Source organism: Anopheles arabiensis, chromosome 3 (genome assembly GCF_016920715.1).
Source record: "Anopheles arabiensis isolate DONGOLA chromosome 3, AaraD3, whole genome shotgun sequence".
NCBI classification, from domain to species: Eukaryota; Metazoa; Arthropoda; class Insecta; order Diptera; family Culicidae; genus Anopheles; species Anopheles arabiensis.
This window is the reverse complement of record NC_053518.1, coordinates 51,938,963-52,011,051: the sequence shown is the minus strand read 5'-3', so window position 1 is coordinate 52,011,051 and position 72,089 is coordinate 51,938,963. Positions and strand designations below refer to the sequence as shown.

The following is a 72,089-nucleotide window of genomic DNA, read 5'->3' as shown; positions in this document are numbered from 1 at the left end:
TTACTGTTCCCACTATTCGTCCTTTTTCTTTTCTTAGTCTGGCCTTAGTATCGTCAAAGGTTGCACGCAAGGCTTCCTTTGCCTTATTTGAGCATTCTACCGCACTCAAGCTTTCACGCAATGTTTGCTCCAATTTGCGTTCCACTTGTGCGCAGAGCTCAGTTTTTAGAGTCTCGATTCCCTTTTCCAAGGCACTCGATATCCATACACTCACATTCGACTCCAATTTTTTTATGGATTGTGTGAGTAAATCGTACGATCCACTCACATCTACATCCATACCCGCCAAGCCCGATTTGTGTTCTAAACATCTATCACACATATACAGCACATTCTTATTCTCATTAATTATTTTGGACGCTGTTTTCGAGAGCGAGGGGGTAACGCAGCGACGATGAAAGTTGCCACCACATTTACCTGCACACAAAATTGGGTCATCGTTTATTAAAACTACGGCGGAGCATGCTAAACACTCCATGCCATAAAAACAAAATTCGGGCGAGCTGTTTTAGAATTAAAAATTTATCACACAGACATGAATAAAAGGTAACAGCAAATGCACACAAACACTCCTCTACTACAGCCTGCGATATCAAACGCTTACAATCGTGTACACGTCTTGACAAACGGCACGAACACAAGCACATACCGAGCAAAGAATTATCACTTTCGACAACGCAGTGACGCTGTCGACCGAGATACTTCACTCGTGTTTTACATTCACAAAACAATAATACAAATACTAAACAATGATACCGCAGATAGCACTAACATTAAGTAACAAGTAGAACAATACAAAATAGCACTTAGCTCTCTATTTCACAAGTTTTCACAGTTCACACACGGGACTCACTTGTCACCATTCACCTCAATCCATGTTGAAATATTGTCATCAAGGTTGGCGGTGCTGTTAAAGAAAAAAAGACAAAAATAAATTAATATTTGAAATTGCGATTCCATTTGTATTGAATTTACCGAAACTTTTTGATGAGGCATGTCTTTATTCCTTGCTACCACAGCTGCCCTCCAGTGATGTTTGTAATTCCGGCAGGTTTCTTCGGAGTTTTTAGTAATGTACGAGGATCTTTAGGAAGAGAAGCATCACAGTTTGTACGTAAAATTCTCAGCAGAAACCGAAGCGATTTATGGTCTATATTGGAAACCAATGACCAGATTATTAAGCATTCTTTAAGGTCCAAATTTTCTATTTCGATTTCATCTGTTTCGTCGTCCTCTTGCTCTTCGTTGATGTTAATGTTTTCATTTTCATCAGCCTCGTTGATGTCCAAATTTTCAATATCCTCATCCTCGTTAATGTCGATGTTTTCATTGTCTCCTTCAGAATCACAATCGCTTATGATTGGTAAATTGATACTTGCGTCTATGTTTGCTTGATTTGGTAATATATCAGCTGCAGTAGAAGGTAATGCAGAGGATGTTGAAGGCTGATTCCTCACATCAATTTGCGTTTCACTATGCGTTGCACTAGACTGGGTATCCAATCTTGATACTTTTGCCTTAGAATCAGCATCTTTATAAAGTTTTCCGGTTCTTTTAAGTTGTTGCAAATATGAAATATCTTCCATCACTAATCGAGCTTACACTTTTCAAGAAATACACTAGACACAATGGAAGAGCTCCGAATTAGAACAGAGATGTCACATAAACAACAACGTATTTGCGAATGAGGGGCATGCTGTATTTGGAGCAAAATTTATACAACCCGAAGTATGGAAAGGTATGTAAATTTACCTTTAAACTAGTAAATTTAGTTGCCTGGGGTTTTTATGCACAGGTGCGTGTTCTAGCTGCTGTAAAAGTTACGTGCGTTTTTTATGGTTTCGTATGCCTGTAAAATTTTCTTAGTTTCCCAGGTATGAATAAGTCTTTTTTTTAAGTTAAGAGTACGTTTCATTTGTTTAGCAGGTATGTTTATGAGTTATGTTTCTGTTTACTATTTATATTTAAATTTGTACAAATCTACCAGGTTAACAGTATAATTTTTTAGTTTTGACAGGTTTCGATTGGGTAATAAAATACGCGAATGTGTGCAAAAATGCGATGCATAACATCATTTTGTGCATAATGTATTTAACATAAAAGCTAATAACATTTTAAGAGCTTTACATTTTCCGGGTGTTCGACAGGACCCGTGGTGTATTGAACCATAATAATGTATTTATGAAATTGCTGTTATTTGGCGTAACGACCTAAGGGGAGGGCTGTACCGGGCTTCTAGGCTTATTAGTACCATGCAGACGGATATTCAATCCTTGACATAAGGGACCGGTCCATAGAAGGCTTGAACTCACGACGAGTTTTTTTAAAACTTTTGCCACCTGAGGACTGTACCACGTTTTGCTTACATATAAAAAAGCATTTGTAACTTGACATACTAGGGTTACAGTAGTATTACAGTAGTTTATAAAGCAAAATAAGAACATTTTCATCAAACAATATTGAAATTGTAAGTTTATGAGCAGTTTTAGTTAAACTGCTGCTCTGGCCAGCCCAATACTGGAACAATTACCCTACTCTTTATAGTAAATCAAACAATGTTCAGATATGTACACAGGTGCTAGACAAAGTGCTTGGTGCGCTCCACACGCGGTGTCGTGTAGCAACTGGAACCATACCGGAAGCGGGTTCCTACGACAATCGGCGCAGATCACGAACGTAAGCTCCATGTGCGGTGCCGTATTGATCGAATGGACCGTCCGGTATGCAGATGACACCATGCAGGCGGGATGAACATGATCACGGCATGTGGTTGGTAACGTGGCTGGTAGGCGGAGAACACCAAGAAGCGCCGAAACATAAAACCTAGCAAATTAGTCTGTGTTTCGCTGCCGAAAAATAAACATATCTTTTAAAAACTCACGAGGGAGTTTCTCAAACGTATTTGTACATTTTGTAAAATCAAAGAAAGTCCTTTCTCATAAAGAAAGTTCTTTCTCATAAAGAAAGGGAAGTATCTTTTAAAGTTCAACAGCCTGAATAATGATTATCAAAATAAATATGAACTGTACATGTCATTCATTCGAACTCTTTTTTACATACATAGTTTAAACAACACTGTTAACGAATATTCAACTACAAAATTCGTATACATAATTACAATTTAATTTCATGTACTTTTTCACACTAAGCCCTGTGCTCCTATCCCCGAAGTCCGACCACGGGATGACAAAGTTTGAGATGCAAGGGCTCGATCGATCACGGCATAATTCACATTACAGTCGACAGCGCGACCGATGCGTTAACAACAGGTGGATAACGACCCTTTGTAACTTGGACTCGTTCCATATAGGAATTCGCTGCATTGATATCCGAGAGAGAGAGAGAGAGATACAGCTGAGAACAATATTTGAGGTGCTTGCCGATGCTTGTAGAGAAATACTTCAACGCACATGCTATAACGTGCGCACCAGAAATCCCTGTACGCCATTACTTGGGTAAAAGGAGGCAGCGGAACATCATTTTAATGAAAACCGCGTGATCGAGAAGGTCATTAAAGTTAGCATGTGCTAACAGTTTCATGTTTCCAATTCATCAACAAAGCTGAGGGCAAAGGTGGAGAAAGTTCTCGACGGCGAGCAATTATATGATGCCTGTAACGGTTGGCACTGAGCTGCCTGCTGAGATGGCAACGTAAAAAGCCCCAGAACATTGAAAATAATTCAACATGCTGCGACGATAGTATTGAAACAGGAATACCTGGTGTGGTACGGAAAAAATATCTCACCCATCACCACAATATGATGACAAAGGTTAGGCAAAGAAGATCGGATTAGATCAATCCGGATGGGATTACAACATGGAACAGGGAGCTGGGAAAATGGACCATCTCTATAAAGGGGCGACATGATAAAGCAAGTTTGATGCAGGACGCGGACCGAGACGGACGAATATTAAGGATACCACATCTGGCGACGAGGATAAAAGTAAAACCGAGGAAAAGTTGTGAAAAGTAGTGAAAACGTGAAAAAGAGAAAGTTAACAAATAAATGTGATAGTTGTGATTGTCCAATTGTACCGTGTCATAGTATATGTGTTATGATCATCTGTAGGAGAGTGGATGATCGGAAAGAAAGGATTGTCGGATAACAATACTACAATAGGAAAGAAAGGCCGGAGAGCACACATATTAGAATCGCACAGCCATTGCGTGGATCGCAACATTAGGTGGTGAATGCCGGAGACCATTTTCACAATTGGAGTAGGGGAAATAAATCAAGGTTATCTGTCGGAGAGCAGATGCGAAACGCCAAAGGGATCGGTCGGAGAACCGATAGAAAACAAATAAAATAAGGAAAAGAAAAAAAATGGCGAGGCAGAAAGAACAATAGAATTGAAACATGTGCTAATGGAACATTTCTAATTTTCTTTTTAGGTCGATGGATGGAAACTCCATAAGGAGTGAATGGGTGAAATACAAAAGGAATTTTGATTTCATCATTGCTGCGACTGGAGAGCAAGGTCGAACCAAAATACGGAATATTTTTTGGCAAGAGCAGGACCCGATGTCCAGGAGATTTAGGCATCGTTACCAGGGGCAGAAGTGACGGAAGACAAGAGCCAGAGTATTGACCCGTACGTGGTGGCTATAGAGAAGTTGGATGGGTATTTCTGCCCAAAACAACACGATGTTTTCGAACGAAACCGATTCTGGACTTTAAAACCGGAGCAGGGCGAGACAACTGAGCAGTTTGCTTTCCGGTGTCAAAGTGTAGCTCAGAAGTGCTGTTTCGGAAAGACCGAAGAGGAGTCCAGGGCAAATAGCATAATCGACAAGGTTATCTTATTCGCTCCAAACGAATTGAAGGAACGTTTACTTAAGCCAAAAGCGATGGATTTGGAGCAAATGATTCAGGTCTTTAGTTCGTACGAGTCGATCAAAAGACAAGCTCGGGAAATATTGGCACCTGGAAGAGAGGAGGTTCGAAACTACTCCCAAATCGACGATCAAGTTAACCGGGTGGTGCACGGCAGAGGAGAATGTTCCCGTTGCGGAAAAAGGGATAATACTCCGTTAGATTTGAAATGTCCGGCTCGTAACAAGGAATGTTATAAGTGCAAGAAAGTTGGTCATTTCGGTTCACAACGCCGCACACCGGAGTCGATGAAAAGGCGAGATGATCAGAGAAGCTACCGAGAAACCAAACGGTTTAGATCAGAGAAAGTTAGAGCAGTATATAATCAGGATGAAAGTGAAATGGGAAATGGAAACTTTATTTACAATATCAGTGACGGGGCGAGAGATTGCGAATTAAGGTAGGGGGATTAATGTTACAGGCATTAGTGGATTAGTGGATAAAAGGGATAAAGCTTAAAATCCCTATCGATAGGGACGTACAACCCGTATGCCAACACCCACGTCGGCCACCAATAGCGTTGTTGGGAAAAATCGAAGAAAAGATCGAGTACCTATTGAAAGCTGACATTATAGAACCATTAGAGGGAGGGTGTGAATGGGTTTCACCATTAGTGCCAATTATGAAAGACAATGGGGATGTCCGTTTGTGTGCAGATATGCGCAGAGCTAATGCTGCTATCGTGAGAAAAAGACACTTAATGCCGACCATATAAGATTTTGTACCGAGATTTGCTGCAGCCAAAATATTTAGTAGATTGGACGTGAAAGATGCTTTTCATCAAGTAGAGCTTGATGAGAAATTTCGTTTTATAACGACATTTATCACTCACATGGGCCTTTTCCGGTATAAACGTCTCATGTTTGGAATAGTGATCGCGCCGAAAGTCTTTCAAAGAATAATGGAACAAGTTTTGGCAAAAATGCCGTAAATTATATGAACGACATACTCATTTTCGGAAAATCCGTAGAAGAACATGATGAAGCCCTACGTGAAGTATTAGAAGCCATTAAGAGCCAAGGAATACTATTAAACCAAGAGAAATGTATTATGAAAGTAAGAGAGGTCGAGTTTTTAGGACATAAAATCTCGAGCCAGGGAATTGAACCGACGGAGAGGAAAATAGAAGCGTTACGTAAATTTCGGGACTCTTCCTCCGCGGAAGAAGTTCGAAGCTTCCTAGGCCTTATCACATATTTAGGCAGATTTTTGCCAAACTTGGCCACAGTAACAGCTCCATTACGCGAGTTAACGCGTAAAAGTGTAAAGTTTGAGTGGCAGAAAAGACAAAAGGATGCGTTTGACACTTTGAAAGGATTGGTGGCGGATGCAAAACTGGTACATTTTTTTGATAACAATATGCGAACCAGGGTTATCGCTGACGCTTCCCCAGTTGTACTAGATGCAGTGTTAGTGCAGTTCGAAGGGGCAGTGGCCATCATAATTTGCCACGGCCAATTGCGTACGCGAGCAAAAGTCTGACCGAAACAGAGAAACGATACTGTCAGACTGAAAAAGAAGCGTTAGGACTAGTATGGGCAGTGGAACGATTTGCGCCTTACTTACTGCGGCGTAAATTTGAACTGGAAACAGATCATAAGCCACTGGAGGTCAATTTCAAATCTTCATCTCGTCCTTGTGCTCGAATAGAAAGATGGTTATTACGGTTACAGTCTTTCAGTTATGTGGTGAAATATAGGAAAGGTTGTGATAATATTGCCGATCCATTTTCACGACTAGTAGTGGACACAGATAATAAACCATACGAGGAAGAAACACATCACACGATAAGGGCAATAATGGAATCAGCAGCAATTGACGTCCAGGAATTAGAAAATGCAGCCAGTATAGATGAAGTACTAGGCAAGGTTAAACACAGTCTACGCTCGGGTTGTTGGAATGAAATAGAACTTAAACAATACATCCCGTTCAAAGGAGAGCTAGGAATGATTGGAGAAATGGTTATTAGAGGTAACAAATTAGTAGTGCCGGATACACTTCGCAAAAGAATGCTGGACTTAGCTCATGAGGGACACCCTGGAGAATCGGTGATGAAACGCCGTTTAAGAAACAGAGTGTGGTGGCCCGGAATGGATAAAGAAATTGAACAGCATGTCAAAAATTGTGAGGGGTGTCGATTAGTCGAAACTCCGGGTAAACCCGAACCAATGATGCGCCGTCCATTACCTTTAAGACCATGGGTAGATGTAGCACTTGACTTTTTAGGACCATTACCATGCGGATCATATTTATTATTGGTAGTAGACTACTTTAGCCGATATAAAGAAGCCGAAATAATGAGTCGGATTACGGCTAGAGAAACTGTCGGAAAATTATCTAAAATATTTACAACATTAGGGTACCCTAGAACCATTACTTTATACAATGCTAAGCAACTGATTGGTACCGAGTTAGAAGCTTACAGCCGAGAGCATGGAATACATTTGAACCATTCAACACCATACTGGCCACAAGAAAATGGACTGGTCGAGCGCCAAAATAGATCGCTCCTCAAAAGATTAAAAATTAGTGCAGGTCTGGGAAGGGAGTGGAGGAAAGATTTGGTGGAATACCTAATGATGTATTACACGACACCTCATTCCACTACTGGGAAAACGCCGACTGAACTTTTATACGAAAAAACTATCCGATCAAAAATACCGGCACTAGAAGACATAGAAACTGCAATATCTAGGGAGGAGATTGCTGATCAGGATCAAGCAAAGAAATGAAAGGTTAAGTTATTGAAGATGGAGAAAGAAAGGCGCGAAGATCGTCCATCTCAGAAGGAGATATAGTAATTACACAAAACACAATACCAGGAAACAAACTGCAAACCACGTTTAATCCAAAGGAGTTTATCGTAAAAGAAAAGGAAGGGCCGAGGGTGACTATTATGGATACAGAGACGGGTAAAAAGTTCAAAAGAAACTCGGCACACTTAAAGAAAATTACCAACACCGACATCAGAGAATCGGAAATCAGAGAACCTCGAGAACATGTTAGGAATAATTTAGAGGAAACAACGAGTCGTGGACAACGGCAAAGGAAAACTCCAGCCAAATTAGCGGATTACGAAATAGATTAGTGGTATAGCATTAGGTTGTGAATTGTATTAGAGAAAGGCAGGTATACAGAAATAATGCAGAAACAAGATATATGAATTCATAACAAACAGTGCAAAAAGAAAAAAGAAGGAAGTGAAGTGGTACGGCAAATATAGCTACTCATCACCACAACATGATGACAAAGGTTAGGCAAAGAAGATTGGATTAGATCAATCCGAAGAAGTTGAGAAAGTTGACGATGCAGCGATCGGCTAACTGAAATATGAGCAATTGTGCTATTTGTTTTTCGGTAATCACTTTGGAAAATGTATTCAATGGTTATAATTGAAAAAAAAATAAAAAAATGCGATCAAAAATATATTTTCTATTTAAAGCTCCAAATAAAGCATGAGTGGCAATATCAGTTTCTCAAAGTGAGAAAAACTGACGACGGCCACGGGCTCGCGTCTGAGAACAAGTTTTGAGTGCTTGAGAAACTTAAATGAGTGTTTGAGAATGTTTTTTCACAGCTTGAGAAAGCCCCGTGGCCCCGCGGCCTAACACCACAACCATCAGGCAGTTTTTATCCCGAGCGTTAATGCTGTCGAACGATATGGCCGTTATGCCCGTGTTGACAATACACAAGATTAAGTTATGGGAAAACCACACGCCGCGTAGGGCGTACCGGTCATTGGACATTGACATTGTTGTGAATCCTATTCCTCTTGGTACAGGTGAATAAATATGCGTCTCTGAAGTATTTTTCCAAGTGTGTCTAGCATTCACAGCACCAAAGCTAATATTTTCGAAAGGTTATCTAGGCTTGGGGAGCAATATTATTTGTTGTCGGTTTTAATACGGTGCAAATGACCGCTCGAAAGACGAGTTTACCAGGTGTGGTACCCTTAAGGCCGCGGGGCCATGGAGCTTTCTCAAGCTGAGAAATCATTATCAAACACTCATTTAAGTTTCTCAAGCACTCAAAACTTGTTCTCAGACGCGAGCTCGTGGCCGTTGTCAATTTTTCTCACTCTGAGAAACTTAATAAGCCACTCAAGATTTATTTGGAGCTTTAAATAGAAAATGAGTTTTTGATCGCATTTTTTTAAATTATAAACATTGAATACATTTACCAAAGTGATTATCGAAAAACAAATAGCACAATTGCTTATATTTCAGTTAGCCGATGCTGCATCGCCAATTTTCTCAAATATTCTCAAAGATTCTCAAACCGATTTTGTTCCGATTCGACAATCGTTGAGAACGTAGGTTTCTCAAAAGCACTTATGAGTGCTTGAGAAAATTAGCGTTGAGAAACCCCATGGCCCCGCGGCCTTACACATCCGCCATCCACATGGACACTGTCAGCTGAAAAACCATCGTGCAAAGTAAGGGTTATGGTTTGGTTCTGTTATTCAAGTTTAAAGCTATCTCCAAGTTCCATTCAAGTTTAAAGCTAAGAGCAGCGACATACAGAAGAAAGGGCAATAACGGACATTGGCACAAAATATCAGATGCCGCCAACTATGGAAAAAGCAGTCAACTCAAGTGAGCACAACACATAATTCCGGACGTGGGATCCTAGCAGACATGGAAACACGGACAAGTTACATTCCATATTCAGTCACGAATATTTCCACGTGTACCTTTTTGGTATTTTGGATCACTGCCGGACTCTCAGACTGAACGCAGTTCCCTGGCGTAGACTCGCAAATCCCTGGTGGGGCAAGTTGGGTGGGATTGGGCATGGACAATAGAATATCTTGAAGTCGCTTGTTTACCTAAAAAAATATGAACACACCCAGTAACTTTATCGTTTTACATTATAAACACATTAACCATTCAAAATTAAGCCTGTTACTTACCGAATTCAAATTTACAGCAAGCGTATTGCTCAAAACAGCAAGTACAACACAATTACGTGAATATAGTTTATTTCAATTATTAAATACTCGTTAGATCACAACACTGGCGGTATTATGTTGCTCATAAAATGATAAATCTATACTATTTGATCATCTAAATTGCAAATCAAAGGTTCCTACAAAAATATCAACACTAATACGAATCACAACAAAGTTTTCAACTGGATGACAGCGGTGATGCACACATGTGTAGAAGCGAGACAGATATAAGAATTCAGCAGGCACATGCACAGCGTGTGTCATAATTTTATGCGCGAAAATCTAAAAATTTAAGTTATTCATGACAAATTGTATCGACGTTTTCATACTCTGACGAACTTTTACGAAATATATGTATAAACTTAATGTAGTGCAATTAAAATTAGTGCAATATCATTAGCAGAACATAATATTTTGATATTTGTTTGTAAATTCAGATCCTAGGAGCTACTACTTTTTTGAACAATAACTGTAGAGACACAAATTTTATCTGAGTCCAGAACAGCAACAGGGAAGATGTCGTACCCTGAGTGTGGAGATGTGTGTGTGTATGTGGTGAACGTTGCCGCGACAAGCGTGCTGTAGGATACAATGCGTGTAGGAGGGGGTAAAATCGCTTGGCTCATTGAAAATACAGGCTAAGTTGGCGCGAAGAACACGCAACACTGCGGATTGTATGAAAAATGTTTCGCGTTCAATCCGATTGCCATGCGATTGTCCTGGGAGTTGTCCTGGGGGCGGCGCTGCAGATGCAATTTGGCTCCGCGACGGCCCAGCTACAGCGGCGGCGGTTAAAGACGACGCGGCAGTCAGCGGCTGGGCGTTGCGGCTAGTGATGAGTCAAGTACCACTTTTCACTGTGTGGTGCTGTGGTACCACGCACAGTCTACTGTGGTGGTACACTTAAAGGCCGGGCTACATTGGTCGTACTCGCAAGCGTAATTTTGATTTTCACTAGCGCATCTGGCGGCGACTGGTGGAAGCTTTTTTTGGTCATCGAGGGAATGGTCATGCCGGATCTCAAAATTAAGTAGTTTTTCCATCGTTTTCCATTGCAAAAATGGATGCAATGCGTGCAAAACATGTGTATCAACGTTTTACAAAACTTTGCTCCTCAGATTTAAGTAAAAAACATGGAAAATTAACATATTTTCTTGAGCGGCTCCAAATTGTTTGGCAAAATGCTTCGGTCAGCCGCGGCCAGATGCGCTAGTGAAAATCAAAATTACACTTGCGAGTACAATCAATGTAGCCCGGCCTTAATGTGTGGTCGCACAGTAGCTGTGTTCCCGAACAGTTAGTGTGCTTTCCACACTTTTTGTGCTCCGCACAGCTACCACACAGTTTGCACAGTTTGTGTGTTCCGCACAGTTTGTGTGCTCCGCACAGTTATTGTGTGCTCCCCACAGTTTCTGTGCTCCGCACAGCTATTGTGCGCGCACAGTTACACCGCGCTCTCGCATCAATCCCGTGTCGCCAACCGTAAGGCCCGTGTCTGTGCTCCATCGCATGCGATTTTATCGCACGTGCTGTCAAACGCTTTTTCGTATAATATTGCGATTATTTGGATGATTTTAATAATATAACGATTATGAAAAATTAAGTTGAGATTGTTCCTACAAAACACCACACATTTAGTTTGACAGATAAAATCAGATGCGGCGTCCGACGAAAAAAAAAATTGATTTCGTCGTACGACGAAATCGCACGTCCGACGTTATCTGTCAAATCTCATATAAAATTTTAACAGGCCTTCCGATAAAATCGCATCCGATAGAGCATAGACACGGGCCTTACGGTTGGCGATTCCACCCAATGTGTCTATAAGGCCCAAAGTGAGTATAGGGACTAGGTGGGCTTATAGGTTTGACGGGAACGCCATATTGGAGAAAAAATTGACAGGAGGGGATTCGATTGCGATACGTATCTATTCACTCACACTACGAAACACAGGTAGCAAGCTGTGAGTTTGTTTACTTTTGCAAATGAAACAATTGCAAATATTCCTGTGTTAAAAAATCGAAGAACTCCGTTGTGATCGGGTTAAGTATTGAATATTTATTTTAAAAAGTGAAAAAGAATCAAAAGAGATAAGGGACAACGCAATATTGAATTGTTTTCGTTTGTACTTCCCAAATTTCAGCATTGTTTGTCGAATCCATATAGCGATCTTTTGCTGATACAATCTGGTACGGGCATGATTCATGTTGCAGTACAAACATTAAAAGATTAACAAGCTAATAAGCCTGTGGTGATCAGCGCCACCTACATGTGAAACACCATGCGTCAGAGCTTTAGAGCTTTAGCTTTAGGTTGAGAGCTTTAGATTAGCGCAGGCGTAAGTAGTACAGGTGTAGGTATAATATGAGTGTCAAGGAATGAGAGCCTAGACAAGCGAGTTAGGCTAGTTAAGAAAGTCAGGAGAAAGGGATCGCTCTCTTTTGTGCTAGACCGCCAGGCTGAACGGACGCGAGTTAATAAAATAATAGTAATTTCCTCCGTATCGACACTGGAATATTACATTGGTGACCCCGACGTGATCTCGCGTGATAAAAGTGTAAGTACGAAGTGCAGTGATAAGTGGAAATCGCCCCGAAATAGTGACTGCAGAAGCGCAGAAGGTTTTTTTTAACCTCAATGGGCATCCCCTAACGCAACGCACAGCACCGTACTCGAAACGAACACCCGTTCGCCATCGCTAAATTGACCACGCGGTCAAGCAACAGCACGAAGAAGTTCTGGAAAGTGCGGCACCGCAAACCTTGCTGACGTCGTCACACATCGTCAAGCAACATCCACACGAGTGCACTATACACTACGATCACCGTGAGAAGTGCATTTGGTCCGGTGTTCCGCAACAGCATAATCAGCTGAATTGTGACCGTGCATATGACAGTGCTGCGTCGGAGGCCTTGCCTTGTCGACCAAACATCACTACAGCGCAGCGCGCAACAGCAGCGTTGTAACCGTTTCGCTATATTCGTCAACCACCAATCCGACGAACTTCGGCCGCAGCAGTAGAGAAGAGAAGTGTGGTTCAACGCCCGCACGGCCTCTCACCAGCACGCAGCAACAGTGAAGAAACGCCAACTCTTGCACTCGTTGCTCCAGCACAGGGCAAATATCATCGATAGCGGCATATAAGACGTATTCGCCCGTATCCCATTTCGGACCCAGGCGTGTGCATTCCGTAGTATCGCGGATAAACGACAGCCGGCGTGCAGCCGCTGGATCAGCGCAAGAAACCACGTGTACCATCGCCATCGCGGTACACTCTATCGCAGGAAACCACGTGTACCATCGCCATCGCGGTATACCTCATCGCAGTTTGGTCGCAGCCATCGCGGTACATTTGCATCGCAGCCTCATCGAAGCCATCGCGGCACGTGCATCATCCCAGAGGAGTAAGATTCCCTTCATCATCATCACTTTCCGTGACACGTTTTTCACGGGCATCGGTACGTAATCGAACATCCAGAGACGAGGACCATCGCAGTGTGCCAACCGTGAAAACCATCAGCTGTGATAGACATCGAGTGCACCGTTCCGCGGAAAGAGGACAACGAGTAGAGACCGCGCACCGTACACGGTGCGCACAGCATCCCCGAGCAACGTTTCGCCAGGGGGCGTCAACCATCAGCGGTGAGCTCGTTCCAAAACATTTTTATTATTATTTTTTTTTAATTTGTAAAATTATAAATACAACCGTTCAGCTGGCGAAGGAGTAGGCGATATAATATTGTACACCAACACATATATTCTAAACATATATTCATTCACAACATTACCATTATATTCACACAAAAACATTTTTCAAATATTACACGCATTTATTACCATCACATACACATTTATAATAAGACACACACCTTTATATACACGTATTATTTCATTTAGCATTTTTTTTCTCATTTCGAATATTTTTCTATTCATATTTTACAAATTACTTTTTACAAGAACACATTTGGTAGCGTTTAAGAATACGTAACGCGAAAGATTGTATAAATTAGAGATATTTTCAATAGGAATTTTAGTAGGCAGGTAGTAATGTTGCCAGTTGGAGAAAAAAATCTTGCTGAAGCTGGTGTTTCGGGGGTTTGGTCGGCCCCAGACTCTCCTCCGGTGGTGGAGCGCATTTCAACAAAACTACCGCAATTTTGGGAGGAGGTTCCAGAGGTTTAGTTCGCTCAAGCGGAAGCGGAGTTTGAGCTTTCGAAAATCACTCGGGAGCGTACGCAGTATTCATACCTTATTGCTGCACTCTCTAAAGAGGTGTTGGGGAAGGTTCTCGATATAATAAAAAATCCAGATCCGATCAAACCATATTCCAATTTAAAGGAGCAATTGTTGAATAGGTTGACAAGCAGCGAGGAGACTCGTTTATCAAAGCTCCTATACCATGTTGAAGTTGGTGATCGAACTCCATCAGAGTTCTATCGCCATATGATTCAACTCGCGGGAAATTCGACAGATCTATCCATGGCACTTGTAAAAAAGCTGTGGAAGTCGAGATTGCCCAAATCTATCGAAGTTGCATTGATAGCAGTTGATAGCAAAGATCACATCGAACAAATGCGGATTGCCGATAGATTGTGGGAGTCTACACACGGTGAGGGAATATCCGAAGTGCACGCTAGAGCTTCAGTGCCACAGGATTCTCTGGCCAATATACTTCGTCGTGAAGTTAACGAGCTAAAAGATATGGTGAAGAAGATGACATTCAATTCCAACCAGGGACCTCGCAACCGCGGGCGGAGTGTTTCCAGGACAAAACAGAGCATCCGACAAAGAACCCCATCTAACGTAAGGAAGCACCCTTTTTGTTGGTATCATTTCCGTTTCGGAAATGCCGCCAATAGATGCTTGGAACCCTGTAATTTTACAGCGTCGCAAGCAGCTAATGAAGCGCGGAACAAAAAAAAACTAAGTGGCTCACGGGAGGTGGCGGATCTCCCAAGGGCAAACAACAGTTTTCCTCCACGTCTATTTATAAATGATGAAGTAACTTCATTCACATTCCTAATAGACACGGGAGCTGATGTATCCGTCATACCAGTTAGTTTGGTCGGAAAAGCATACAAACCAACAGACATGGTACTGCAAGCAGCCAATGGTAGTACTATCGCGACATATGGTACGAAGCTGTTTCAGTTAAGTCTCGGTTTAAAAAAGACTTTTCAGCCATGTTTTTTATAATTGCGTCCGTTAATCGACCTATCATAGGTGCGGACTTTTTGTTCAAAAATAATATAATGGTGGATCTTAGAAGACGTAGATTACTCGATTCGGTCACTCAATTAGCGACCAAAGGCACATTGGCACAACTAGATACACCATCTCCGAAACATTTTTTGGTAGAAGCTGGGGAGTTTGGAAAGGTTTTGCACCAATTTCCTTCGTTGGTAGAGCCCCAAGACTATAAGAAACCGGTAAACCATAATGTTTTGCATTACATAGAGACAAAAGGGCCACTGCCATTTGCAAAACCACGTCGCCTTGATCCAGAGAAACATAAAATTGCCTTAGCAGAATTCCAACAAATGATAAAGCTTGGAATATGTCGTCCATCTTCCTCACCAGGATCCTCCCCCTTGCATATGGTACCAAAAGGAGACCAAGATTGGCGACCATGCGGCGACTACCGTCGGCTAAATGCAATCACAACGCCAGATAGATACCCCATTCCTCATATACAGGATTTCACTATGAATTTACACGGGTGCAAGTATTTTTCAAAATTAGATCTGATAAGGGCGTATCACATGATTCCAATAGCAGAGGAAGATGTACACAAGACAGCTATCACAACACCTTTCGGAATGTTCGAATTCTTAAGAATGCCTTTCGGCCTTAGAAATGCAGGTCAAACATTCCAAAGGTTTATGAATAGTCTATTCAACGGTTTTGATTTCGTTTTCGTCTACATTGACGACATTTTAATCGCTAGTCCGACAAAGGAACTTCACCTTGAACACTTACAAAGGGTATTCAATCGGCTAGCAGAATACGACATAAAAATCAAACCAACTAAGTGTGCGCTAGGACTTTCTACTATCGATTTTCTAGGGCATACAATCTCAGATAAAGGAATTACCCCATGCTCAAAGAAGGTAGAGGCGATACAATCATTTCCAACATCGCATTCGTTAAAACAATTGCAACGATTTGTTGGAATGATAAACTATTATCACCATTTTCTGCCATGGCTTTCCGATGCGCTGAGACCCTTGCACAAACTTATTGCTGAACATGGTAGTAAGAAAAATAAAAAAACATTCGAGTGGTCGGAGGAATGTGACAAAGCAGTTCGTCAGGTCAAGTCTGATCTAGTTCATGCTACGATACTGTCACACCCAAAAACCGACGCACAATACTCATTAACTACAGACGCGTCCAATTACGCTGTAGGAGCCGTACTACAACAACATTACCAAGGGAAGTGTCAACCGTTGGCATTTTTTTCCAGACTAATATCTCCGACAGAACAAAGATACTCCACGTTCGACAGAGAGCTGTTAGCAATAGTCCTCAGTATAAAATTTTTTAGACATTTTTTAGAGGGAAGGTCATTTGTCATTTACACCGACCATAAACCACTCACGACAGCATTGACTTCGAAAGCTGAGAAGTCACCGCGACAAAATCGACACCTTGATTTTATTTCTCAATTCTCAAGTGATATACGGTACATAAGAGGAGACAGTAATGTGGTCGCTGATGCTCTCTCGCGTTTAGGAGAAGCAGATGCCATAGAAGACATAAACTATCAAGTTTTCTCCGACCATCAACGCTCGGATGAGCAATTGCAAAACTTATTAAACAACGAGAAATGTCATGACTCAAAATACACGCTTGAAAAAATAAAACTTGGAGAAGCAGATTTGGTATTCGAGTCTTCGACAGGAAAAAACCGGCTCTACGTTCCCATGTCGTTACGAAAGGAAATTTTCGACGGCATTCACAACATTGCCCATCCAGGGATTAGAGCGTCGCGAAAAATGATGTCGGAGAGATATTTTTGGCCAGCGATGAACAGTGTCGTAGCAAACTGGGTTAAGGCTTGTCTGGGGTGCCAGAAAGCAAAAGTAATCCGTCACACAAAATCCCCGATAGAATCATTTGCAGTGCCAAAGGTAGGTTCGACCATATCCATATAGATATCGTCGGCCCCTTACCTTCGTCCGAAGACAAATCATACCTCTTAACGGTCGTGGATCGATTCACAAGGTGGCCAGAAGCCTACCCATTGTCAGACATAACAGCGATCACCGTGGCAAAAACTTTCGTAGAGCAATACGTATCCCGTTTTGGTTGCCCATTGAGAATCACCACAGATAGAGGTCGCCAGTTTACGTCAAGGTTGTTTACCGAAATGACTAAACTATTGGGCACACACCAGATACAAACAACAGCGTACCATCCGCAAGCTAACGGAATGGTTGAACGTTTTCACCGACAGTTGAAGGACGCGTTAAAAGCTTGTGGGGACACTATCAGGTGGACACAACGGTTGCCATTAATCCTACTCGGTATTAGGATAGCATATAAAGAGGAAATCAAAGGTTCTCCCGCAGAGATGGTATATGGCCAAAGTCTGAGACTGCCAGCCGAAGTATTTGTACCATCTAAACCCATTTCCACTGACGATTTCCCCGATTTTATTGTGGACCTAAAAAAAGCGTTTAAGTGCGTAGAACCAATACCACCAAAACACAAAAGTTCATCGTCCTGCTATTTGCCCAACGCCCTAAATAATTGCAAAAATGTTTTCATTCGGGTTGACAAGGTGAAAACAGGGCTCCAAGCGCCTTACGAAGGACCTTATCCAATCATAAGAAGGTGCAGAAAATTTTTTGTTATAAAAAGAAACGACAAAAATGAGTCGATTTCTGTCGATCGACTCAAACCAGCTTTTGATTCCGCACCCGAGACAAAGATCATTCCTCTGGAGCCTTCCACCACAGCCAAACCAAACAAACATGTTCGTTTTCGATGACGTATCAGTGCACAAAGCATGCATACGGCATCCCAAACGGATCGCGACTCCGTCACTGGCAAGGGGTTTTTTGGTGATCAGCGCCACCTACATGTGAAACACCATGCGTCAGAGCTTTAGAGCTTTAGCTTTAGGTTGAGAGCTTTAGATTAGCGCAGGCGTAAGTAGTACAGGTGTAGGTATAATATGAGTGTCAAGGAATGAGAGCCTAGACAAGCGAGTTAGGCTAGTTAAGAAAGTCAGGAGAAAGGGATCGCTCTCTTTTGTGCTAGACCGCCAGGCTGAACGGACGCGAGTTAATAAAATAATAATAATTTCCTCCGTATCGACACTGGAATATTACAAGCCTCCTCAGTACAAATCAAGTATCTAAAGGTACTGGAAACGAAAAGTTATGCTCGTCAAGTAGCCATGCCACTCATAAATAAGTTTTGCAACTAATACCATGAAGATATTTTTAGTCTTTAATGTTTAGAAGATGTACCTCATAACATTGAAGGATAAAATTCTTTATCATTTATTCTTTACCAAATCATGACAGTAAGTATTACTCATTTGTGTGAAAAAATAACCTACAAGCAGATGTATTATAATCGTTTAACCTGGATCATTTGCAGTGCCATCTCAGTAGAGCACATGTTAACAAGGAGAAGAAGAAGGACAAATATCAAGTCAATGTAATCGACGCAGTGGAGGAAAACAAAGTATTCGACCATGGACCTACGACACGGAATCAATTTTTATCCATCTACTTAATCATCGGAACATCCTGAAGAGTAATAATCCGGAATAGTAAAGAGAGCGCCGTAAAGCCCCAATCGGTTAATTATAAAGTACATCAAAACACACCGGCAAGAATATATTTTTATATGTGCAAAGGTCATAATGGACTGCACATACGAACATGATCGAGCAAAAAACTACAAGGATAAAATAGTAAAACGTGGTTAATCGTACAAAGTCCCCATAAATAACCCTATCAAGCGTTACAGTAAGTGTTGGCAGGTGCCAATACCTTTAAGAATGTTGCAAACATACATGAACAACTGAAGTTAAAGTGTGAAAGTCATAAATTCATAGCGTGCAGCCCACATTTGTTTAAATTGCTACCAACTGAAATCTAAATATGATAGATGAAATATGGCGTCCACGAAGGTAGTAATCATACGGCTGCTTTCAAAAACTTTTTATAGGACCGTGCGTGAACAGGTTCTTATTGTATGTATTTGTATTGCATTTTCATATTCACTTTAATCTTAATGATTACGCTTTCTCAATCGTTGTAAATAAAGATGTTATCTCGCCGAGGTTTCAAGTGGTAATGTTTATTTCCTGTCAAATTCTCTGTTCTTCTAATTCTTCTTATTTGTAATTACGATCTAATCCTTTCTGTACTTACCCTAGTTGTCCTAATTCTAATTGTGCCATGCACATTGGCTACCGTAAGGCGTCAACATGCCGGCCACCAAAAACCCAAGTGGGGTTTTTCTTATCACTAGTCTTATTACCCTATTCTTGTTCAGGTTCATCTGCTTGTTGAGGTAAAATGCAGATTTTGCACACAGGTCTCTTAAATATTCCTCTTTGTGTTTTTACCGTTACCACTCGTACTATTTCATCCTTTCCCTTATGCACTTCCACAATTCTAGCAAGAGGCCATCGTGTAGGTGGACAATTATCTTCAAATAGAAGTACTAACATGCCCTCTCGTGTCTCAACCGGTTTTGCTTGTTTTCCCTTCTTTAACATAAGTCCTTGCAAATACTTTCTATGCTATCGTTTCCAAAACTGTTGGCTCATTTTTGTGATTAGCTGCCAACGACTTAATCTGTTTTGTATTATTTCCGTTTGATCTACCTCATCGAGAATCCTAGGTTGATTTCCTATTAGAAAGTGACATGGTGTGAGTGCCTCTAGTGATTCGGGATCTGTTGATATTGCGGTAATTGGCCTACTATTTAAAATTGCTTCTATTTCTGCTAATAGTGTAAGTTAGTCTCTCCTGCTATTCTCACAAAATGAAATTGGGTAGATTTAACCGCAGCTTCCCATAATCTTCCAAAATTAGGGGCGCAAGGTGGAACAAATTTCCAAGCTATCTGTCTCTCTAGACACCAATGATGAACGCTACTTGCATGTTTTTCAGTTTTCAATAGCTCGTATAATTCGTTCAGCTGGTTAGCGGCTCCCTTAAAATTCGTTCCGTTGTCGGAGTGAATCTCAACGACTTTGCCTCGTCTCGCAATAAATCTCCGAAGAGCTCCGATAAATGCCTCTGCTGTAAGGTCGGATACAAGTTCGATGTGGATTGCTCGGGTGCTAAAACAGATAAAAATAGTGATATAAGATTTGCGTGCAACTGTTCTTCGATTCATTTTCGTAAAGATGGGCCCACAATAGTCAACCCCGGTGATAGCGAATGGTTTTGAAGCCGACACACGAGTCGCTGGGAGGGGTGCTACGGGTTGCTGTACTGTTTTCGGGTTGCACCTGAAACAAGTGATACACTGATGATATGTCGAAGGAGCAATCTAGCACCCAGTATCCAAAAAGATTGACGAATCTCGTTCAGCATAGCCTGCGGTCCAGCATGCAACATTCGACGATGATAGTGATAAGCCAATAGATCAGTGAGAGGATGATTTCTTGGAATAACTATTGGAAACTGCTCACTCTTGTTTAATGTTGCATTGCCCAGCCGCCCGTCTACTCTAATACAGTCAGTCCAAAAAGTATTCGTCTAGCTGAATATTTTACAGAAAAAGGCGAGTTATGGCTGCAATAGGCATGGGGCGATAAAAGTAATGATGAGGTTTGCTAAAGGGACCATAAATACACACTGTTTGCTAAAAAATAAGCATTTAAATAGTGCAATAGCAGCCAAAATACATAAAAAAATTAAAAAAAAGTCGTTTGATGGGCGCAAAAAAAGTATTCGTCCATCTAGCTTTTTAATTATTTACGCTGGACAAACACAACGTAGACGTGAATTAAATTTATTGTTATCAATTTACTGGTGACTTCCTTCTAAACTAATGCATTTCTATTGTTTAAATTGCACTTCAAGCGGTCAGAGAGACACTAAAGGCGGGGGAGTTAAATGATTGGAGCATGATGGCGAAAAACGTATCTTTAACTTATGCATAACCTATCCTACCCATTTTTGAAGGGTACAAAATGTGTGGAAGGGCTCGTTCCTTCATTTGATCAGAGTTTGGCCATTTTTTTGACACTAATTGTGTGACAAATTGCCATATAAGCAGCCATCCTTGACGGTTAATCTAACGAAAGAAGCGGTTTAATGTCCAAAAAATCAAATTTTACCATGGAATCAGTGCATTTTGTGATGGCCAATAAGAAAAGGAAAATATATGGGTCACATTTGGTTGATGGGTCATGCTGCATTTCATCGTAGCTGGTCATGTAATAGCTTGAATGAGTGAGTTGTTACAAACATGTTTTGTTTGAATAATACCATACACAGAAAATGGCCAAATCTGTTAAGTTGCATCAAATAATTCAGGAATTTGTTTCAAATTAGGCTCTACTAACATATTAAAACATGTTTAAATCGCCAAGGTCATACGGGCGACGTCTACCATAGCGAAAACATTCTACTAAGATCAAACATCAAAATCTCGTGTAACGGTAGCATCATGGAGTCATGATACTAGGGCTCAGTGCGATAAGGAGAGCTAGAAAAATGATTCAAAATGATAGGAGACGAGATGGAGAAACATATTTATGCAGTTTTTAAGTACTTTGAGTCCCAGTTCTGAGAAATTGTACTTAAAATGTATCACATGTTTCAGAACATTCGAGCTGGAGAACAAACACGGCATTGTCATTTGCCCAAAACGCCAAACCAGCTGAAACCAAACTGATGAAAATGATTTAGTAGACTCTCAATATGATATCAGTTGCCATTTTTTAATGGAACTTGGCCACGTAGTCCGGAAATGCAATATTTCTATCAGAGGATAATTGTAACAAGTCTTGTAGGATGAGTGTATAAAAAATACGCCGACGATGAAATATTGTCATTTGCTGGTTGTTTACGTTTTAGCCATCGATGTATGAAACGTAAACTATAGCTTACTATTCTTCGCAACCTTGAGTAAGATGAAAACCTTGCGAATAGTTGCTTGCTAAAGGATTCTTCTAGCTTGGCGATGAGTACAACAGCCTTCTCATCTTCTATAACTGCATCCGTTTTAGTTCTTGTTGCAGTGGCCAGAATTCTTCATTCATTAACAACCACGAAGGTCCATTCCACCAAATAGTAGTTACTTCGTCCGGCAAGCATCCTCGTGAGACTAAATCCGCTGGATTTTCTGCACCCGGAACGTGCTTCCACACGCACTCCTTCGCATGTCTCTGTATTTTTGCTACACGGTTGGCAACGAAGGTTTTCCATCGATTCGGTGATGAGTTGATCCAATGTCGTACCGTCATCGAATCAGTCCATAGGTAACATCTTAACTCGGCCTTCAATGACTCCTTGATGAAACCGTATAACCGACTACCAAATACCGCTGCGCATAACTCCACGCGAGCCAATGTTTGTCTATTGGCGACCGGAGCCACCATTGACTTGGATATTAGTAGTATTTATGACACCTTGCCATTCGTTGTCTCGGCACGTATGTAAGAGCATGATCCGTATCCCTTTGCTGACGAATCACAAAATATGTGGATCTGCATTATCGTGCAATCTGATGGGCATACTAAACGTGGTACTGAAACATTTACTACCTTACTCAATTGCTCGACATAGCTGTGCCATTCGCGTTTAAGATGCAAAGAGAGTTCTTCATCCCAGCCCAATGCCCTATCGCCTTGTGTTTTCCGCGTCCACAACCGTTGCATGAATATCTTTGCTATCATCTTTACAGGATCTAGCAGCCCTAGACGATCGTAAATCTTAGCAATATTTCGACACACAGTGCGTTTAGTTATCGGTTCGACGGGTTCTATAGCTTCATTCGTATGGACATGTGATCTGTGATGGGGATTCAACTCATTCCCAGTGTTCCAATCGGTTTTGACTCACTCTCGAATAGATGTTCTTCTGTAAGAGCAAAATCTTCCTTTGCTACGCCTTCAAGTACTGTTGGTCGATTGGATGCCCATTTACGCAACTTGAATCCGCCCTTCGCCAATACTGCTTCTAATTGTCTCTTCTTTTCCTTGGCTTCATCTTCAGTGATTGCCCCTGTTAATAGATCGTCTACATAAAAATCTTTCATGCACTCACATGCCTTGGGGAAACTCTTTCCATTGTAGCGACCTTGGCAGCTACGATTCGCATAACGTGTAAATGCGACTGGAATGCTGATAATGAAGTGAGAGAGATCGGTGCAGATCGATTGGAGAGAGTGACAATTGAACGGCGGAAAGAGATCGGAGAACCGAGGCAGAAGCGATGAAGGAGAGAAGCGGGACTTCGGTGACGGCTTGCGTGTAGTTCAGGTGTGTTTAGAGTGGCGGTTAAATTAATGTAGTGGGAAATGAAAGTTGATAAATACAGGGTGGCCACTCGAATCAGGATTTTAAATTCCCAGTTTTTCCCGGATTTTCCCGGAAAAAAAAATTCCCGGCTAAACCCCGGTTTTCCCGATTGAGTGGCCACCCTATAAATAAAGTTAGTTATAATATTTAAAATATTAATCAATAGTTGTTTCACCATGATCTTCATACGTTCGATGAAGTGTTTTGACGGCCAAATACGGAGCCGAAGTCGTTCCGTATGTTATAGTATTTAACTGAAATACTCCTATCGGCTGGTGTTGCCCGACCTCTCCGCCGCACCGACCAGCCGCGAAGATAACTGGTGCCTGGGTCCGCCGTGGAGACGAGCAGCAATTCGAACTAAGCCCCGCTTCACTAACACCGTCAGGAACTCCGCCTTCGAGATCCCTTTGGCAAAAGTTCGGGCCTCACAGCGACTGCCTTCCAGCTAGTTTCCCCAGGCTTTCGGGGGGCTATGCAGATGGAAGGGGAACCTTTACCGCAGAAACTCTCAAGAGGAGAAGCTCAAGGAGTAGAGAGTGAGCGAGCGGAGATCGGATTCGACTTCGCCTTTCTGCCTACTGGTGTCCGCCGAGGATTACCACTGGAGGGGTCCAATAGCGGATCAATAAGCTTTCGAAGATTATATCGTTTCGGGAATGAAATAACATATTGCGTTTCGTTTCTCTTGCTTAGCTCATTTTGTTTATTTTCAGTTAGGAAAGGGATGATTTTACAGCGTGTCTTTCTAGCGATGGATAACATCCTTTTCTAGGAAAAATATTCTTCCTTAGGCGAGGCGAAAAATATATTAGGATCGAACGCGATCCTCTACTACCGCGCCCTGGACACCTATCTCTAATGCTAAATTATGTTTCTAATTCTGTGTAGTGCATACTAGGTTTTTATTAGGAAATTTCTGCCCTTAGTCGAAAAATGTTCTGATGAGGACGAAGGGAAAAATATTTATTCGAGGATCGAACGCGATCCATTTTAATAGTGTACCGCATTCCTGCCGAATGCACTACCTAGTACGCTCGGATACTAGGCGCTTAGAACCATAGAGGATGCTCTATTCTAATTTACTTATCTGCCTATCGTACGCGCTACTACCACCATCACATACACAGCGCGTTCGCTCGCTTGTGCTCGCATCTGATAAGCCTGAGCGATATCCTTCCCCTCGTAATACAACCCGTTGGTTGGATTACCTGTATCTTCGTGAATGGCTTTCCATTCTATTGATTACACCTGTTTGATTTAGCAACGCTAGTTGTTCCATTATTAAACCCTTTTCTTTTCCTGCTATGTAAGTTTAATATGTGTTCCTTCGCAGTGACATCCAGCAACGCTACCTTTACCGCTGGACGTTTGATTATACCGCTGGCGGTCTGCACTGCTACCGATCGTACTTGGTCGTCTGCAGCTCGATGCACTTCAACTATCCGCCCTTTTAGCCATTTTCCCGGAGGCGCGTTGTCGTCCGATAGTACCACGATGTCATCCACCTTCAACCTTCAAGGTACCACTTTGCTCGTCCATTTGTCTCTCTTAAGAAGCGTTGGTAAATACTCCTTTTTCCATTTGTCCCAGAAGATTTTAAAGTGGTGTTGGACTAATTTGTATTGCTGACGTTCGATGCTAGAGGTAGTCAGCGCCATAGGTGGAATTGCAGTACCACTCCTACCTATCAAAAAATGAAAAGGGGTTAAGATCTCCTCTTCGTCTCTAGTGGTGGGTATGTGTGTTAATGGCCGTGAATTCAAAATGAATTCAATCTGAAGTAACGTAGCCATTAACGTTTCTGGTGAGGGTTTCCTCAGCCTGTATTCTTCCATCATCTGTCGAAGTCCCTTCTTTATAGTCTGGATCTGCCGTTCCCAGATTCCGCCAAAGTGTGGAGCCGATGGCGGGTTGAAATGCCACTCAATTTTGAACTGCAACGCTGCTTCCTTGCCCATCCAGGCATCTATATCCATCACTAGTTGACGTAGTTCTCGTTCTGCTCCGACGAAATTCGTCCCGTTGTCGCTGTAAAGGTGGCTGACTTTTCCTCATCGGTGCTGAAAGTTCTTTAGACAGACTAGGAAGCTGTCTGTATCCAGCTTCTTTGCCAGCTCAAGGTGTACAGCTCGCGTTGACATGCACATGAATAGTACACCCCAACGCTTCTCCGTCGAACGTTTTACAGCTACTTCTAACGGTCCAAAGTAGTCTACGCCGGTATGCAGGAATGGTGGGTTGTATGGCGTAGCGCGATATTCAGGAAGCGGGGCCATCATCGGAGAAACTGGTTTCGCAGAGTGCAGGATGCACCACTGGCAGCATCGTTTTACGTTGTTTAGGACTGCTCTCACATTGATTATCCAGAACTCTTGTCGTAATTCGCCGATCACAACATTGTCCGCCTGATGTAATGTCCTCTCATGATAATCACGAACAACAAGTTTGGTGATTCGATGTTTCTGAGGCAAGATGATTGGAGTTCTTGCTGATGAAGGCATGGCCTGGATTTTCTCCAATCTGCTTCTGGAACGGATGACACCTCTTTCATCCATAAAAGGAACTAACTTGTTTAGCGCACTTTCCCTTTTCACATTTTGACCATTTCCTAAAGCCTTGATCTCTTCAGGAAAGCCATGTGATTGCGCCATTTTATAAAGATATGATCGTGCTGCCTCTGCATCCGACATCTTGATCGTCGGATCAAATGATCTTTTGTTGATTATGTACTGGACAAATTTTCGAAGAAATATCGTGTGGCGAACCAGTCTTGTCCAGCTAGAATAGTTTTCTACGGGTATTAATTCGCCTGATTCTGACATGGTCAATACCATCTCTTCTTGGGTCTCATACTCTCGCTTTGACGTAGGCCAATCAGACTCTGGTTTCAATAAGAACTCGGGTCCATACTTCCACAGATTCTCGTTGTTCGTGATTTTGGTTGCCGCGTCTGCAGGATTTTCCTTACTTGGCACCCAACGCCACTGGTCCATTGTCGTTGTTTCTAGAATTTCACTCACACGATGGGTTACAAATTGTTGGTACTTTCATTTTCTATTTTTGATCCACCCGAGGACAGTTTGGGAATCACTCCAAAATACGGACCGGTTAACCTCAATGCGAAGTTCCGCTATCACTGTCTTCGCTAGTCGAGTTCCTAGTAGCGCTGCCTGTAGCTCAAGACGAGGAATTGACAGCTGTTTAATGGGTGCCACTCGCGCCTTTGCCGCAAGTAGATGATTTGTGAAGATGTTGCCATCATAGCTTCTTGCGTAAACGCACGCGGCGAAGGCGTCTTTAGATGCATCGACGAACGTATGGATCTCCGTAAACAAGGCTGCTGCTGGTCTGATGCACCGTGGTACGACGAAGTCACCGATGTTGTTTAACTGATTCAACCAACTACGCCAGGCGTCAGCTAGGTCTGACGGTATTTGCTGGTCCCAATATTTTACTGCGATGTGTATTCCACGTAGCTGTATTCGTCCTTGAATGGTGATATGGCTTATCAAGCCTGCTGGGTCGTAGACGCTCATTACCAAACTTACTGCTTCTCTCTTTGTTGGGTTTCGATGTGAACGCAGCAAATCATTTCGTACATGCAGTTTGTTGAGGTTGTAGCCGAAAACGTCTGACTTGGGTTTCCAATATACCCCGAGAATCTTTTCATAGGGTCCGTTCTTTTCCTCAAACGCAACAATGGTTTCACCGACCTGCCTTCTGTCTGCTGGAATTGACTGTAGAAGCGTATCCGAATTACTTATGAAGTTGCGGATATAAAACCCGGCATGTTCGTGAACATTAATCAACATTAATCAATTGATTGGTTGTTTCTTGGGCAATAGCGTCAGAGGTAAAACTATCGATGTAGTCATCCACGTAGTGCTGGCTCACGATGGCGTCGTATGCCAAGGGGTGGGACGCCTTGTGACGAGAAGCGTTTTCGTTTTTTACGGCCTGAGCACACGCTGGAGAACAGGTAGCGCCAAACGTCATTACTTGCATAACAAATATTTCTGGTGTTTTCTGCTCGTTGCATTCTCGCCAAAGTATGCTTTGTGCGTTTTGGTCCTCCGAACGCATCTTCACCTGGTGAAACATCTCTTTGATGTCACCAGCAACTGCTGTGTTGCCTTCCCGAAATCTCAATAATACTCCGAAAAGTGATGTCGTTGCATCGGGTCCTGCCAACAGTTGCGAATTAAGAGATATTCCCTGCACTTTCGATGCTGCGCCGAAGACTATGCGAGGTTTTGGTTCTTGTTTGTTCGAGTTTGTCACAATAAAGTGTGGCAAATAGTACACTCGGGTAGGTGGTTTCAATAGTTCTGCTGCCGTTAGCTTTCGCAAATAACCCTTTGAGATATACTCCTTGAATGTGCGCAACGCCCATTCCTTTAGTTTGGGTTGTTTTTGCAGTTGCCTTTCTAGGCTCTGTAATCTGCCTAGAGCGTTCCTATAGCTGTCGGGGAATTGAACTTCATTCGTTCTCCATAAAAGCCCAATCTCGTACCTCCCGTTCTCGTACTTCATCGTTTGTTTGATGATATTGCAAGCTCTTTCATGTTCTTCGCTGCATACTTGTTTAGCTTCCAGCTTTACCCCAAAATCTTCCGTAGAGAAGTAGTTTTTTTAACATTGTGTTCATGCTTTCTTCTTCTTGCATGATCATTACTCGTTCTGGATCGTCACTGAGTACGTTTTCTTTTCCGAATACTAACCAGCCAAGTTTAGTCTTTATCCCGATGGGCTGGTTGTCTAACCCTGTTTTCCGATCAAGCGGAAGGATTAGTTGGCTGTGGTTAAGGCCGATTAGCAAGGTTGGTCTCACATCTGCAAAGCTCTTCAGTGGAATGCTTGAAAGATGAGGATATTCTTTTTTAAGTCTTTCTGCATTAATGGTCTGTATAGGAAGGTTCAAGTTCATCAGCGTTCTTGCATCATCTATGAAGTGTTCTACGTTGTTGCTTCCAGTTACGTTGAACTTTACTCTACGACTCTTCGAATCACAATTTTCTATATTGCCAGTCCACTTCAGTTTAAGGGGATCGCAATCTCCCTTTAGATCCAGTTTTTTGGCTATATTTTCCTCTAAAAGAGTTAATGAGGAACCTGGGTCAAGGAATGCGTATGTACTGACGGCTAAAGTCCCGTTTCGTAGGGTAACTGTCACTATCTGATAATATATTTTTTGTTTCGCCCTTGAAACTTCGTCATGTTGCAGATGATGATATGATGTTTGGGCGTTACTTTCACTATATATGATAGGATGGTGCTCAACTTCGTGGTGTTGATTTACCGATTGTGCTCTATTTTCGTTATGCATTAAGGGGTGGTGCGGTCCCGTACACCCGTTCACACCACAGCCCTTCCAGATTCTGCAATCAGTAAGCTTATGGTTCGTGAAGCGTAAACAGCCGTGACACAGACCAGCCCTTACTATTGTCTTCCATCTTTCGCTGATCGTCTTCGCTTTGAACGCCTCACACTGTGGTAACGAATGGTCGTTCGCGCATTCCACACAGCGCAGCTTTGACTTCTTATTTCGTTTTGGGATTGCTTGAGGTTGCTTGCGTTCCAACTCACCTTCGTGGATGCAAACATGATCTCGTCCCGCTGGTTTTATTACGCGTCGAATCTTACGAGCAGCGATTTTTAGCCATTCATTCACTTCATTGATCGTGGCATCTCTTTCCGACTCTGCCTCGTCGAACCACTGAAGCTGGTACGACATCGGCAGTTTTGCCACAATGTCATCGATGAGTCTTGCATCGTTCAAATAGTGAGTGCAATTCAGAGCCGTTATGTTGGTTACCAAATTGTCTATGGCGTCTGAAAGTTCTGGTATTTTGGACGTATTATCAATACGCACCTTCAGCACGTCTTTAACCAGATCGCGATACACCAATTCTGGCCTGCCGAAGGACTCTTCTAATCTATCGATGATTGCTGGAACGTTCTGCGGATCAAGCATCAAAGGTTTCACGCTTTTCTCCGCTTCCCCTCGTAGGGAGCGCTGAATTCTGAGCAAATTCTCTAGCTGCGAGAAATTTCCATGTTTTGATGTATCCAGCAGCGTTTTTTAAAACAGCGGCCAATCCTTAGGCTTCCCATCAAAACTGGGTAGTGAGAGAATGCTCTCCCTCTTTATGAGCACCTCAAGCGCCTTTTCACCATGGTTGGGCTCAATCGCTGCATTCTTTAGAGCTTTTACGAGCTCCTGTATAAGCGACCGATCGTTGTTGCCAGCCGTGGCCGGTTCTTCCATTTTCGAAGTGCTCGGACGTAGAACGCACTTGATACACAAAAAAGGTTCATCCGGCGTTGGGGGTACGCTAAGCTTCGCGCACTCCAGGTGGAACCACCGGTCACAGTCGTTACACTGGACCATATGTTCCGTTTCTTCGTCCGGGTCGTGGCATAATCTACATGCCCCTTTCTTGTTGTCCACAAAAAATTCCTTCCTCGTGGTCGTTTTTATGGGCGCCGTCGTGGTTGCCCTTTTAGATACCGTCGAGGCCGTCTGGCTGGTATCTTGCTTCGTAGCCATTTCACCTGCTTCGTTGCGGGGTTGCCGAGTACCGCTGATGTCGTCTGCCGGAATTCTCGATGAAATGCGATGGTCTGGCAGCGCCGTCCGTTGTAACACTGTCTGTGTTCAGGATACGATCATCCACCAGCTCCTATTCCTCCACCGGTCCGATCACGCTATCGGGTCTCGTACGAACCTCCTTGGTTCGCGGTACGTATCCGCACGCCTAGAGTCGTCTAAGCGTTTGGGAACTAACGGATGCTAGTTCCTCTCTGGAGCCACCAATGTTGCCCGACCTCTCCGCCGCACCGACCAGCCGCGAAGATAGCTGGTGCCTGGGTCCGCCTTGGAGACGAGCAGCAATTCGAACTAAGCCCCGCTTCACTAACACCGCCAGGAACTCCGCCTTCTTTTCTTCCTTTTCTTCCGAAAAATATATTAGGATCGAACGCGATCCTCTACTACCGCGCCCTGGACACCTATCTCTAATGCTAAATTATGTTTCTAATTCTGTGTAGTGCATACTAGGTTTTTATTAGGAAATTCCTGCCCTTAGTCGAAAAATGTCCTGATGAGGACGAAGGGAAAAATATTTATTCGAGGATCGAACGCGATCCTTTTTAATAGTGTACCGCATTCCTGCCGAATGCACTACCTAGTACGCTCGGATACTAGGCGCTTAGAACCATAGAGGATGCTCTATTCTAATTTACTTATCTGCCTATCGTACGCGCTACTACCACCATCACATACACAGCGCGTTCGCTCGCTTGTGCTCGCATCTGATAAGCCTGAGCGACAGCTGGTTTGGATCAGTTCTCCATAGAATGCGTTGAAGAGCTCGATCATTTTCTTCAACCCATACCTGTTTGTACATCTTTTCCACGTCAGAAACTAATACAACAGGTTTAAAGCGAAATCTTATATAAATGGACAAAATATCCTCTTGTAGCTGTGGGCCCACTAAGAGCAGTTCGTTTAACGAGCACTCGGAACTGGTCTTACACGACGCGTCAAATACCACCCTGCACTTTGTAGTCGTGCTCTCTTCCTTCTATGCTGCATGATGTGGCATGTAATATTCTTGCCATTGTGGGTTTTGCTCTATTTCATCATAATTGCATATACGTGTCATAAGCCTTAGTTGTTCGTATTCGTGCATGAATCTTTTGTACTCCTGGGCCAGATTGCTGTCGCCTTTCATTCTTCGTTCCATGCTTATAAAGCGCCTCAAAGCAGTTTCCTTAGATTTTCCCAGCTTACTTATCTTACTTATCCGGCCCCTGGGACCCTGGCTATGCTATCGTATGCGGCTTTGAAGTCTATGAAGAGATGAAGTGTCTTTTCTGTATTCAGCCATCTTCTCCAAGATCTGCCGCATGGTGAAGATCTGATCAGTGGTTGATTTTCCGTTTCGGAATCCTCTTTGATAGTTTCCTACTATCTCTTCAACGTGCGGGACAAGGCGATCCTGAAGTATCAGGGAGAATATTTTATAGGCGGTATCCATCATGTCTCCCTTCTTGTATATGGGTTGAGATTCCAATCACAAGGCATCGAGTCGCTATCCCACACCTCAGTAACAATTTGATGAATCTCGTTTTCTAGTCGTGCACCTCCATTCTTGACCAGTTCGGCTGCAATTCCGTCGGTTCCGGGTGCCTTGTTATTTTTCAGCCGACGGATAGCCTTTCGTGTTTCTTCTATGCTAGGTGGCAGTAGCATGACATTATCTGCTAGTGGCGCTTCTAGCTGTTCGCTAAACTGGTCATTGAGTAATTCATCAAAGTACTGAGCCCACCGCGAGAGGACCTCTGGCTGGTTACTGACCAGATCTCCATCCATGTTGCGACAGCAGGTTACCTTAGGTACAACGTTGTTTTGGTGACCTGCTATCGCTTGGTAAAACTTTCGTGTCGGTCCGTACGCCTCTCTGGTTTGCTCGAGTTCCCGCATGTTTTGCTCTTCCAAAGCATGCTTCTTGGAGCGGTGAACTCGTTTCTCTTCGCGTCTAAGCCGTGAATATTCCTCTGCGCATGCCCGCGTTCTATGCCGTTGCTGCATTGCTCGGTATGCAGTATTCTTACGTTCGGTCACTTGTCTGCATTCATCGTCGAACCAGCCAGATTTGGTGTTGCCACGACGTGGTGGGAGTATATTTCTTGCACAGTTTATTATTTTTGTTTTTAGAGCGTTCCACCTCTCGCTCGTAGTTTCATATCTGTTTTCTGGTAGTATAGACTCGTCTAAAGCGGTTTTGAATTCCTGTTGGACAGTAATGTCCCTTAGAGAGTCCGTGTTGAGCCGAGGCTGCGTGTTTTCTCCGCCCCCATTGTCGCGGGGGCGGGCGATTCTACAACGTATCACTAAGCCAACCAAGTAGTGATCGGAATCGATATTGGCTTCTCGATAAGTTCTGACGTTTAACAGGCTCGACTGTCGTCGGCGGCTAATTACCACGTGGTCGATCTGGTTGAAGGATTCGCCATCCGGGTGCGCCCACGTCATTTTGTGGATGTCCCTCCGCGCAAATTTGGTACTTCCTACAACCAGATTGTTCGCTGCGGCGAACTGAACCAATCTACTACCATTATCGTTACTGTGCTCATGCAGACTGTGACAGCCAGTGTATTGGCGGTACATTGGCTCCCTACCGATTTTTGCGTTGAAGTCCCCCATGATGATTTTGAGGTCATGCCTGGGGCACGCATCTATGGTTCTAGCGAGGCGGCCGTTAAAAAGGTACTTCTACGTTTATGCGCAAAAAAGGCGTGAACATTTATGAGGCTTATATTAAAGAATTTGCCTCGCATGCGCAGGGTGCATAGCCTATCGTTTATAGCCTTGAAATCTATGATTACGGATTTCAGCCGGGGACCTACGGCGAAACCCGTTCCGAGCACGTGGTGGCGGTTGTGGCAGCTGTAGTAAATGTCGTAGCATTGCTTACCACGCCTGTTGTGCACACCGTTCCCTAGCCACCGAATCTCTTGTAGAGCTACGAGGTCCATGCTCAGTGTGGCTAGGGCGTCATCAAGTTTTTTCAAGGCTCCGGCTTTGCTAAGAGTGCGTACGTTCCATGAGCCCATTTCAATCGTTGTCCGGGGGCATTGCGTAGGGTCGGTATCGTTAGGTCCATTTCGTAAATCCCTGATGCTTTCTGTAGTCGTTTATTCCATGAGACTGGGTGACTGGCCCTGCGCACACGTGGCCGTTTTATTTAGCGTCGAGTTGCCCCCCCGACGTTCAGGCACCCAGTTTCCCGGGATACCCACTCCCCCTTTTTCAAGCAGTTGAAACATAATCCCTAATCCCTTACCACCATTTTCCGTTCATCTAATGTCATTCTCATAAATGTGCTGCATTGCCACAATTTATGCTCTTGCTTACATACCTCACATGGTCGCGAACTAGGTGTCGGCGACGAGCTAGATGCGACTTGATCGATGCTGTGTCGCATTTCTGCAGGAAGGCCGACCACCATGGATACACCCCTTTCGTAGTTTCTGGTTACCTTCGCATTTGTAGCAGCCTTCTTGCCAAAAGCACCTTCCTCTCCGACTTTCGATGAATTGAGGATCCTGATCCGTCGTTCGAGAAACTCTATTAGTTTCGGAAATTTGTCCGCCTTCTCATCCGCAGAATATTCCTCCCATGCCATCAACGTGTTGCCATCCAATTTGTAGAACAGCAAGCTGGTCAACGGCATGTTCCACATTTTCTCGGGTTCCTCTAGTCATTCCATTCCGTTCACTAGTCGATTGCTCTCGTTCACTATGCCCTGCAACTCATCTGCCGAACTATTTTTCATCACCTCCAGCGCAGCGAACGCCTTGAAATATTCTCTTTTAATACGTTTCTCATGATCATGACCGCACCTTTGGCTGAGTTTTATTAAATGATGAAGCAAAAGTACTGTTTGCTTGCGGTTCACGTCGGTCTGGATTAGACGCAGAAAAGAAACCCTTTATCTCGTGATATTTCTGTTCAAACTCACGACGATCGGCTGCAAGCGATTCGATCATTTCGGTATCTTCGGCTTGGTGCACTAATGTATCACGAATTAAACGAAACTCCATTTTAGTTTGCTCCAAATCTTCTAGCCGGCTTGGAATTTGGTTTGCATGTTTCGAAGCATCGAACTTGTTAACAAATTCCATCATATCATTTATGTGAGTCATCACATCCCGGAGCTTTCTGGCTTGTTTATTTATCTGCTTCTCGTTTGGCATTTTTACTTCGTTCGGCATTTTTACCATATGGGGATGTTCTAGCTACTTTTTACTATATTCGGGTGCACGTAATGAATTTGCTTGTTACTTGCTTGGTGGTCACTCGTAGAAGAAGTTTTATTTCTAACGTAAAATATAATGCTAATCCTATATCCTATGGTATTAGTGCAGTCGTTGCTATTGGTGGTGTTAGTGAGTGAAAGAGTGTTGCACGTAACGCACGATGCGTTCTGTATGCGTTCTATGCGTAACGCGTCTTAAGGAGCGGTTACACGTTGTGTCACCACACTACTTCCCCCTTAGATTTTAATAGCGGATAGGAATCACAACACGACGTCCTGAGCGTGTTTTGTACGGAGGGTTTACAATTGGTGGTGATTCGGAATGCTGATCACTTTTCGCGGGTGAATCTTCATCTTCTGCCTGGGTAAATGCTGCTTTAAGGCGGTCGATGGAAACTGGGACGTTCTTTCCGTTTACTTCGACGACAAAAACCTTTTTCTTCTGTCGAACCACTCGGTATGGTCCATCATACGGCTGCGTTAGAGGCGGTTTGATTGCACCCACTCGGATGAAAACGTGTGTGCATGTTGCTATCTCCTTTTGGATGAATGGAGCTTCTCGTGTGTTGTGGTTGCTGGTTGGTTTTGGTGCTATTTTCGACATTTGCTGCTTCAGCTGTGTTACAAACTCAGGTGTTGCTCTCTTATCTTCGCTTGGCACGAAAAATTCACCAGGTAGTCGTAGTGGTACGCCGTAAATAAGCTCAGCAACCGTTGCATTTAAATCTGCTTTCAGAGAAGATCGCATGCCTAAGAGGACGATAGGTAGGACTTCAGTCCATCTCGAGTTTTGGTGGCACATTATAGCTGCCTTGAGCTGTCGATGTGTACGCTCGATTTGTCCATTTGCTTGCGGATGGTATGGGGTAGTGCGCAAGTGTGTTATGCCGAGCATACTTGTAAGGCTACGGAAAAGCTCTGATTCGAATTGCCTGCCACAGTCGGTTGTAATATTCGTCGGTACACCAAATCGCGAAATCCAACCATTGATGAAAGCACGCGCTACGGTGTGTGCGGTCATGTTAGGTATAGGGTAAACCTCGGGCCACCTGGTAAATTTATCGATGATGGTAAGACAATATAAATTGCCTTCAGATGGCGGGAAGGGTCCTATGAGATCCATATGGATGTGTGCAAATCGGCGATCAGGCGTTTTGATTTGGTCAATTGGCGATTTGTTATGGCGTTGTATTTTTGACTTCTGGCATGGCATACAATTCGTTACAAATGCTTTGCAATCTCGACGAAGAGAAGGCCAAATGAAGCGGTCAGATACCAAACGAGTGGTAGCACGTATACCAGGGTGTGATGTGCTGTGCATTTTTTCTAAAATCTGCTTTCTAAATTGCTTTGGTACAAAAGGGCGAATCGCTTTTGTAGATATATCGCAATATATGGGCGTATCGGCTAGAGGTGATTTAAATTGTTTAAGATGAACGCAAGTATTTGTTGGTGGGTTTTCTAGGAAATGTTTTAGATCTCGATCGGTTTTCTGCTCCTGAGCCATGCGATTGTAATCTATTGTTTCTATTGCAGTGATGGTGTTAATGCGGCTCAGCATGTCGGCAACTTTATTAGCATCGCCCGCTACATGTCGAATATCGGTTGTAAATTCGCTTATGTAGCTAAGTCTGCGTTGCTGTGTAGGTGTAGCCTTTTCTGGACGCTGCTGAAAAGCGGTGACGAGCGGTTTATGATCTGTATAAATACAGAACTCTCGGGCTTGTACGGTATCTTTAAAGTGCTTTACTGCTTCGTACATCGCGATTAGCTCGCGATCATACGTGCTTAGCTTTTGTTGGCTCTCACTCAGCTTGCGTGAAAAGAATGCAAGTGGTTGTAGTCCCTTTTCGGTGATCTGATGAAGAACGGCACCGATGCACGTATTCGAAGCATCCACATCAAGGGCTAGTGTTCCTTCAGGTGAAGGGTGTGCCAGCAGGGTAGCATTTGATAGTTCCTGTTTGCACTTTAGGAATGCGTCGTTGGTAGTGTCATTCCATTCGAGGCTAGTCGTGTCGTTTTTTTATGTTGCCTGATATCATTGCCTGTAGGATGCGTTGGTTTTCAGCTGCGCGTGGTATGAATCGGCGATAAAAGTTTATGGCACCTAGAAATCTTTTCAGTTCCTTGGCGTTAATGGGTCTAGGTATATCAATAATGGCTTGAACTTTGGCGAGTTTCGGTTGTATACCCTCGGCTGTGACTCTGTGTCCGAGAAAATCCACAGCTTGTTGGCCTATTTGACATTAAGCTGCGTTTATGACGAGACCATTCTGTTTCAAGCGTTCAAAAACTTCACGAAGGTGCCTTTTATGCAGTTCTATGTTCTCTGAAGCTATGCATAGATCATCTACGTAAAGAACAACATAATCGAGGTCGCCTAAGATAGCGTGCAAATGCCTTTGTAGAGTCTGTCCTGCGTTTCTTAAGCCAAAGGTCATGTATTTAAATTCGAAAAGTCCGAAAGGGGTCGTTATGGCCGTCTTTGGGACATCTTCTGGGGCTACGGGAATCTGATGATATGCCCTTTGTAAATCAATACATGAAAATATTGTTTTGCCGTGCAGGATATTCGAAAAATCCTGAATATGCGGTACTGGATATCGGTCTGGTATGGTGATCGCGTTAAGATTCCGATAATCTCCGCATGGTCGCCACTTGCCGTTCGATTTTTTTACAAGGTGTAAAGCGCTTGCCCAGTTGCTTTTAGAGGGTTGACAAATCCCCTGTTCCATTAAAAATTGGAATTCAGCCTTGGCTTCTCTTAATTTGTCGATGGGCAATCGTCGTGGTCGACAAAAAACGGGTGGTCCGTTGGTGATTATCTGATGAACGGTGTTCGCCTCGGTTGGTTTGTGCTTCATGTTTAAAACAGTTATGTCCTTATATTCGGTAAGAATGTCAGAAAACGGTGAATTCATGTCGAACGTGGTAATAGCAGGTTCGGTCACTGCGTTAATGTTTTCGATTTCTAAACGGGTCGTGTTATCGATCAGTTTGCATCGCCTGAGATCGACAAGGAGATCGTAATGTTTTAAAAAATCGGCACCTATGATTGGCGACTTTACATCTGCGATGACAAACACCCACACAAAGGATCGTCGTAGGCCGAGATCGACAGTGATACGCTTGGTACCGTACGTGTGTATTGGGGTACCGTTCGCGCCAAACAGCTGTTGTGAGTGTTGTTGGTGAGTTACGTTCTCTTAAGGTTGGTGGGACAACAGAAACGTCCGCTCCGGTGTCGATAAGGAATCGATTCGATGTTTTCGGGTCGTGTATGTGTATGCGTTGTAAACGATTGTTGTCGCTGCTGTCATTGTCCGTGGCGGACGCAGGATTGTTGGCAGATGCAGCAGCGGCGTGGGCGGTTTGCGGGTTAGCGCTTACATCGGTCGCGGTTGAGAGTACACCTCGATCTTCCCGTCGAAAAAAATACACGGTACGTTCGGGTTGTCAGCCTTCTGTTTTTCACACTTGCGAGCTTGAGAACCGTGCCGGAAATGAAACCAGCAGATCCAGCCACGTTTATTTCTGGCTGGCGTTCCATCCCGTCGGCTGCAAGAACGAGAACGTGTATTAGTAAAACGGTTCCGTCTGTGGGGGTTACCTGTTAGTGCTTCATCTAAGCGTTGCGTAAGGGCTTCGATACGTTGTTCCAGCGAATTTATCGTAGCTCCATCTCCTCGATGTTGAATAGAGGAAATCTGCTCGCGGGGTGCCTCCAGAATCTTGTCAGCAACTTTTGCCTGATCGTCCAGTGTTGCGGTTGGCATGGCAGCGATGATGGCACGAGTTGTGCTGGGCAGGGTTCGCAACCATAAGTTGGTCAGGATGTTGTCGGTACAACCTGCTCCTCCTAAGCGGCGCATCTCGGACAGCAAGACGCTGGGTTTCTGGTCTCCAAGGGACATGCCGGACAGCAAACTGCTCAGTCGCTGTGTTTCCGATGGTTGGAAATGAGCGATAACAGCTTCCTTTAGTGTTTCGTACTTGTTGCTGTTATTTTCGTTTTGGCACTGCTTTATAACTGAATGCACGTATTTTGCTCGTGAACCAAGAGCGACGATCACTGTGTTGAACTTAAACTTGTCCAGTTTAATGCCGTTGACGTGAAAAGAGGCTTTAAGGCATATGAACCAGGTTTCAATATCCTCTTGGTCGAAGTCTGGGAAATTTATATTGGCAATCACTGTAGCTTCACTTGCCTCACTTTTCACAATCAGCGCACCATTTTGTTCAACTTCGTTGTTGGTTGTCATTTTGTTTCGCACGCGGTCGACACTTGATGGTCAATGTTCGATTATTGATCTTAAAAAGCGGCGAGCGAAATGCAAATGAAAATCGGTCACTGTGAAATGATCACTCGCGATTGCTACGTTACGTTTCGGACAAACGTATTTTGATACTTGTTCAGTCGGGGTCACCAGTTATGGGGATGTTCTAGCTACTTTTTACTATATTCGGGTGCACGTAATGAATTTGCTTGTTACTTGCTTGGTGGTCACTCGTAGAAGAAGTTTTATTTCTAACGTAAAATATAATGCTAATCCTATATCCTATGGTATTAGTGCAGTCGTTGCTATTGGTGGTGTTAGTGAGTGAAAGAGTGTTGCACGTAACGCACGATGCGTTCTGTATGTGTTCTATGCGTAACGCGTCTTAAGGAGCGGTTACACGTTGTGTCACCACAACCACAACACTTCACTCGACGGCTTCACTTGGGTTTACGGTAGTGTTAGAGCAATGCCCTTCTTGCGGTTAATAACCTTTACGATCGCGATGGCGACCTTTCTTGCTGCAATCACTGTTCTAACGCGCTCCAAATGACTAGCACTCCACAGATTTTACGGCGAGCCTCCTAGCGTATCTCAATGATTCTTCTGCGCGACATCGTTTCACACGATTTGGTTTGTGATTTGTGAATTCGCGCTTTTTCGATTGTGAAACCTTTCGCGAAGATCCGGTTCGTTGGACCAAAAATGATTACGCTTTCTCAATCGTAGTAAATAAAGTTGTTATCTCGCCGAGGTTTCAAGTGCTAATGTTTATTCCCTGTCAAATTCACTGCTTTTCTAATTCTTCTTATTTGTAATTACGATCTAATCCTTTCGGTACCAATTACCCTAGTTGTCCTAATTCTAATTGTGCCATGCACATTGCCTACCGTAAGGCGTCAACACTTAACGCTAGTATAGCCGTATTAATGCACCAGATTCAAAAAAAAGTTTTTACAGTTCATGAGTGTTTCCCGGTGGTTTCAGAAATGCATGAATAACACTGCTGGTAATGTTTATCACTATTGGTAATTGTTCGTATACGTTTCGTATTGATATATGTTACATATTCGACTAATACGGTATTGCAGCAATATAAAATAACTAACTACATATCACGCTAAGAGATTTAGAAAATTAGAGACGCAAAAATAGTTGTTTACACTATTACTTCAAAGACATGACTTACGTCAATTTCAACTGAAACAATCTACTTACACGTAACACGATTTTTTACGCACTAGACTATATAATATTTTCCTAGCGCTAATTGAAAATTCGAACGATTTTTTTTAAGCGGAATGCAAAGCGATTATGAAAATACACATAATATACAAGTTATCTTATAAAGTCCTGATAAAACTATATACAAATTTTAAAAACGAAACTCTGCTACTTAAAACAATTTAATATAATTGTACAGTGTCCAAGAAATCCAATATTTGTAAGTTCATAATCTCATAATCTAATCATCTAATAATCTCATAATCTCAAAAGATATATGAAATATGCCTATTGTTCATTGGTCCAATAATAAAGTTAAAACTAAGGTATTTTAATGTATTAGAGCGGTATTTTAATGTATTATTGTATTATTGAAATTTTTTTCATTTTTTTTAGCGGCCTCTGGATTATCGGCTATTTTTCGTTTTTTTTAATGTTCTTTTCGTTCATTATACGCATATTTTTATAACGCAAACGGACAATAACACGTTGTTTAACGAACTTTTTAATAATTTCCCCAGGCAATTCTGGAATACGACGTTTTATGGTTTTGGTCAGTTTTATGAGAATGCCTCTCTTTTTACAGATTGATCCTTCTCGGTGAAAATTTTAAAAATATTTTTTTCCATTTTGATACCCTGCTTTAAGAAAGATTCGGAAGGAGCAAACAACCCTCCTACCGAGAGATACTGTACGAAGGGGGGGGGTTTAGAATAACTGTGTTCGGTTGTCATTTTAAATGTAAACTCACCTAGTTTCAATTCAGGAAATTTTTTGAAAATGAAGTCAAAGTATGGACCGAAAGTAAAATTCATTTCCAACACACAAGGTAAAACTTCCACTTTTAAATTTTCTAATCAATTTCAATTTGGTGGAGTTTGTATCTCACTGCCATGCTGCATTCGCTTCGGGAGCCCAGATGGATGTCATCTATACCGACCTTAAGGCTGCCTTTGATCGAATCATCGCTTGCTGTTGGAGAAGTTTGCTCGTCTTGGATTTTCTACCCCTTTAGTGGAGTGGTTCGAATTTAGTGGAGTGGTTCGAGGGAATTCGTGAGTTGTTCAGGCGTGCCACAGGGTAGTAACCTTGGACCCTTGCTGTTTTCTCTATTTTTCAATGACGTTACTACTGTATAAAGGGAATCTAAATGTTTATTGTATGCGGACGATCTTAGACTTTTTTTCCTGTGAGGTGTTTTGGTGATTGTCTTGTCCTGCAAGCATCGATCGACTCTTTTTCCGGCTGGTGTCTGAACAACGACCTACAAATTTCTTTTGATAAATGTTTGTCCATGTCGTTTCACCGTTCTAATTGTCCAATAGTGTTTAACTACTGCATCTCCGGTACACAATTACAACGACACAGGGCAGTAAAAGACTTAGGAGTTACTCTTGACCGTAAACTTGACTTTCATGTGCACCATAACGAAATTATTGATAGAGGGAACAGAAAGCTAGGAATTATACGCAGGCAGTCGAGAGAATTCTCCGACCCGCATTGTCTTGTCGCACTCTGCAAATCACTAGTCAGATCCATCTTAGAATACTCCTCAGTAGTTTGGTGCCCATCGTCGTCGTTATGGTCGAATAAGATTAAGTCAGTGCAGAAAAAATTCACCCGTTTGGTCTTTCGACCGGTTCAGACCCTGGCGTAACGTAGCAGCGAGACCTAGTTATCATGCCCGGTGTTTATTTTTTGGACTAGAGTCTCTCGCTACTCGTCGCGAAACGGCGCAAATCTTAAGAAAAATTCATCACTTCACTTAATCACTTAAAATATTTTTTTTCCATAATTTTGTTGGAAATGGGGTAAATATGAGTGATGAGAGTGTTGATAAACTAATTTTTAAGATTAATTACACACGTAGACAGTAGCTTGCATTCTTTGTGAGGTTAAATTTGCGCGTTTTCGACAGCTTGAGCTGTCGGCAGAAAATCTCTCGAATACACCTTCCTGTGCGAGTAATACGGTGCCGATTTTTACTTCGTCGACTCGAATCTGCCGATTACTCGAAGCGGAACGTGCATGAACGTGCGAGTGAATCTTCTCGAATGCCGAACGCAATATAACTGCCAAGCTACACGTACCGGACGACATCGGACGATGCCATAAAACGTAGGACCGCAGACAAGAGATTCACGTCGGGCCGGGCCGTGTCGGATCACAGCGGGCCGATTTTGTATGGGATTTGACAGTTGGCATTAACGGTTTTATGGCATCGTCCGATGTCGTCCGGTACGTGTAGCTTGGCCGTAATAGGCCTGTTTGTTTTGCATGTATTTCTTTGACGAATGTCGAATATATCTCGTCGTAAATCGCGTTCGCTCCACGCCAGGTAATTACGTTTGTGATCGTCACCAATCTGACATGTCGCGCGCCGCGTTTATGAACTGTATTCGTGCCGTGCTGCCTACTCTTCTTCTTCTATTTGGTGTAACGACCTACGCGGACATACCGGCCTATACACGATTTCGAGACTTAATTCATTACCACGCAACCGGATAGTCAATCCTTGCTACGGGGGGCATTCAATTCTAGGCTTGAACTCATGATGGGCATGTTCTTGAGTTGTTCGAGCTGCCTACTCTATGTTAGTTTATTTTTACTGCGTTTAAGTTCATATTTATAGTTTTCTTTAACTTTTATTTAACCTCGCTTTGATAGGGCGATATAAGGTCCGTTGAATTTAACAAATAAATAAATTTACTGCAAACAGGCTTCAGTTTATCTTCTCTATACAAAATTACGTATGCCACTTCCTGCATTACAATTTTTTGTCGTGTTGAAGCACTGTTTTTGTTACATATGCGAATTTTGAACTCTAGTTCGACCATACTGATTGGTCCGTCATTTTACATTACTATAATTAAAGCTGAAAGATCGAACGGTAAAAAATTTAATTCTAAAAGATCTTCAGTAATTTGTATACGAATAGATTCTTCCTATCTTTCAAAATCATTTGAATTCTTTCGCGGCCGGTGGGTCGCATTTGGCCCGCAGGCCAGACTTTGCCGACCGCTGCTCTATAGCAACAGTTTCCGCAGCACGCTCTCTCTCCGCGCGTGAACTTGTGGGGGGGATGAAATCTTACATGCACACTGGGCCAAAAAAAAAAACTACAAAAAGGTTGAAAACCACTGCTCTATAGTGAGGTTGAAAAAGAGAACACGTTTGTATTAAATTACATTTTACATGTTATTTTTTACATTTTTATAAACACCATGTATAACAGTAATACATATATGAACATAGCAATATTTTTTATTTTCCGCGTGGATCTAGCTGAAATATTTAATATTACTATCGTTAATCTTTTGCTGTGGTGATTTAAATACATTTGTATTTTTGTGTTTGATTGTGATAAATCAATTGAAATAATAATAAACATTATTTAAAAAAATACTAAATTAATGAAAAATAAAAAAAAATTACCAGATTGGCCCAACTACAACAAACTAAATAATTAATAAATACACAGCCAAATTCCGCTTGCACGCAATGTTGAAATAGCTACATGTTGAATCTGCGCTATGATCAGAATACAGCTGAATGCACAGTGGGGGATTTTTTAAGGTGGGAGAACTACTCTCACTGCTTACTGTAAAGCCATTTAAATCGTAAAGCGTACTCTGCGGATGCACGGAAAGATGCGCTAGTTCACCTTGGTCAGGAAAGGGAAAAATATCGTAAGCTCAGAGCTCGAATAGATATTGAATACAGTTTTTCATGATTCTCTAACATTCTTCTGTCAATTGTTGCAGTGTAAAGACGTTAGTTCAACTAGCTTATTAAACAATGTAGATTGTGGTACCTGGTGAATAAAGTAAATTTCCATGACTGCTTATTTAAGTTGTGAATTGAGTGCTCGGATAAATTCTGATTCAAATTTCTTTTCAAATCTCAGTTTAGTTTAAAAACGCTGTGTGGTGGTCATACCTTGAATTACATGGTTTATATTTTTAAAAGTGTCTAGTGTTTTGTGGTATGATTTACGATACATTACAAAGATTCGCCGCTGTGTGTGTTAATTAATTAATGTACGTTTAGTACTATTGGAACGGACTTGTAGTAATACAATAGTTAATAGCATTCAGGTAACACAAATAAAATTTCAGTTCATTATGTTTTGTTTCTAAATATTTTATATTGTGTTGTTGTTGAAAAGTAATAAATAAAAATGCATTAAATTATATGAAATCAGTTTATTTATAATTAAAGAAGAACTGCTTGCAATTTAACGTATTTATAGACTACCCAAACCTTCAAAGATCAAAAAACTATTTCAGAATAAATATATAAATATGCCGCTATTCTTCCTATTCGGCTCGTAGTCGGTATAGGGCTGTCTATACCATTGATGTGCTTGGCTATCAGTGATTAATAGATTGTCCATAGCAGGATAGTCTGTGCTGTGTATCGGGGTGCACGGTCCTTATGGAGCTTGAACCCATGACGGATATATTGTAAGACGTGCAAGTTGATAGTAGTACCACGTGACCCGTTTGCTGCTATTCCAATCTGCAAAAATCTCGAAATGAAACGAAATAACCCGCTATCGCAAAACTTTCTCACAATGGCTTTGACGGCATAACTTTCGGATCATCTTAAACTTTCAAGCCCTATTCGTGCAGTTTGTCACGAAAGAGCAAAATGTCAAGAAGATGCCACGGTTCCGTATAAGCATCAATAGCCTTTCACTAAAAGATATATCTTCAAAAATGTGTACACAAATGTTGTAGGTTGTGATTAAGTGAAGCACGCAAAAGAACTGTGGTCATTGTGTTGCATTGATTTTGAACAATAAGAAAAACAAAATTTATATATCATATAACTCCTACATTTTTCTTCTATTGTTTATTTACGACAGTGTGAAAAATGTTGTATGATTGACTACCATTTATTTGATGATGTTGTGATTAATTCCGAAGAAACATTTCCTATAACTTTTACACTTAAACATGTCTAAAGAATGCTTTACTATGAGTGTACTAAGCCTTATAGTTTTAACATGTATTTTGAAGATGCTTAACAGTCTTTAATGTTGATAAAACTTTAAAACGTTCTGAAGGCGATTATAAGACTTATAAGATGCCTGGCTTTAATCATCCAATAAACGTATTCTTAAGCATGTTTTAAGACTCGTTATTTGAGACTGAGACATCAAGATCAACTGATCTTATTAAATGCTTATTAAGTCTTGAATGAAGGGAACTCGGAACAGACTATACAGGCTGTATCTGAGATACGCTATTAACGCAAATCGTGAAGAAGCGGTTTTCAACCATTGTATGTTGAAGTTTATTTTCCTTTTGCTTGCAGTGGGTGGTTATTATTCAGATTCAAAACAATTTTTGTTTTTTTTAATCATGTTGCTATTAATTGATATTGTACCAATTCAATAAAATTTGTGCAAAGAACTTTCAAATTCAGAAACCCACGATTGTGTAAATTTGCATACACCAGGATCCGCGTATCTCGGACACTACCTGTACGTGGAAAGTCTTGAAACTTGTTAGTCTTCACAAGTGCTTACTAAAGCTATGTGCTGTTTAAAACTATCTTAGCCAAACATATAGCACTACAAATCGACTGAACTTGTGATCAGGAAAGTCCTGTTGATCTTAAACCAATGGAATCCATTTTAATGCATACGATTGTTGATTTCTGTGTGCAATATGTGTCAGCCATGTTGATGTGTATATAAACAAATTCATAATTAACAAGACAAATAGATAAATGGCAATTTTTCAAACGTTTTTCCCGTCATGTTTATTATACCACAGCCTTGAAAAAGCTTTTTGTGCAAATTGAGAGCGTTTCAATGAAAACAATATTTTTAAAATAAATTATTTTTAAACTAAAAAGTTGCTTATTATTGAGGCGCTTTGATATTTTTTAAATTAATATGATGTATTTCAACAGTGAAATTTTCTTGGCATAGATTTTTGCTCGTACGCGAGCGATTTCAGAATAAGAAAAAATATTAAGACAACATAATAATTCTCAAATAATTCTCAGCCATTACTATGACTTCATAATCATTACTTCATTGCCGTCTCAAGAACATATCCATAGCAATAAGCTGATATTTTGATAATTTATTTACGTCTCACATCTTAAAGGTCTAGAAATGGGTTAAACAAGTAGTCTTAACAGAATTCTGTAAATGGGCCCTATCAGTTTTAAGAGAGTTTTACAGGGTTTTCCAGGAGTTCTCATAGCTGTGGGACACTTTATTAACTATTTTTAACGTGAAATGAACTTATTGTAATGGGAATTGGACTCTCTAGGGTACCATAGAGTTCAATTTTCAACGTATGAAGTTCACTTCCAATGGGAAAGAGTCTAGGAAGTGTCCCACAACTATGAGTACCCATGGAAAACCCTGTATTATAGTCTTATTAGGTCATACAAGACATTCAAATGAAAAAGAGAGGCTTAATGGAATACCCGTAACAACAACGTTAAAACTATGATAAGATTAAAAATGTTACTTGGGTTGTGACTTTACCTCCTGTTAATTTTCATCAGATAGAATTTGGCAAAGAGCAATTTAATAAGTCCAGGAATGGCAATATCCGAACAAATTAAGGTTTAATTAAGAGGAAACAATCACTATAAAATTGTTTAATTATATAAAATTAAAGTGCAGTTCAGGTTCAAATGTAGGTTATTTTAGCTAGTCTGGTGGTACACAGTCATCAGCTCGCACGACTTAGCAACATGCCTATTATAAGTTCAAATCCTGAATAGAGCGACCACCACACGTCGGAAGAACTATCTTGCTATGGGTAATCAATAAGTCTCTGAAAACCATGCACATTTGTTTTGCCAAAGAAGAAGAACTAGGTTATTTTAATATTTTTTTGTATAACGATAAGGAATGTTAAACAAACAAAATACGTTTTCTCATATTATTGCCCATCTATTTTATATACAGGACATATTCATTCCATATACAGTCTATTGAGACAGAATTCATTACCACGCAGCCGGAAAGTCAATCCTGGGATGGTCGATTCTAGGCTTGAACCCATGATGGGCATACTTTTGAGTCGTTCGATTTGACGACTGTACCACGGGACCACCCGGTATTATGCACTATTATTAAAATTTCATTTGACGTCTCATAAACCGACATACGGATTTTCCATGATTATAGTAACTGTCGTTGTTTTGGCCTTTAGTGACTGCATCTGTTGAATAAAAAACATTGTTTGTTCCTCACATTTATTAAATAGAGACTATGGAGTCAAAATAAAAAAGATGGTTTGGTAACTTACTACCATTGTGCTTCGACTCAACTTCGTTCGCACCATCTGCTTTACCTACATATTCTCTTACAAAATAATCATTATAAAACAAAAAAACACAGGAAAGAAAGACAAATTCTCATGAAATAACACGCCTGTGCTGTTCATGAAGTTTTTATGCAACGTTTTAAGGGACCAGTATTTCGATACGCCATTTCATTAATATTCAACCAAGCGGCATGCAACATTTGCTTTCGTAGCTCCAATGCAATGCAAGAGCCATTAAGTAAGATTTTTCTTTTGTTCCCATCATTTGTTCATAACCGGCGTCCAATTGCAGATTCCGACGGTTGAGATCACTGGATGCGTGAAAATTTGAAAACAATGCTCAATTTACGTGCATTAACGACCTGTTTTCAATCGAACATTGTTAAATATGTTTCTATCATGAAAATTAATAATCTGATAGATGTAACAATGTCCTCATAAATAATTGTAATATCCGTTGAAAATTAAAATCAGTTATCAAAAACTTGTCTTTTTTTGTAACAATGTTTAACACTATGCTTTACTTTAAACCAGCTGATGAATCGAGAGATGGTAATCATCGCATTTTCATTAAAGATGATAACTAGTTGTGGGTAATTATCAGCTAATATTGCGAGATCATTTTGAAAACTTTGCTACTGTTCGTATCTATCTATCCATGTACGTTCATTACTTCAACAATGTTGTAAATTAAAATAAACAACCGATATAGATGAGTATCCAAAATGTTCGAAATGATTTTTTTTATTTGAAAGCTCAATTAACTAACTCAGTAGAAGGCAAACGTAGGATGAATTTTAATAAACAACAGTTTTGGAATGTTAGGTAAAATCCATGTTAAGTAAGTACCTAAGTTAGGGGTAAATTAGGACCTGAAAGAGGTGCAAAAGCTGAAAAAACGAGTTTTAAGCGCATTAGATGTTTGAGTTTACTTAGCGAAATTTGGGGCAAGTGTATCAGCATTTCATGTTATAACTTATTAAAACCTGTTTATTGAGAATCAATTTAAATTTAAATAGCAATTTTACAAATATTTTCTCACTTGTATCCACTGAAACTCAGATATAAGTACAAGCACAACTGGTTTTAAAGCGTTTTAAATGTGGTCGATGTGGTCGACAAAGACGTGATTGTTTGGGGTATGGTGCAAAAGTGACACTTGTATGAGGCAAGACCACATCGTTAAAGTAACATAATTTTTAGGATAATAATAATTTCAATTATTTACGTGTCTTGAGCGTCTTGAAACATAAATAACTGTTTTTGGCCACGAAGTAATTATACTAATTATACCGCAATATTGTAACTACTGGCCAGCTTTTCCGGGACAGAAATCGCGCATATAAACGTAGCATACTGCTGCATGCTACAACTATCTTTAAGTTTTTGACAGCCCGCGCCTATGAAATTTACCGGCACACTTGTCCCAAAAAGAGGTGGATCTTTTACCCAAAAAGTTTTTTTATTGCATTTTTCAGTGACAAAGACAAACATGATTTATTATTTCTCTTACAAACAAACAAAACTCCCTAACTGTTTGCTTCTAAAAATCCCAGACTGTGAGCTCTCAAAATTTTAAATATTAAAATCCATGCTGTCGAACCGCATGCCTCTTGCGTGCGATAATGTGCCCGAAAAAAAAGTGTGACACAGTCTTGCGATACAAATCTGCAGATCCCCGTATCATCAACGTTTTCACGTATCGTTCCGCAGACTTGCGATTGATTCACGACAAATCACCAAAATATCCTGCGGTTTTGAGTTCTATCTTAAAACAGTTCAAAACAATGAGAAAAAAAGTCGATCAATCTATATTAAATATTATATTAAATTTGACACAGTATAAGTAGACATAAGAACGAAACCATCTGTATACTCAATTGGTCATTAAACGTAAGTTGTAATGGAAAAATGCTTGGTGACACTCTTGCCCCAAATTCTTCAACTTACTTACATATCTATCTCGCGCTTCCCTGCGGCTTTCCCTGCTGCAAAAGTGTCCGAAACCACACATGGTATCGCGTCTGACGGACATATTCTCACAAACCTGCTACCACGTTCCCTACCTTAGTTTATCAGACTAAGGTTTTCATTTGTAAATTGCTATATGTTGCTATATGTTAATATATACACACATATATATATATATATATATATATATATATATATATATATATATATATATATATATATATATATATATATATATATATATATATATATATATATATGTGTGTATATATATATATATATATATATATATATATATATATATATATATATATATATATATATATATATACACACACATATATATATATATATATATATATATATATATATATATATATATAATATATATATATATATAGTTTTTTTTTAAATATATTTATATGTGATACATACACATTTTATATATATCTATATCAAATTTATGCTGCTGAAAATTTAAAGTATTCTTTTCATAAGTATGATTACTTAAAATTTACAATCAACAAGGAATGGAAGACGATTCTCTTTTTTTTTATTGCAGACAATTTCTGCTTTATGTTGACCTCTCTCACAGCCTTCCAAGTAAAATCAGACCAATTATTACACTAGATTCAGAAATCGAGCACACGGCATTCAACCCTACCATGGTGCCACAACCACGTCTGCTAGGTTTTAAGCAAAACTCTGGGAACGTGTTGGTTATTATTGTTTCTTATGCAAGCACTGCTATTGTTATAGCATACAATTAGCAGTTGGTTTCAGAGCTTGTGTCTGTTGTGTATTTAATCTGATGCGTAAAGATGCATAACGTAATCCATCAGATATTCTTCTCATTCATATCACAATTATCTAATTTTTATTTTTGCTTTTTTAAAAAGCTGGGATCTTGTTCCTTATTGTATCATAGCTGTTCATAGTTTCTTTTTTTAAGGAATTGGAAATAAAAACTGTATCTAAGTCTTATTATCAAATACATCATATATCATCATCGAATATATCACGTCGAAAACATTCGGTTCAGGTTGTAAACAACTTTTCATTTAATGTTGTTTAACCCTTTGGCGGTCCCACGATTTTTATAAAATGCACAAACTCATAATGAAATAATGGCAAAAAGAAAACAATTTTGCCCCATTCTGCAAACCGTTGCTTACACAAAAGATTATGTTGAATTTGGGGCATTGGAAGTCCTAAACGAAAACAGTAACATAGACTCCTAGTCACTAAAATAAAACATAATTGGGTTCCCCAGACCGACGAGCTACGGCGTCTTCATCCGCTTACCGATAAAAGCGCTACTGCTACTGACGTTAAATGTTGTAATAGTTAAAATAACGGTCAACTCTTTGCTATTATAAAAAGACGCACATTTTTACATGTTTGTTTATCAAAAACTATTAGTAATACTTCACAAATGCGCATTATTGTGATTTAAAAAGGTAAATACAAACAAAGGTGTAAACCGACAAATCCCGTTCAACGTGATGTATAGATGTAGTTCGATCCAAAAACTATCGTTATGTAAATCAGTATTATAATGTTGCTTACAGCAACCTGCAATTAATTTTATTGTGAGAATATATGCTATGTCTCGTACAACACTAAAGATCGAACGTTAAACGACTATCGCGGGAAAATAATTTAATATATAGATTTTTTTTCCCTTTTATTATCTCTATAGACGAAGTATTTGAACAGCGTAATGTAATTGTGTCAAAACAGGTTTTTGCATGAAATGCTATAAACATCATCTTCACGTTACGTTCATCGTTACGGACTACTAAATTAAACCATTTCACAGCATTCACTGCAGTGTTTGCCCAATACTGAAAATTGTTACTTTGCAGAATCTTACAAGTTGAAAGTAAGTAACCCTAATTTATTTATTCAGCATTTAAAGAAGCAAATATTAAAATAGTATTGTTTTTAAATTTCGTTATTTTCTTTACAGTGCGCAAAATAATGTTTTTCTATACGAGGATGATACAGTTAGGTAATTAATCGTCTATTATACTGAATTGGGGATCTTGCAATGTTATATTTCGTTATAGATTTTTGTTCAAAAATTCATGCATTTACAAAAGAAATATTATAACCAAATTTGTCTCATTCTCATGCTAGATCCGCTTGCAAGGAAATCAACTTAAAAAAAAAATAAGTTGGCCAGTGTCCGTAATTAACCCTTGATATTTGTTATTTGTTATTATTAATTAAAAATCAACGGACCGTGAGTGGCCCACTTGAAGCGAATTCATTTACATTCAATCATTATAACATAGTCACATTTCGGTCATTCATTTGTCACGCTTAGTCTTAAGTAACATAATTAACATGTAAAAGGTCGCACGACACAAATACTATTGAACAATGCGGTGCGCGACATGTCAGGTTGATGACGATAACAAATAACATTAAACTCACGGCACATACGAATAAACGGATATATATAAACGGATATATACATTTATAAACTTTACATTACTTTTTGACATTTTTCTAGCGTGGTCGATTTTTGTGATGGAACTAACGACCATAGAGGGCCATACTGAAAGTATTCAACGAAAGTTGTATGAACCACCATTGCGACGAGGTCTACGAAGTGTATTAATACATGCACATGTGGGTGATACAGCAACTAATTCATTCCCTAGTGCCGAAATGGACAGTTATCAAGGATTGGTCGGCAGACCAGGTATTGATTTTCCGGTTCTTACTCATATTCCCAATACCGTTTTTGACTGCAAAAACCATGGCAATGGTTATTTTGCCGATTTGGAAACACGTTGTCAGGTCAGTAGGCTGGCGATTATGTGTATTATTTAATTTATTACATTTAAGATTATTAGAATATCTTCTACTCTTTTATTTTTTTTAATTTCACAAATATTTGTCAATCTTTATCTAAATTCCCGAAAGCATATCCATTATTATTTGAACAGAACAACTTATACTTTTTTTTTATTTCACAAATATTTGTCAATCTTTATCTAAATTCCCGAAAGCATATCCATTATTATTTGATTTTTTTGTTCTACTTTCTAAAGGTGTTCCATATCTGTGATGACGGAAAGAAGATCTCGTTTCTTTGTCCAAACGGCACGATCTTTCGACAGCTTGATCTTATTTGTGATTGGTGGTTTAAAGTAGACTGTGCTTCTACACCAAATCATTTTGCTGAAAGCACCGAAATGCTGACCCAAGCAAAGAGAGCTCGTTTACAAAGCAAACATCCTGTACCCCAACCAATCAATCACAGTGACGAAAGCCTTACGGTCAGCATTCAAAATAAACGATTGCTGCTTGGAAATACTGCGAATTTGGGGCAACAATCTTTTTTATCTAAAAATAATGTCCCTAAAGTGCTCGAATTTAACAGACGCAACAATAGAAGCAATTCTGCAGATACTGCCGTGAGCGATGGACTTAAAAATCAAAGAAATGTTAACACTAATGATAATATTGATAGGTTATCTAATTCTGCAGACGAAATACAAGATACGGCACAAAGCGCGTCGTTTGCATCTATAACTAAGAAAATGTTTAACACGTATTACGCACAAGACCAGCTATTCAAAGATCAAACCACCTCAAATAAAACAAAACGAGATGAGACCATCGATGAAGGTTCTCATCGTGATTACCTTTCAACATTGCAACCGTTTAAAGATTCTCGTGTAGCAAACAACAACAATAGTAACAGAAATGCAATGCACTACATGGCTTACACAACTGCACGAAAACTGAATTTGAACAGCAAAGTTACGCAATTCTATACGCCAACAGTACCCACATTCACCACCAGCACGAAAACGGTAATGGTGGGGACAGTTACAGAGGATCCCATGGTCACGACAAAGGCCACAACTATCCATCGTTTCAACAACGGTGGTGTTAGTGGATCCGAAGAATCGCAAAGCTTTGATACCCAATTCGCCCATTCGCTTCGGAGAGAGGGGATAGCTGACGAAGAGTCCATTATGGATCATGCAATCGAGATTATGCAAACTATTAAAAATCTTAACATCGATGAATCTGAAAATCATAGAAGTATAATGAAAAAAACGATAGATGATGTGAAGGCTCATACGTCCACCGTAGCTGATGGTACATTCGCTCGAATTGATCCGCGTGTAAAGAATTCATTGGGGTTTTTACTGCATCCACCAGGAATTCATCAAAATGTGAATGGTTTCAAAAGAATGCGGATTGTCTCTGAGCGTAACTCTAATGTCGATGTTGGACATCGTTCGCTCCTAACACAGACCACGTTAAATGAATACGATCGTCTCTTCCAATCAAACCAAAACGAAAATAATGGAAACCATATAGATGATGTTCATGATCACGATGTCTCAGAAGCAGAGTTTTATATGGATTCTCAAATGGAACACGACCTCGAAGGTCAATCTTCAAGGTATCCCATTTTTGGAATGTCAAATTCAACGCAAATTCGAGAACTTGCGCAAATATTTACCCATGCTCTTTCGGCCTATTTACAAGATCCCGTCACATTTAGACGCATACTTACTGAAATTCGACCCAAAGCTCCAATAATGCAGCCAACCAATCCAAAATCGATTGTGATGAACAAATCAGAAATTGGTGGAATGGGAAGAAATTTTCCCATTTCCATTGAAACTACAACCCCTTCGATTACAAATCCCATTGAGTACGAACGTTTAAAGGGTCCTGAAAATTATGAAGTTTTGGATTTCTCTGACGTGACTACAACTACGTCCAATTCAAATTCAGCCACGGATTTCGAAACAACACTTATAGATACATCAACGATGCCAACAACAACTATAGACAGTAACGCCGATTCAAAAAAAAAAAAAGCTAAATCAGACGAAATGTTAAGAAAGCAGGGTAAAAGTTTATCAATCAAGTTTATAACCAATAGTCGCAATGAACTTGCTGATGAAGTTAATAATGAACTAAGAGCACCGGCTTCAACTAGTTATATTGCTTCGACAAATCTAGCAAGTTTAAATGATAAAAAAAATAACACCTTAGTCATGGATTCATACATCACGAGTCAAATGAACACAAGTGTACCGCCAAATTATAGGGCACTTCCAACAGCCCCAATCAACATTGTAACAGAGACAATTTCAGTTCCGCAGACTGTTCTAAAGCCTCCAGTTATATCAAATATCCGATATCCCATGGAACAGAGATCTAAAACAAAAGAGCTACTAGAAGATGATGAGCAGCTGCAACGCGCTCAAAGTGAATTTATTCTGGCTAACCAAAACAATGGCCCAATATACGAACGGAACAAGTACAGCGTGATAAGCTTACACAATTTGAAGGAAAACTCTGTATCTGTTGAAACTTTTAACGTATCTAACAAAACATCGAACAAAACAAACATTACTGTTCAACATAATGTCTCACAACAACAGACTCAAGGAGGTATCCCATCCTCACGCACTACAATGTCCTACACAGTATTTTTTGACCCTTTAACAATTAACGATGAGCTTATGGAACTCGAAAAACCAACACCAACGGTAGCACATGTTCCAGGAATTTATAACAACAGACAGTATGAGAGTAACAAAATTCACCTTAATACAGATACAGCCATATCTGATGCACCAAAGAAAAATATATCAGACCAATTTATGAGTGAAAATCAGCGCGATGATCCTATAATGCAAAAAAAGGCTATAGAAATGTTTGGCGACCTGAACGATGTGCAAGCGGAAAAAATTATGTCCGCAATTAAAATGGCCGATAAAGATAAATCGATGCGAAGATTGATTTTGCTTTTGATACGTACCTGCGATGACGATCCAACAAGTACGGGTGAAGAATCACGAAAAGCTCTTTTAGAAGCTTTAATAAAACTCGGTGGTGTCGTGGGTCCACAACATACTGATGAATTACAAATTTTATCTGCCAAACAAAAACACGATACCACCAATCGCCGTGCTAAAGAAATTGGATATGGTCAAACTACTAACTTTTTGTACGATGAATTAACTGATCTGACAGAATCTCAAAATATTACAGCAACCACGGAAAACTATGCAAATATTTCTTCAAACTATGAGAATAATGGTGGAGATTCCGGAAGTCAAGACGAAGGTAGTGAGGAATGGTCTAAAGGGAGCGGAACTACGGATGCAACAACAAAAATCTATAACTCACCAGGCGAAAGCAACCTACCAAAAATTGCCACTAGCAAATGGGTATATGGCTATGACGAAACGAATCCTCCCCAGTATACAACAACACCACTACCGTCAACAGTGTTCCAAACTACAGTCGATAGTACTTCAACCGTTTTTACAATGATTACGGAGCCTACAGTTATAACAACTATGGCGGGAAGTGCAACATCAGAAACATCTGATTATGGCAGCTCTTCAACCATCCAGACTACACCAGTCGACTTCTTTGATACTGAATATAGATCACGAGAATCTTTAGAATCTGATTCATCTTCAGAAATGAAACCAACATTCACCGTATCCAAGCGTTTACCAAAGGATCTATCGAACTCATTGGCTAATCCACTGTCTGATAACCATAAACAATTATCTCCTCATAACTCCGACACACGTGCACTTGAACTATTGAAATCGCTTTACTCTTTGGCGGCACGATGGGGATAATTTGAGGACCTATTTTGCGCATATGTATTGTATTTCTTTATGTTTAGTATGGGTCGATATACGGCTCAAGTATTTATTTTAACATGAGTTAATCGTAAATGACACAGTAGTAACAGATAATCTTTGATATCATTCATACATAAATACAAATAGTCAATCTATGGAATATGTTAAAATTAGCCATGGAAAAATCGTATTTACATGAATTGTAATAGGCCGTACTAGGGTTTACGATCAATGTTCGTTTATGAATAATGAATAATAAATAATCGAGCCATATTTATCATATATCTGAAGAAAGGAATTGTTATACTATTATAAAAGCTATAGCTTGCAAAGCACTGCTTAAACTAGTAGAATGAGGAATATTTTATCCTTACAGCCAAGCAGTAGATCATGTGGAGATGCACTTATGGGTGAAGATAGCTTATGTCATAAATTATTTAAACCACGTAAATATACATTTTATAATGCCCATTTTAACGAAACATAATTGTAAAAATTGTATTAATATGTGCTTCAATTAAAAATTTGTTGTTCGTACAATCCTGTGTTTCTGTGTTTTTTTTTCCTCAAAGCGTTTTTCTTATTCCCATACTAAATCGAACTACCATATTATTTTTAACATAAAAAAACAATGACAAAACCATAATTGTTGCATCGTTGGCAGCAGGCTCTTTCTTTACCCCGATAGATTATTAAACGTAAACTAAACAACCTTTTTTTAAGCGGTCTTGGTTTTTCTTATTTTATTTCGACGCTAAAAAATAACTCATTCGTCTCCGGGTTAAGTGAAAGAGTGTCCCATAAGATCGTTACTTTATCAACGTTCGTGAGATTTCGGGGATACGGGAGTAATCGGCGCGATCAATTCGTGACGCTTTCCACATTACAGTGCCGTTCGCTACTAAATGATGAATGCCGTACAACACGTACTAAACAAAGGGTTATTTTAATTAACAGGAATTCATTTTAATTTCCCAGGATTCCCGGTGAAAGCATTGCGAATATATTAGCGTAAATCGAATGTCTGTATATGTCGTTGTTCATTCTTACGATTTCGGATAATGTTCTTTCGAGATTCGGTGTAACTTTTTCTAGCGTTTTATAATTACCGGGTGTTGTTCCTTGTATTGCACAATTAGAAGAGAGTTTATTTCACGCAATTCACTTATACTTATAAACTAATCGATCGTGCCCGAACGCTCCGAACTCAACGAATGATCTTCGTGTTTCGTTAAACACGAATCAACTGGCAGGGCTTCCCTGCCTAAGCCTGAACAGTCGTTTTTTCATTAATGCCAAAAATAGAAAATGGTAATTATAAACTTTAGTTTTATGCACTAAATTATTCATTCAATTATTTTGAGTTTGCAGCATTTGTGATTTGTAATACGTGACAGTTCTGCAATGTGAGTACAGTCTGTAGCCGATATTCGCGGTTTGCGCGTTCCCAAGGAATCCGTGTAAGTCGAATTTCGCAGTTTTCGACCAAAATACAATTTATTGTTTTGTATTTTTGGTTCAATTTAGTGCTTTTATACACTTTATCATTTATTTGATACGATTCGTGCAGAACATTCTGATATTTTTTACTTTTAAGTGATTTAAGTTTATCGGTAAAAATGCAATGTATAGTGCATTTGACATAAGAAAATTGTACTGATTTGTCATTTGATTTGTCAAAATTAGAAAACCGCGTATCTGCGAATCCGCTTAAGTCGAGAACCGCGTAACTCGGGAACAGACTGTATGCCAAAATAAGGTATGTAGCAATGTACATGTGCATATTTATTAAACTCGCTTTTATTATTTTGCCAAAAAGCCATGGTTTATTTTGAGATATCGGGCCCCTCGGACCAAAACGACCCACCACAGCAGTAAAACTGGCCCACGAAAGGATTTCAATTTTGGATTTGTACTAATTGGAAAAATCTATTAGCAAACAAATTACTAGACATCCTCTAGTATGATATTTCATACCGTCGAACTCTTTTAAATTAGATTATAGTAAAATGGATAGGCGCACTAATCATTATGGCTGAACTCAAAGTTATATTTGGCGTCGTCCATCAATTACTCAATCAATTAAAAATTGCAAATTTTCGACTCCGACGCAAAAATTGCGGGAGGCCCCCGTTCAAGTAGAATCACAAAAAAAAAAGTTTTCACTCAAGCATGTTTTTGCAGCTGCTTTATTGGTAATTCACTGTTTTTATTCCAAGACCAAGTTTATCAAACCAAAACAAAGCGCTTTTTTTTATTCAACTGCTTTTTTTATTCAACTCCCCGATGACGCGTTAGTTTTTTGGCGCTTTCCCCTCTTCTTTCGGGTTACCTGATGGTAATCATCGTTTTCGGCCACCGCGCTTGATTCCTCTTCTCAATGCCTCGGCAGTGATGCCATCATGCCCCAGCCCCTGCCATCCTATATGAGAGCAGTGGTGCCATCACTTCCGAGCCCGTCAAACATTTTTGGAACGATGGCAGTGGTGCCAACATATCCCAGCCCGTGCAACCTGCTGTTCCAATCCTATGCGGTCAGCAGGCTTCACTACACCTCCATCACTGCCAACTTATGCACTGGTCTTTTGAGTGTGCTGCCCTTTGCTGTCTGCACAGTAGCACTACGAATCCTTCCGTCTTTTCCTTTGAAGACCTCCTGGATACGTCCTCTTATCCAAGTTCTGCGCTGACCATTAGCAACATACACCAAGTCGCCCTCGGCCACAGGTTTACTTTCGTTGAACCATTTTGTTCTCCTATTCAGGGTAGGAAAATATTCCTGTTGCCAACGCTTCCAAAACTCGTCCGTCAGAAACTGTGTTCGGCGATAGCTGTTTCTTAAGGCGTCTCCTAACTCTGTAAGTGTCTTCGCTTGATCTTGGCTTCCAGAAGAGCTTCCTAAGAGGAAGTGATTTGGCGTGAGAGCTCGACTGGTAAAAGTGCTTTGAGGTACATACGTTAGCGATCGTGAGTTGATCAAATTCTCTGCTTCTGCTAGTTCAGTAATGCAAGTTCCACCTCTCAGTTTACGATCGTAATGAAGGTTAGTTATTGCTTCTAAAACATTTCTAACTAATCTCTCCCATACACCAGCCAAGTAGGTTTTGGCTGTAGGTGTTTTAGCAATTTTCCATAGTTGTTCTAGACTGTCGTTGTACCACTTTCTATCGCTACTGTGTTCCGCATTTTTATACAATTCAATGAAATACAAAATGTCATCTATGACTTCAAACTTCCACTTCATGTCGGTAGCAAGTCTCTTTCCTTCGCGATCAGTGGTTTGTTGCAATATTTCTTTAGTTCTGACCTGATCCGTTGGGTCGGGTATGAAATCGGTTTGAGCTGCTGTCTCATCAAGAATAATCCGTTTTCGTTTCAATTCATTAAGTTTTTGTTCACTGATTAAGCTGCAGTTTTGTTCAGCAACGCTATAGTGATGTGCGAGAAAATGTCTTGTTTCAAGCTGGTTGTCACAAGGACCATACACCGACCATCCTAACACGCTTCGCACCGCTATGGGTTCTCCAGGCTCACCTATTCGACTCTCGATAGGGGCTATTAGGTTGATGTTCTGTATACCAATGAGCACCTTAGGTTCAGCAGGACCATAATTCAGTACCGGAATATCTCGGAGATGCTCATACTTGCTTATCGAGCAAGGATCTAGACCCTGCACGGGCAGCTTTAAACTTTGTACTGTTCGCGCTCCTACAAGCTGAAATTTGATGTCAACGCCTTGTGCAGATATTTTCAGATTTATGCGCTGAGATGTCGGTTCGGTTCGAGTTACATCTGAAGTCCATGCTAATTGGAGCGGTTCTGTAATTCTTTCAGCTCCAAGTTTTTGTGCTACAGAGGACTCGACTAACGTCAGTGACGAACCTTCATCAATGAATGCCAATGTTTCTAGTTGCTTATCGCCGTTGTACAAGGTTACGGGTACAACTTTGAATAGTGTCGACTTGGCGGGTTTGTTCTTTTCGTGAAACTGTATTACATAGTTCACATAGTTCCTGTACTACTAAGCCAAATCGTATTAACGAATCAAGCCGATCTGCTCTTAGTACTTCTGCTCTACGCACCTTAGTCTAAAGGCTCTTCAATAACAGTTGCGGTTTGCCGTACAATTCACGCATTGTTTCGATTGCTGCTGCCGTTGCGTTAGGAAATCGTAGCTTCGGGCGAATTAACTCACGCGCTGGACCTCTTAAACATTCCTCTAGTTTTATAGCATTCTCTACTGCCGTAAATCCACAGGCTATGGTGGAATCTTCGTATGCTCTTATAAATACGGGCCATTCTTCTGGATCGCCTGAAAATGTTGGAAGCTTCTTCGGCCAAACATGCCTTGCTGCATTTTGTGCAGCGTTAGGAACAATAGAACAAACGGTACTCACCTGTTGCGGGGCAATACCTTCCAAGTAAGACAGTTGCATCTGTTCGGGACGCATGACGGGGTATGCCGGATCCGCAACTCTAAAATGTGGTTGCTGTTGTACCTGGCTGGAGTAGGCACCATACATTTGCTGCTCCGGACCGGGGACTTGTGCACGTAATTGTACCTGGGCGGGGTACGCACTGGACTCCTTCCTATACGTGTCGCACGACTGCGCGTTGCATCGTACCTGGACGGGGTACGGGCTACAATTATGCTCCTCCAACATAGGAACATTCTCTTGGGTGTGTACCTGGGTGGGGTACACACCACGTCGCTTCTGCTGATAATCGGGAATCTGCATGGGGCCTTGCACCTGGACGGGATACACGCCACACCGCTGCTGCTGCGTATCGGGAACCTGCACGGGGCCTAGCACCTGGACGGGGTACACACCACTCCGCTGCTGCTGCGAATCAAGAACCTGCACGGGGCCTTGCACCTGGACGGGGTACACATCACACCGCTGCTGCTGGTAATCAGGAACCCGCACGGGGCCTTGCACCTGGACGGGGTACACGCCACACCACTGCTGTTGTGAATCGGGAACCTGGACGGGGTACACACCACTCCGCTGCTGCTGCGTATCGGGAACCTGCATGGAGCCTTGCACCTGGACGGGGTACGCACCACACCGCTGCTGCTGGGAATCGGGAACCAACGCGGGGCCTTGCACCTGGACGGGGTACACACCACTCCGCTGCTGCTGCGTATCGGGAACCTGCACGGGGCCTTGCACCTGGACGGGGTACACATCACACTGCTGCTGCTGGTAATCAGGAACCTGCACGGGGCCTTGCACCTGGACGAGGTACACACCACTCCGCTGCTGCTGCGTATCGGGAACCTGCACGGGGCCTTGCACCTGGACGGGGTACACACCACTCCGCTGCTGCTGCGTATCGGGAACCTGCACGGGGCCTTGCACCTGGACGGGGTACACGCCACACCGCAGATGCTGCGAATCGGGAACCTGCACGGGGCCTTGCACCTGGACGGGGTACACATAACACCGCTGCTGCTGGGAATCGGGAACCTGCGAAGGGCCTTGCGCCTGGACGGGGAACGCACCACACCGCTGCTGCTGCATATCCATGCCGATAAACTGCTCGCACAGCTGCCGCTCCGAAACGGGAACCTGCTCGATGCGTGGCTGCTGTTCCATGGCGCGGACCTGCGCATCGCGTTGTGGCTGAGCCAGATACTCACTCTGCTGTCCTGACGCTGTGGCCGGGTTGTTGGTAGACACTCGTTGCTCCATATCGGCCGACCGGCTACGCTGCAGCATTCGCTCCTCTTCGCTTTCATCAGATGCTGCGTTCAACTGTTGTTCCGCCCATTGCGAGGTTCGTTCTCCATTGTCTGACAAAGATGAATCGCTGTCAAGAGATTCCTCCAAGCGTAGCAATTCTTCGGTATGCCGCATTTTCATCCTCAGCCGTCTCTCCTCCAAATCTATGTTAAAACAACGACGAAAAGCAAACCATCAACCGAGAGAAATGAACGCGACGAACTTTGAACAAAAAGAATAACGACCAAGCTTCGATGTTAATTCTTTTATTCCTGAGACGCAACTGTACAAGTTCACAATTTTCGATCGCTTATATACTACCGTACGCCAGTACTGTCAAACCCTAACAGCAAAACGTTGCTTATTATTAACACTCCTCCTCAACGTTTTGACATGTAAAATTCAAGTATTTAGACATATTTACATGTTTAATCGCACCTAAAGGTTTGGTCAGAATGTCCGCTTTCATTTCTGCACTTGGGCAGTACCTGATCTGAACTACATTATTGTCTATTAAACCTTTGACAAAGAAAATTTTAGTCTCAATGTGTTTTGATCGTCTTGTGCATCTACCCGATTCCGCGAAACTAATACATGCTTGATTGTCTTCATATATCACCGTAGATTCGTTAACTGACTCACCCATATCATTTAATAAACGTCTAAGCCATATTATTTCCTGACATACTTCAGTTAATGAACAGTATTCAGCCTCCATTGAGGACAAACTTACACTAGTTTGGCGTCTACTTGCCCATGATATTACTCCTCCTGCATAAAATACTACGAATCCTGTTGTAGATTTCCTTGAGCTCATATCACCTGCCGAATCAGCGTCTGAGAAGGCTTCCAACTTTTGATTACTTGTCCCTCCAAGATTCAAACACCAATCCTTTGTGCCTTTTAGATATCTGACTACACGTTTTGCAGCAACCCAGTCCTTTTCCGTGGGTTCATTAAACTTTCTGCCAAGAAATCCTACACTAGCGGAAATATCTGGCCTAGCGCAATTAGCAATAAACATCAGACTACCAACAACGCTTGTTGGGAACTAAAACCAAAGCGGATGAAATCTCTTGCCAATAACGATTTATTTTCTTATTACGCGATTGGTTTAGAAAAGGGCCCGTTCCTATCTTGCGGCCCTTTTTAACGCTTTTTTCCTGTTACGCTTCGTGCCTTGTTCGTGTACTGGTCGCTCGTTTTAAAACGTCCCGTTTATGACAGGTAGTTGGAACGCGAGATTCCAACATTGTCCCCCCAAGTGTACCACAGCTTATCTGCCTTTAATCACCTCGCGTCATTTTAGCTGTGGCTTCACTTCCTTGCTCGACCTGTCATAAAACGCGTGCATTTGTTTACGTTTCGTTTCCTCTCTAGTGCGGCCTCGTGCTTGGGTATATAATTTCAATTGGTTTCCGTGCATATTCCTTGCTCCCTCTGGTTGTTATTTTTCATGCCTACATCTAGCTTGGCCAATTTATGCGCTGGTCGTATGTATGTGCTGTTCACTGTTTGCACCGTAGCTTGCCTAACCTGTCCGTCTTTAGCTAAAACCGTCGATACAACGCGGCCCTTTGGCCAGCAGTTCCTAGGTAAGTTATTGTCTGCGATGATCACTAAATCTCCCACTTCTAGCGGCTGTACAGGTTGAAACCACTTGGTTCGCCGGGTGAGTGTTGGTAAATATTCTGTAACCCACTTTTTCCAGAATAAATCTGCTGCGTATTGTGCCATCTTCCAGGTCGATTTCACCGCCGCGGGACTGTCGCAAAGTATGGCCGGGGGCTTACTCCCATCCGGGCTCCCTAGCAGCAGGAGGTTTGGCGTTATCGGCTCCGTCGTCTCGTCATCCAGGGGTACGTAGGTGAGAGGCCTCGAGTTCAGGATAAACTCGATCTCGGCGAAGGTTGACATCAGGATTTCATCCGTCGGTCGTCTAGGGAAAACGAACTGGTTCAGCACCGTCTTCACCGAGCGGACTAAACGCTCCCAGCAACCGCCGAAGTGTGGAGCGCCGGGGGGTTGAACGTCCACTTCATTTGCGGTCCGCAAAAGGCTGTCATAAGAGCGTCGTGGTCAATCCTCTGTATAGCTTCGTCCAGCTCCCTCGCAGCACCAACGAAGTTAGTGCCTCTATCGCTGGTCATCTCGAGCGGCGTCCCACGTCTAGCGATGAAACGCCGGACTGCCAGGATGCATGACGCTGTGTTCAGCGATGCCGCTACCTCCAAATGGACTGCTCGGCTTGTAAGGCAGGTAAATATAACACCCCACCGCTTCTCTACCCTCCGTCCGATGGCTACTAGAAAGGGGCCGAAGTAATCAATTCCTGCGAACGAAAAAGCACGCTGACCAATAGCAACACGTTGAAACGGTACATTACCCATCAGAGGTGGTTCCGGAAGCACGTTGTCCACCTTGCATTTTTGGCAACTTCTCCTGATGCGTCGAAATTCCCCTAGCAGCTTGGGAATGTAAAACCTCATTCTCAACGCGCTCAGAGCTGTACCGTGATGGACGTGTTTGTACCTCGCATGGTACTCCTGCATGATGAGGTCTGTGCCGTATTCCTTCCGTGGCAAAATTATAGGGTTGCGTAAGTGCACATTGATCCCTACACACTCCGTCAAACGTCCCCCCACTCTGAGGATCCCATCATGGTCCAGAATAGGGGATAGCTTATAAATGATGCTACTTTTCTCGATTCCTTTCTTCCAGGAATGTTTCTCCATGCTTCCTTTCTGCAGACTGTTGATCTCGCGATGAAATGCGTTTTGTTGGATTATGCGGATGAGAATGCATTCCGCTCTCCTGAGTTCATCTTGTGTTAGCGGGCCAATCACTTTCGGTTCTTTTTTTCACCGAGCCACGCGCATTTGATATAAAGCGCGTCACGTACGCCGTGGCTCGGAGCACTCGGTTCCATCTAGAGAACCGTTCCAACCGTACCAGTGGCTCCACCACCTGATGGAGGTGAATACTTTTCCGAAGCTCCTCTGCAGTGTCTTTCTGTGTGGCGTCATGATCTGGCCAGGCACTTTCCGGCCCCCAAAGAAAGGAGGGTCCGCGAAACCACCGTCCTTGCGCCGATAGATCTGGCCTCGTCGACCATTTTGTGCCTTCATCGGCGACGTTCTGCTTGGTCGGTATCCAACGCCACTGTTCTACGTTAGTGGCCTCCAGGAGTTCTCCTACTCGAAATGCCACAAATTGGTTATATCGTCTATGATCGGATTGGAGCCAGCTTAATACATTCCTTGAGTCAGTCCAGAAGATAGTTCGTTTGATCTCCAGCCGATGATCTCTTGCGATAGTACTGGCCAGCCTTGCCCCAATGACTGCGGCTTGTAGCTCCAGCCTAGGAATAGATATAAACTTAAGCGGCGCTACGCGCGTTTTCGACGCTATCAGGGTACACTCGATATTTTCTCCTTCTTCAAACCGAAAGTATCCGAGCGCGGCCATACCGTTCTCGCTTGCATCACAGAAAACGTGAAGCTGTACATTGGCACTTGCAGAAGTTATAAGTCGATAGCAACGGGGAACGGCCACGTTTTCGACTTCTGGAAGCACCCGCAACCATCTCACCCATTTTTCCGTGGTCCGCGCGCTCAGCTTTTGGTCCCAACCAATACCCTCACGCCAGACTTCTTGTAATAATGACTTAAGATACATTAGGAAGTTACCGAGCAATCCCAATGGGTCGTAGATGCTCATTATCGCCCGATACGCACTGGACTCCTTCCTATACGTGTCGCACGACTGCGCGTTGCATCGTACCTGGACGGGGTACGGGCTACAATTATGCTCCTCCAACATAGGAACATTCTCTTGGGTGTGTACCTGGGTGGGGTACACACCACGTCGCTTCTGCTGATAATCGGGAATCTGCATGGGGCCTTGCACCTGGACGGGATACACGCCACACCGCTGCTGCTGCGTATCGGGAACCTGCACGGGGCCTAGCACCTGGACGGGGTACACACCACTCCGCTGCTGCTGCGAATCAAGAACCTGCACGGGGCCTTGCACCTGGACGGGGTACACATCACACCGCTGCTGCTGGTAATCAGGAACCCGCACGGGGCCTTGCACCTGGACGGGGTACACGCCACACCACTGCTGTTGTGAATCGGGAACCTGGACGGGGTACACACCACTCCGCTGCTGCTGCGTATCGGGAACCTGCATGGAGCCTTGCACCTGGACGGGGTACGCACCACACCGCTGCTGCTGGGAATCGGGAACCAACGCGGGGCCTTGCACCTGGACGGGGTACACACCACTCCGCTGCTGCTGCGTATCGGGAACCTGCACGGGGCCTTGCACCTGGACGGGGTACACATCACACTGCTGCTGCTGGTAATCAGGAACCTGCACGGGGCCTTGCACCTGGACGAGGTACACACCACTCCGCTGCTGCTGCGTATCGGGAACCTGCACGGGGCCTTGCACCTGGACGGGGTACACACCACTCCGCTGCTGCTGCGTATTGGGAACCTGCACGGGGCCTTGCACCTGGACGGGGTACACGCCACACCGCAGATGCTGCGAATCGGGAACCTGCACGGGGCCTTGCACCTGGACGGGGTACACATAACACCGCTGCTGCTGGGAATCGGGAACCTGCGAAGGGCCTTGCGCCTGGACGGGGAACGCACCACACCGCTGCTGCTGCATATCCATGCCGATAAACTGCTCGCACAGCTGCCGCTCCGAAACGGGAACCTGCTCGATGCGTGGCTGCTGTTCCATGGCGCGGACCTGCGCATCGCGTTGTGGCTGAGCCAGATACTCACTCTGCTGTCCTGACGCTGTGGCCGGGTTGTTGGTAGACACTCGTTGCTCCATATCGGCCGACCGGCTACGCTGCAGCATTCGCTCCTCTTCGCTTTCATCAGATGCTGCGTTCAACTGTTGTTCCGCCCATTGCGAGGTTCGTTCTCCATTGTCTGACAAAGATGAATCGCTGTCAAGAGATTCCTCCAAGCGTAGCAATTCTTCGGTATGCCGCATTTTCATCCTCAGCCGTCTCTCCTCCAAATCTATGTTAAAACAACGACGAAAAGCAAACCATCAACCGAGAGAAATGAACGCGACGAACTTTGAACAAAAAGAATAACGACCAAGCTTCGATGTTAATTCTTTTATTCCTGAGACGCAACTGTACAAGTTCACAATTTTCGATCGCTTATATACTACCGTACGCCAGTACTGTCAAACCCTAACAGCAAAACGTTGCTTATTATTAACACTCCTCCTCAACGTTTTGACATGTAAAATTCAAGTATTTAGACATATTTACATGTTTAATCGCACCTAAAGGTTTGGTCAGAATGTCCGCTTTCATTTCTGCACTTGGGCAGTACCTGATCTGAACTACATTATTGTCTATTAAACCTTTGACAAAGAAAATTTTAGTCTCAATGTGTTTTGATCGTCTTGTGCATCTACCCGATTCCGCGAAACTAATACATGCTTGATTGTCTTCATATATCACCGTAGATTCGTTAACTGACTCACCCATATCATTTAATAAACGTCTAAGCCATATTATTTCCTGACATACTTCAGTTAATGAACAGTATTCAGCCTCCATTGAGGACAAACTTACACTAGTTTGGCGTCTACTTGCCCATGATATTACTCCTCCTGCATAAAATACTACGAATCCTGTTGTAGATTTCCTTGAGCTCATATCACCTGCCGAATCAGCGTCTGAGAAGGCTTCCAACTTTTGATTACTTGTCCCTCCAAGATTCAAACACCAATCCTTTGTGCCTTTTAGATATCTGACTACACGTTTTGCAGCAACCCAGTCCTTTTCCGTGGGTTCATTAAACTTTCTGCCAAGAAATCCTACACTAGCGGAAATATCTGGCCTAGCGCAATTAGCAATAAACATCAGACTACCAACAACGCTTGTTGGGAACTAAAACCAAAGCGGATGAAATCTCTTGCCAATAACGATTTATTTTCTTATTACGCGATTGGTTTAGAAAAGGGCCCGTTCCTATCTTGCGGCCCTTTTTAACGCTTTTTTCCTGTTACGCTTCGTGCCTTGTTCGTGTACTGGTCGCTCGTTTTAAAACGTCCCGTTTATGACAGGTAGTTGGAACGCGAGATTCCAACATTGTCCCCCCAAGTGTACCACAGCTTATCTGCCTTTAATCACCTCGCGTCATTTTAGCTGTGGCTTCACTTCCTTGCTCGACCTGTCATAAAACGCGTGCATTTGTTTACGTTTCGTTTCCTCTCTAGTGCGGCCTCGTGCTTGGGTATATAATTTCAATTGGTTTCCGTGCATATTCCTTGCTCCCTCTGGTTGTTATTTTTCATGCCTACATCTAGCTTGGCCAATTTATGCGCTGGTCGTATGTATGTGCTGTTCACTGTTTGCACCGTAGCTTGCCTAACCTGTCCGTCTTTAGCTAAAACCGTCGATACAACGCGGCCCTTTGGCCAGCAGTTCCTAGGTAAGTTATTGTCTGCGATGATCACTAAATCTCCCACTTCTAGCGGCTGTACAGGTTGAAACCACTTGGTTCGCCGGGTGAGTGTTGGTAAATATTCTGTAACCCACTTTTTCCAGAATAAATCTGCTGCGTATTGTGCCATCTTCCAGGTCGATTTCACCGCCGTAGGACTGTCGCAAAGTATGGCCGGGGGCTTACTCCCATCCGGGCTCCCTAGCAGCAGGAGGTTTGGCGTTATCGGCTCCGTCGTCTCGTCATCCAGGGGTACGTAGGTGAGAGGCCTCGAGTTCAGGATAAACTCGATCTCGGCGAAGGTTGACATCAGGATTTCATCCGTCGGTCGTCTAGGGAAAACGAACTGGTTCAGCACCGTCTTCACCGAGCGGACTAAACGCTCCCAGCAACCGCCGAAGTGTGGAGCGCCGGGGGGGTTGAACGTCCACTTCATTTGCGGTCCGCAAAAGGCTGTCATAAGAGCGTCGTGGTCAATCCTCTGTATAGCTTCGTCCAGCTCCCTCGCAGCACCAACGAAGTTAGTGCCTCTATCGCTGGTCATCTCGAGCGGCGTCCCACGTCTAGCGATGAAACGCCGGACTGCCAGGATGCATGACGCTGTGTTCAGCGATGCCGCTACCTCCAAATGGACTGCTCGGCTTGTAAGGCAGGTAAATATAACACCCCACCGCTTCTCTACCCTCCGTCCGATGGCTACTAGAAAGGGGCCGAAGTAATCAATTCCTGCGAACGAAAAAGCACGCTGACCAATAGCAACACGTTGAAACGGTACATTACCCATCAGAGGTGGTTCCGGAAGCACGTTGTCCACCTTGCATTTTTGGCAACTTCTCCTGATGTGTCGAAATTCCCCTAGCAGCTTGGGAATGTAAAACCTCATTCTCAACGCGCTCAGAGCTGTACCGTGATGGACGTGTTTGTACCTCGCATGGTACTCCTGCATGATGAGGTCTGTGCCGTATTCCTTCCGTGGCAAAATTATAGGGTTGCGTAAGTGCACATTGATCCCTACACACTCCGTCAAACGTCCCCCCACTCTGAGGATCCCATCATGGTCCAGAATAGGGGATAGCTTATAAATGATGCTACTTTTCTCGATTCCTTTCTTCCAGGAATGTTTCTCCATGCTTCCTTTCTGCAGACTGTTGATCTCGCGATGAAATGCGTTTTGTTGGATTATGCGGATGAGAATGCATTCCGCTCTCCTGAGTTCATCTTGTGTTAGCGGGCCAATCACTTTCGGTTCTTTTTTCACCGAGCCACGCGCATTTGATATAAAGCGCGTCACGTACGCCGTGGCTCGGAGCACTCGGTTCCATCTAGAGAACCGTTCCAACCGTACCAGTGGCTCCACCACCTGATGGAGGTGAATACTTTTCCGAAGCTCCTCTGCAGTGTCTTTCTGTGTGGCGTCATGATCTGGCCAGGCACTTTCCGGCCCCCAAAGAAAGGAGGGTCCGCGAAACCACCGTCCTTGCGCCGATAGATCTGGCCTCGTCGACCATTTTGTGCCTTCATCGGCGACGTTCTGCTTGGTCGGTATCCAACGCCACTGTTCTACGTTAGTGGCCTCCAGGAGTTCTCCTACTCGAAATGCCACAAATTGGTTATATCGTCTATGATCGGATTGGAGCCAGCTTAATACATTCCTTGAGTCAGTCCAGAAGATAGTTCGTTTGATCTCCAGCCGATGATCTCTTGCGATAGTACTGGCCAGCCTTGCCCCAATGACTGCGGCTTGTAGCTCCAGCCTGGGAATAGATACAAACTTAAGCGGCGCTACGCGCGTTTTCGACGCTATCAGGGTACACTCGATATTTTCTCCTTCTTCAAACCGAAAGTATCCGAGCGCGGCCATACCGTTCTCGCTTGCATCACAGAAAACGTGAAGCTGTACATTGGCACTTGCAGAAGTTATAAGTCGATAGCAACGGGGAACGGCCACGTTTTCGACTTCTGGAAGCACCTGCAACCATCTCACCCATTTTTGCGTGGTCCGCTCGCTCAGCTTTTGGTCCCAACCAATACCCTCACGCCAGACTTCTTGTAATAATGACTTAAGATACATTAGGAAGTTACCGAGCAATCCCAATGGGTCGTAGATGCTCATTAGCGTTCTTAATATTTCACGTTTGGTCGCCGCCTTTCTCCCAGACAGAAGCTCCTCGTCATGTTTCGGTGTTAGCCGAAAGGTGAACGTGTCGGCTGATATGTTCCACCACATTCCCAATACCTTCTCATTTGGCAGCTTATGACTCATGTTGACGTTTTCTTCTTCTTCTAAATCTCCCTCCAGGTGTCGGACTACCTCGCGAGAGTTCGAAATCCAGTTCCTGATTTCAAACCCGCCAAAGGCGTGAATATACCGGACTGCATCGGCCAATTCCTTGGCTTCCTCCTGGGTCTCGACACTTGCGAGCATATCGTCGACATAATGTTCATGCTTAATGCATTCTGCTGCTCTTGGAAATGCATCTGAAAACCTGTCCGCGTTCAAGTTCTTAACATATTGAGCGCTACTGGGGGAGCACGCTGCGCCGAAAGTCATTACGGTCACGACGTAAGTTGCCGGTCCGGTGCCGGGACGTCCACTGTCCCAAAGGATCATCTGACTCCGTTGATCCGTTTCTTTGATGGCCACTTGATGGAACATCTCTCGTATATCTCCAGCAATAGCTACACGATTCTCTCTGAATTTCAGCAGCACCGCTAACAGTCCGGCAAGCATATCCGGACCGGGAAGCAGACGAGAGTTCAGGCTTACCCCGCCTACCTTAGCCGCTGCATCGAAGACCATGCGAATTTTTCCCGGCTTGCTGGGGTTGGTTACCGGAAATATGGGGAGGTACCAATCGTTCTTCTGGCGCGCGATCGAAACGGTGTCAGCGAGCTTTCTGATGTAGCCTTTAGCTAAGTACTCCTCCATCTTGGCCTGCACGGCTTCAGCTAGAACGGGATCTTTACTTAATTTTTGTTTTAGGCATACATACCGTTTCATCGCCGCAGCCTTGTTACAGGGTAGGTCGGGATCATCATAACGCCATAAGAGTCCAGTTTCGTAGCGGCCGCCCTTGAGCTTGGTTTCTCGCTCCAGTATAGCAAGAGCTCGCTCGTTGTCCTTCGACTGCATGGTGTTGGTGGGTTTACAAATGCCGATCGACTCCAGGTTGAAGAACTCCTTCACGACAGTGGAAAGTTGATCATCCGGTGTACCATCACAGGCGCAAATGTGGAATAAACCACGGTCGAGAGCGGGTATTACGTTCGAACACGGACCGTAAACGACCCATCCCAAACGGGTCTTGCTCGTGACGGGCTCGTCGCATTTGCCTTCCACGCACTTCAATGATTTGCTCAGACTGCAGTTATTTACTCCTATTAGAACGCGAGGCATAGCGTTTACGTAGGAGCCCAATGGAAGGCCCCCTGAAGTGAGTATATTTTGCAGCTAGACGGGTCACATCCACGGATTGTGTAGGCAGCGCTAGATTGTTGACGGTATGTACCTCCGACAATTCGTGTATCTTGTGTGGTTCGTTGTAGGCGGATATACGAACAGATAACCTCATCGAATGTTTCTCTTCTCTTTGTACGTTTCCGGTCCATTGAAGGCATAACGGATGCGGTGTTCCGGATACGCCTAGTTCTGCCAGCAGCCCATGATCCATGAACGTGGACGTAGACCCATCGTCCAGGAATGCGTATGTATCTACGCGCCCAGCGGGTCCATGTAGGGACACTGGCACGTACTTAAGGATCGCCCCGTCAGCCATTCCTGTGTGGGTTAGAATATTAGCACTAGACCCCTGGACGTTACCTGTCAGCCCACTTTGTTGTCGCTCGTAGCTGCTGGAGTGGAGTGAAGTAGTGTCCTCAGCGTGCAGCAGCTCATGGTGTTGAACGCCGCATCCATCTATTCCACACGGTGGAGCACGGCATTTGCCAGCGTGGTAACCGAGGCATTTCCTGCACATCCTTCGCTCGTTCACAAATGCTCTCCTTGCAGCTACGGTAGTTCCCAGGAATTTCTCGCACTGTGACAGCGATCCGCAACTCTCACCGCAGACGACGCAGGCTGGCATCGACACAGGTATGTCGATCTCTGGCGTCGGGTCACTAACTTTCTTCTCTTGCAGGACCGTCGCGTTGCAGTAGGCCGGATGTGCTCGCCCCGTGCCGTTCGATTCCATCTGGGTCGGTCGAGAGGACTGGAACCGCTCAGGCGGATTTCGACGATTCTGGAACGGTTGTGGTTGGAACTGCTGTCGTTTTGGGA

The 72,089-nt window shown here is 42.6% G+C and overlaps 3 protein-coding genes and 2 long non-coding RNA genes across 9 annotated transcripts; 2 read left to right on the top strand and 3 right to left on the bottom strand.

The window, feature by feature from the left end:
* Positions 1-8,999: 8,999 nt before the first annotated feature.
* Positions 9,000-9,897, bottom strand: LOC120903016. Its single transcript, XR_005739523.1, has 3 exons — positions 9,787-9,897; positions 9,568-9,702; positions 9,000-9,502 (listed from the first exon to the last, which is right to left on the bottom strand). It is a non-coding gene; the product is annotated as an uncharacterized LOC120903016 (long non-coding RNA).
* Positions 9,898-18,170: 8,273 nt separating this feature from the next.
* On the top strand, positions 18,171-19,149 carry LOC120904418. Its single transcript, XR_005739750.1, has 2 exons — positions 18,171-18,361; positions 18,439-19,149. It is a non-coding gene; the product is annotated as an uncharacterized LOC120904418 (long non-coding RNA).
* Positions 19,150-37,550: 18,401 nt separating this feature from the next.
* LOC120901048 lies at positions 37,551-38,426 on the bottom strand. The gene is made up of 2 exons (XM_040308754.1): positions 37,775-38,426; positions 37,551-37,648 (listed from the first exon to the last, which is right to left on the bottom strand). The coding sequence occupies exons 1-2, from the start codon at positions 38,424-38,426 to the stop codon at positions 37,551-37,553; spliced, it is 750 nt and encodes a 249-aa protein (XP_040164688.1).
* Positions 38,427-43,326: 4,900 nt separating this feature from the next.
* Positions 43,327-56,133, top strand: LOC120902626. 5 transcript variants are annotated; one of them, XM_040311505.1, is made up of 6 exons: positions 43,327-43,491; positions 43,573-43,762; positions 50,643-50,825; positions 50,913-50,954; positions 51,462-51,751; positions 52,006-56,133. In XM_040311505.1, coding segments are annotated over exons 3-6 (3,915 nt in total). In that variant the 5' UTR covers positions 43,327-43,491; positions 43,573-43,762; positions 50,643-50,824; the 3' UTR covers positions 55,588-56,133. The 5 variants fall into 5 exon arrangements, with proteins under 5 accessions (XP_040167439.1, XP_040167438.1, XP_040167441.1 ...); XM_040311504.1 differs by adding an exon at positions 46,609-46,759 and having other exon boundaries at positions 43,327-43,762; XM_040311506.1 differs by having other exon boundaries at positions 43,330-43,438.
* Positions 56,134-64,584: 8,451 nt separating this feature from the next.
* On the bottom strand, positions 64,585-66,338 carry LOC120901047 (calcium-binding protein P-like). Its single transcript, XM_040308753.1, has 2 exons — positions 65,103-66,338; positions 64,585-64,680 (listed from the first exon to the last, which is right to left on the bottom strand). The coding sequence occupies exons 1-2, from the start codon at positions 66,336-66,338 to the stop codon at positions 64,585-64,587; spliced, it is 1,332 nt and encodes a 443-aa protein (XP_040164687.1).
* Positions 66,339-72,089: the final 5,751 nt, after the last annotated feature.

Excerpts from the sequence above, each read along its gene's own strand:
- LOC120901047 (XM_040308753.1), bottom strand. The coding sequence starts at position 66,338 with ATGCGGCATACCGAAGAATTGCTACGCTTGGAGGAATCTCTTGACAGC. Across the intron at positions 64,681-65,102 it reads GTAGCCCGTACCCCGTCCAG|GCTGGAGCTACAAGCCGCAG; the intron begins GTACGATGCAAC and ends ATCTATTCCTAG.
- LOC120901048 (XM_040308754.1), bottom strand. The coding sequence starts at position 38,426 with ATGACAACCAACAACGAAGTTGAACAAAATGGTGCGCTGATTGTGAAA. Across the intron at positions 37,649-37,774 it reads CTTAGATGAAGCACTAACAG|CTCGCAAGTGTGAAAAACAG; the intron begins GTAACCCCCACA and ends ACGGTTCTCAAG.
- LOC120902626 (XM_040311505.1), top strand. Across the intron at positions 50,955-51,461 it reads TACGAGGATGATACAGTTAG|CGTGGTCGATTTTTGTGATG; the intron begins GTAATTAATCGT and ends ACATTTTTCTAG. Across the intron at positions 51,752-52,005 it reads ATTTGGAAACACGTTGTCAG|GTGTTCCATATCTGTGATGA; the intron begins GTCAGTAGGCTG and ends TACTTTCTAAAG.